This window comes from Oncorhynchus kisutch, linkage group LG11, assembly GCF_002021735.2.
Source record: "Oncorhynchus kisutch isolate 150728-3 linkage group LG11, Okis_V2, whole genome shotgun sequence".
In the NCBI taxonomy this organism is placed as follows: domain Eukaryota; kingdom Metazoa; phylum Chordata; class Actinopteri; order Salmoniformes; family Salmonidae; genus Oncorhynchus; species Oncorhynchus kisutch.
The window spans coordinates 44,434,900-44,506,988 of record NC_034184.2 but is presented as its reverse complement, the minus strand read 5'-3'; the positions used below and the strand labels follow the sequence as shown (position 1 = coordinate 44,506,988).

Below are 72,089 nucleotides of genomic sequence, written 5' to 3'. Positions count from 1 at the left end.
ACAGCATACAGGAAGGTGTGTCACTGTTCTATCTGCATTGCCCTATGTTTTTGTCTGGGTATTGCTTATTACACCACCTGTATATTCCATCAATCTTTTTATTTATTTATTTTTACCCCTTTTTCTCCCCAATTTCATGGTATCCAATTCTCTCATCGCTGCAACTCTCGTACGGACTCGGGAGAGGCGAAGGTAGAGAGCCGTGCCGAAACACAACCCAATCAAGCCGCGCTGCTTCTTGACAGAATGCCCACTTAACCCAGAAGCCAGCCGCGCCAATGTGTCGGAAACACCCTACACCTGGCTACTGTCAGCATGCACTGCACTCGGTCTGCCACAGGAGTCGCTAGTGCGTGATGGGACAAGGACATCCCTGCCGGCCAAACCTAACCCGGACGCCACTGGGCCAATTGTGTGCCACCCTATGGGTCTCCCGGTTGCGGCCGGCAGCGACAGAGCTTGGACTCGAACCCAGAATCTCTAGTGGCACGGCTGTAGACCACTGCGCCACTCGGGAGGCCCGCATATTCCATAGATCAAACGTGTTACGTATAGATCACATCTCTTCGCTCTTGAAATTGTGGGCCAAGAACAGAAGGAATGGAATGGAGTGTCTTTATTCATTCAGCCATCCTCTCCCTAGCTGATGCACTCATCATAGCAAGCTAGCATAGCATTGCTTCTGTGTATCGGAGCAGGAAGTGGATGTTATGTGTTGTTGTAGTACCCATGGCAACACTGGGCTCAGAATGGAGTCCCGCTGGGATCGGTCGCTTTACTCCTTCTCTTCGCTCTCTCTCCCTTTTGTTGCTGCTCAGTTCCTAATTTTCTCACTCCCTCCTGCACTCACACTCAGTTGCACATCCTTCCATTACTCTTCTATGACTATTTACCCTCCCCCTTTGTTTTTTTGTACAGCGCCTTGTTAAGTTTGACTCGATGCCCTCCCTGAGATATGACCCAGTGACCCCTAGACATCCCCGCAGGGGTAGAGAGTAAAATGGGATCTGCTCTGCTGCTGCCGCAGGGCCTCATTCCTCTCCACTCAGCTGAACCCCAATGGGAGGTAGCTAGACATGTCATGCCCCTTTGAACACCAATGAGAGCTCTAGACATGTCATGTTCATTTGAACACTACAGCCTGCGGGTGGATGTTTTTAAACCGTTCTAAAGCGCCATTGTATGGCGTGTGATGTAATCACCTTGAATGTGATACCTCAGATTGAACTAGCAATCTATTGTACACGGTTCATCCCGTGTTGGGAAATGCTCAGACAGTTTTGGTGAAGTACTGTAATATGAAATTCAGTAACTAGCTGGCAAGTAGGGATTAACATGGGTAACCTGGATCCTGGGACTGTCCGGGAACACTTCACATTTCCCGACTGTATTTATTAATTTTTAATTTATTTAATTTATTATATATATATAATTTTTATATATAAAGACCTGGGAAATAAAAATGTTCCTCGATCTCGCCCTAATACACACATTGCTAACCAGCAGATGAGCAAAAAACAAAATGGCACATTATCCAAACAGTTTGTCACATGGAAGCCTTCAGCCTAATGTATTTACTTCACACAAAGTCACCATCAATTCAAAGCACACGCATAATTGATACTGCCGGACTGCACACGTGACCCGAATGCCATTCATAAACCCTACAGGAAACCCCTACATACAGTGCATTCGGAAAGTATTCAGACCCTTTGACTTTTTCCATGTTTTGTTACGTTACAGCCTTATTCTAAAATGGATAAAACAGTTTTCTTTTCAATCTACACACAATACCCCATAATGTCAACGCAAAAACAGATTTTTAGACATTTCTGCAATATATAAAAAACTGATATCACAAGCATTCAGACCCTTTACACAGTACTTTGTTGAAGCACTTTTGGCAGAGATTACAGCTTCGAGTCTTCTTGGGTATGACACTACAAGGGTGGCACGCCTGTATTTGGGGACCAACTCCCATTCTTCTCTGCAGATCCTCTCAAGCTCTGTCAGGTTGGATGGGGAGTGTTGATACACAGCTATTTTCAGGTCTCTCCAGAGATATTCGATCGGGTTCAAGTCCAGGATCTTGCTAGGCCATTCAAGGACATTGAGACTTGTCCCGAAGCCACTTCTGCATTGTCTTGGCTGTGTGCTTAAGGTCTTTGTCCTGTTGGAAGGTGAACCTTCGCCCCAGTCTGAGGTCCTGAGTGCTCTGGAGCAGGTTTTCATCAAGGATTTCTCTGTATTTTGCTTCGTTCATCTTCGCCTCAATACTGACGAGTCTCCAAGTCCCTGTCGCTGAAAAAGATCATTCTTCACCGTAGATGGTACTAGGTTTCCTCCAGACTTAATGCTTGGCATTCAGGCCAAAGAGTTAAATATTGGTTTCATCAGACCAGAGAATCTTGTTTCTCATGTTCTGAGTCCTTTAGGTGCCTTTTGGCAAAGCAAACTCCAAGCGGGCTGTCATGTGCCTTTTTACTAAGGGGGTGCTTCCTTCTGGCCCCTCTACCATAAAGGCCTGATTGGTGGAGTGCTGCAGAGATGGTTGTCCTTCTGGAAGGTTTTCCCATCTCCACAGAGGAACTCTGGAGCTCTGTCAGAGTGACCATCACGTTCTTGGTCACCTCCCTGACCAAGCCCCTTCTTCCCCAATTGTTCAGTTTGACCGGGTGGCCAGATTATCAATGGAAACAGGATGCACCTGAGCTCAAGTTTTTGAAGGTTTTATACATTTTGAAGAATTTCTAAAAACCTGCTTTCACTTTGTCATTATGGGGTATTGTGTGTAGATGGATTAAATGTTGTTTTTTTAAAATCAATTTTAGAACAAGGCTGTATCGTAACAAAGTGGAAAAAGTAAAGGGGTCTGAATACTTTCCCAATGCACTGTATAGCCTGCAAACAATGCGTGCCTCTTTTAGCTGTCATAGTGACTCTTCACACAGACACACATTTGATAGTCCTATGCACAATTTACTACATATGCATCTGTTAACAATTCGAAGAGGCATGAGGGAAAATTGCATCTTCTCTTCCTAAACTTTATTCTGTAATCCCTGGCTTGCATTATCAAAGCACATCACTCGCCTATAACATTTCCTGTGCTCTGTTTTGTACTTGCTGTCCATATGAGAGAACATAATGACCATATCCTGTTTTAAAAAAATATAATAATAATGCTTTAAATGGGCGCTTCCGAATGTATTTTTTTTTTTTAATTAAGAAAAAAAAAAAAAGCTTTGTTGATTTTTCTGGAAAATATTAATCCCAACTGGCAACCAAGAAACTGTAAAATTCCCAGTAACCTCTTTTTACAGTGCAGTGTTCAGACCAGTTTTGTGTTTGGACCATGAAGTTTAATGCCTGCGCTCACTATTCTCCCTGTGGTCATGTCTGAACAGGCGTCTCTGACACAGCTGCTGGGCCCGAGGAAGAAGGGGAGTGACTCACCGATATTATAGACGCTCGTATGTCACTGACTTGACACACTCGCTCGCAGCTGAGATCACATACCAGCCAAGTAGAAATGCCATAAAAAGCCTTGCCCTGATGGAAATGTAAGGATGCGTACAGGGAGAGCGGTTGGAATCTGCCCTGCCTTGACCGCCTTTATTAGCATCTCCAGTATAAACCCTCTAACAGCTTACTTTCTCTTCTCCTTCCTCTGTCTTACCTCTTTGCTGGCCCCTCTTGTATTTTTACTCTTCCTTCTTCCTCCATGTTTTTTTTTTACTGAACACGCTGAGGAACTTTGTGGAAGCATTTCTGAAATGTGATGGGGATGAAGGAATGGAGGAGAGCGATTGGCCGCCTTCACAAGACATGTTGTGTTTACTGTTAACTGCGGAGTGTTACTGTGTGTTCCAGTACAGTGCACTGGGATGGGGTTCTCCATAAGGGGAACAGAGGACACACACACACACTAAAGCTGGGAAGATTAACTGAAAATGTTTGACACCGACCATATCGATCACTTATCGCAGGCATTTTGCTGATATAGCTCATTTAATAATAATTAACCTGTACTAGAGAAATGTGAAGTTTGAAATGAAATAACTTTGCTAATATGGGTAATTGGTAATGGGACAATTGGTGGCTACAACCATCAAACTAGTCGTAGTAGTTTAAAAGATAATAACAAAAAACAGTGGTGCATATTAATGTTATAAACTTATCATTCTTTTTATCTTTATCACATCAAGATATGTATCTCGATATGGATATTTTTTCTTTCTTTCTACCACATCTTCTAGCTCTAACACACACAACACACTTGGGAATTCACATGAAACCACTGCGCTCACCACAAGTGGGAATAACAGACACTATGGTGGCATCACCACAAGGTTGTCTGAGACTTCTTAATGGTCCATCAGTCTAGTCTTGACTTGAGGCATGTTGATTAAGTTAGTTTGTTAAGCTTAATCAGACAAGTCCTATAGTCCTTTCTTCAAGCTTGCCCATCACCATATCATAACTAGTCTTGATGTGTGCTCTCGACATCACTTGTATAAACTCTGGTCATTCCGGATGTGTGTGTGTATATGTGTGTATATATATATATATATATATATATATATATATAACTCTGGTCAATCTGGGTGTGCTGTGGATGCTCCTAAAGTCAGACAACTCATGAATATTTATATGGGCTGATGTAGTAGGACAGCCTGTCAGAATGAGTTATCAGGGAGTGATGAGGAAACGCTAGATCTCATTTACACCAACGCGACCATGTTGCGTACGGTATGTGAATTAGCGATTAGGTCCACACAATAAACTGAGGCCTATCGGAGATGGCAATTTTGTCTGATGCCTTCCGCAGTACTTCCTGTAAAGTACTGCTAATGTGAAATAATGCCCAATAGCCCCAGTCAGAGTGACAGCGATAAAATAAGCAGTTGGATGTAGGTCGTCTGTAGAAATCTGCACATCTGCTCCGTTCTTCTTATTTTTCTATGCTTATCACTCCCTTCATGTAAAAGTATTCACTATTTCCATAAAACAGCCTGGTTGCTTGGCAGTGCATGGTGGAGTCTAGTAGATAAGCACAGTGTACGTTTGCTCTTCTCTGCATCAGTGAGGAGGAGAATAAGGATGGGTTGCATTTGGAGCTCATTTTCCATCCGGTTGAATATTTCATGAATAATAATTCCGAGGATTTGGTTGTCTCTTGGTGGATACGATCTAAGGAAGGCTGTTGCTCTCTTTCTCCCCTGTGTCTCCTGTTCCCCTCCCCGAATGCCTCTCTCTCTCTCCTATGTGTGTCTTTCTCTCTGCCCTGTGTGTGTGTGTGTCTCCCGCCTCTCTCTCTCTTTCCTATGTGTCTGTCTCTCTCTCCTGTGTGCCTCTCCTGTGTGTCTCTCGCTCTCTCTCTCTCGTGTGTGTGTGTGTGTGTGTGTGTCTCTCTTTTATATATTACCCTCCCTTAACTTTTTCCAGGAGGACTATGACCGCTTGAGGCCTTTGTCGTACCCCATGACTGACGTCTTCCTGATCTGCTACTCTGTGGTCAACCCGGCCAGTTTCCAGAATGTGAGGGAAGAGTGGGTCACCGAGCTACAGGAGTATGCCCCCAGTGTCCCATACCTCCTCATAGGCACTCAGGTGAGCCTAAAGAGCTACAGCCACCACACCCAAACCTTGTATCTATACTGTGTCCTGGCCATTCCACATGCTGAGTTTCACAGAGAGCCTGGCATATGCTCTATCCGTATCCACCCTACTCAAGCTCACACTCCACTTCACATTGACAGGGGAGGGGGTGATTTTATAAAGCTGAACCTCCAGCTTAAATGTGCTGTGCTCTGTTTTTCTCTTCTTCTTAAGATAATTCGCGAACACGCACAAAGAAATATAGGTGTACATCGGTTTTTGGTATTCGTCGACTTCTATTTAGTGCCACAGCTCTCTGATACTTTCCAAAGAGATCAGTCCAGACACTTTTCAAACGACACTTGTGGGTGTCCCTCCGCCGCCAGAAATAGAACATGGGAATATTGGTGGTGAGGTTATTGGAGTGGGCGTGTGATTTATCCTTCTGTCAGCTGATAGTCACCGCTCTTTTATCAGTCCAACCATAACTCACACTGCAGACCGCACACAACCACAGATGTGTTAATGAATGTTTGTCTCAAGAAAGAGTTTGTTACAGGTATCAGTGGGCGTAGGCCCGGGTAAAGGATGAATTTTGTTTTTATTTGGGTGGTAGTAAGAGAGGAACAGTGTGGTCGAGCAGACACTGTGTCAGCTCTGCATTTTAAATACAAGTAAATAAAGGGACTAATGTCTCGTGGTTGAAGTTAAATCCAAACCCACAAGAACATATGAAATAATACAATTATAGAATAGAGAAACCGGGTTTGTGTTTGGAAATTCTGCACTGGCACTATAAGTGCCACATTTCTCTAGAAATGTCTCTTTCTCTACTCTGCTGAAGAATGGTGAATCTGGAGGAGGAGTACTTCTTACAGAAATCTGACCCATGTTGTTCTTTTTGAAAATGGGGAAGATGGTTAAATGAACAAGTTGTTTGCTCCAACTGAAGAAGTTTCTTAAGAAGCAGCCTATTGGCTGCCTTGCTGATTGTCTGTGCTGACAGGAAGTGTTGCGTTATCGCTCCTTGTTTCAGATTGACCTTCGTGACGACCCCAAGACCATTGCCAAACTGAATGACATGAAGGAGAAGCCCATCACCACAGAGCAGGGCCAGAAGCTAGCAAAGGAGGTATGTAATCACTGTGGAGCCATCAGAGGGTTCCAGAAGGAATTGAGATTGTAAATGGGCCACTCGGTGGTTGGTTTACCCTACTCTACACTAGATGGGTTGTCCCTCATCAAACTAATTGTTTATGACCGTTATGATGAACTTTGGATCTCTTCAGTCTGGGGCATTTTGTTGATTGAGCCTTGTTATTAGACTAACACCAGACTTCCTCCCTAAGCTAACCTGGGGACAAGGTTAACCCTTTCCTTGATAGTTTGAGTGACAGCCTGGCCCTTCCCTCACTTCCTCTTACAGATTGGCGCGTGTGTCTACGTGGAATGCTCAGCTCTCACCCAGAAAGGACTGAAAACTGTGTTCGATGAGGCCATCATCGCTATCCTGACCCCCAAGAGGAAGAAGGGTGCCCTGAAGAGAAGACTGGGGCCGCGCTGTATCAACTGCTGCCTCATCACGTGAGAGAGATGGGAACGTCCAATAACACCTGGGTCATTTTCATTAGGGCATGCAACAGGAAATGTTTTAAGACATGTCGAAACAAAAAAAGCTTCTTTTTTTTATTGGACAAGATCCCCAGCCTGTTTCAGACAGTTTTTCTTCCATTTGGTGATGAATACACCCCTGAATAGAAACCAGAACGGATGACAGAGACAGAGGTCATAAGAAGGGGAAAACGACTGAAGGACCGAAATGGACAAATGAGGACCCTATTTTTAGTTCAGGGCTCTTGAGCGGTTTTGTCTCTCCTGCTGTCGACCAATGGAGTTGGGGGGGGGCAGCTTTACTACCAAAGGAGCATAACACCCAGGTCAACAACGCCCTTGAGTAAGAATTTATTTGCCTTCAAAAGTATGTTATTTTTTAAAGTTTTTTTTTAATGGTTTTCCTGTACAAAAATATGTATCAAGCTGTCAGAAAACAGAGGTATCATTGTGTCCATTTAACTCCTGATATGTCTATTTTTTTTGTACTGTCTGCTGTAGAAATGAATGAATGGGTGCATTGCATTTATTTAAAGCGCTTTCCATCAGGCCTCCACGTGCTTTACATTATGTTTTTGGTAACTCACCTTAGCCACCACCAATGAAATGCATACTGTTTAAAAAATATATATATTATAATACTTTGATCCCATCTAGTATGGGGAGTTTTTTATGATCCCACATTTTAGGACATGATCTGCTTCTTTTGCTCAGCTTGCAGTGCTAATATTAAAAATGTTGGATTTATTTGTCAGTAGCCCAATGGTGCTGAAATAATTGAATTGACACACCTGTATGGGATACAGGGATGTGGGGAGAGCGGCACAAACATATCTCCAGCATCAACATTAAGCACAGTCCACAAACCTATCCCTGTACATTAAAGCACAGTCCACAAACCTATCCCTGTACATTAAAGCACAGTCCACATACCTATCCCTGTACATTAAAGCACAGTCCACATACCTATCCCTGTACATTAAAGCACAGTCCACATACCTATCCCTGTACATTAAAGCACAGTTTAAAAAATCAAGGTGTCTTGGTGTCCTAAAAAAATTCACCCCCTCCCCAGTGTTACAAATATTTTCACATGAAAAAAATTGCACACTCTCCCCCCTCATAGAATTAGCTCAAAATAATGTTTACGACCACCAATGACAATAACTGCGGATGCCCTGTGTTTTATAAACGCGGATATCGACTTCAACTTCAGCGTGCTTTTTTAAAACTATTTTATACATTGTAGAATAATAGTGAAGATATCAAAACTCTGAAATAATACATGGAATAATGTAGTAACCAAAACAGTGTTAAAGAAATCTAAATAGTAGCAACCTTTGGCCTTGATAACAGCTTTGCACACTTGGCATTCTCTCAACCAGCATTATGAGGTAGTCACCTGGAATGCATTTCAATTAACAGGTGTGCCTTAAGTTAATTTATGGAATTTCTTTCCTTCTTAATGCGTTTGAGCCAATCAGTTGTGTTGTGACAAGGTAGGAGTGGTATACAGAAGATGGCCCTATTTGAAGACATGAAGGTCAATCAATCTGGAAAATTTCAACAACCTTAACTTTCTTCAAATGCTGTTGCAAATACAATTAATCATTATGATGAAACTGACTCATGAGGAAAGGAAGACCCACTGCTGCAGAGGATAAGTTCATTAAGAGTAAACTGCACCTCAGATTGCAGCCCAAATAAATGCTTCACAGAGTTCATGTAACAGACACATTTCAACATCAACTGTTCAGATGAGACTGCATGACTCAGGCCTCGAATTGCTGCAAAGAAACCACTACTAAAGGACATCAATAAGATGAAGAGACTTGCTTGGGCCAAGAAACACGAGCAATGGACATTAGACCGGTGGAAATCTTGAGTCTCCAAATTTGAGACTTTTGGTTCCAACCTCCATGTCTTTGTGAGACTCAGAGTAGGTGATCGGATTATCTCCGCATGTGTTCCCACCGTGAAGCATGGAGGAAGAGGTGTGGGGGTTCTTTGCTGGTGACACTGTTAGTGATTTATTTAGAATATAAGGCACATTTAACCAGCCTGGCTACAGCAGCAATACACCATCCCATATGGTTTGGGTTTAGTGGGACTATCATGACTATCATCAGTCATCAGCTAGCATTCTGGCTCACACTGGACATGTAGTAGCCAACTAGTTAGCTAGCTAAGTATTTGTGGATACCAAAAGACACAGCTATCAAGATTTGGGAGCTCATGGGCACACAAGCTACATTAGCCAACTTGTTAGAAATGATTACACCACGGGCAAGAATATCTGGTGACTAGTTCGTTTTCAGACAAATAATAGTTTATCCGCTGACCACCACGTTTAGGATGATAGCTAATTACTGAAAAATAGCTAGCTAAATCACTGGCCAGGCAGTAGCCACCAACTAACGTTAATCGTGGACGCATTAACTTGCTCATATCAAGTTTGTGGAAAAGTAAACAACCATTTGTGGGCATTTTTTTTTAATGATCAGACATATAAACAGAAATAGATTGTTGCTAGATGGTGATGCTTTCATTTATTTAGTGAATAAGCTGAAGCTGAGTTTTCCAATTCGTTTGTTCGGCGCTAACTGCTCATGCTAGCGGCACGATCTAGCTAAACAGACGTCTCTGTAGAGCATCGGTGTGACGTCACACTCAGGAAGGCTCAACCAATCACCCGGCGGGTTCTATATCAAGACTCATGAATATTCATGACGTTGCCCCTGCCCATCCCACTTTCGCATCCAGGGACAGTCTCTGCTGATCACATCTCCCAATCACATCCTCCGCATCTAAGGTCCTCAACACAGCTGGTGACAGAGTTCGCCGTCCGACAAACTTCTATCAGGTAGTCATTTTTAAAATTTTGTAATCTGTTTAGTTATAGGAACTACCATCAATGCAAGCTGTAAAATGACTCCCAACTTATTCTGAACAAAAATATAAGTGTTGGTCCCATGTTTCACGAACTGAAATAAAATATCCCAGAAATGTTCCATATGTACAAAAAGCTTATTTGTGTCTAATTTTGTGCACTAATGTTTTTACATTCCTGTTAGTGGGCATTTCTCCTTTGCCGAGATGATCCATCCACCTGACAGGTGTTGCATGTCAAGAAGTTGATTAAACAACATGATCATTACACAGGTGCATCTTGTGCTGGGGACAATAAAAGGCCAGTCAAAAATGTGCCGTTTTGTCACAGAAGACAGTGCCACAGATTTCTCAAGTTTTGAGAGAGCCTGCAATGTCCACCAGAGCTGTTGAAGGGGAATTGAATGTTAATTTCTATACCATAAGTCAACTCCAACGTCGTTTTAGAGAATTTGGCAGTATGTCCAACCGCCCTCACAACCACAGCCAACATGTATGGCGTTGTGTGGGTGAGCGGTTTGCTGATGTCAACGTTGTGAACAGAGTGTCGCGTGGTGGTGGGGTTATAGTATGGGCAGGCATAAGCTATGGACAACGAACACAATTGCATTTTTTTCGATGCCAATTTGAATGCACAGAGATAAAGTGACGAGATCCTGAGGCCCATTGTTGTGCCATTCATCTGCTGCCAGCACCTCATGTTTCAGCATGATCTCAGCATGTCGCAAGGATCTGTGCAACAATTCTTGGAAGCTGAAAATGTCCCAGTTCTTCTATGGCCTGCATACTTACCAGACATGTCCCTCATTGAGCTTGTTTGGGATATCATGGATCGACGTGTACGACAGCGTGTTTCAATAACCAGCAACTTCGCACAGCCATTGAAGAGGAGTGGGACAACATTCCACAGGCCACAATCAACAGCCTGACAACTCTATGTGAAGGAGATGTGTTGCGCTGCATGAAGCAAATGGTGGTCACACCAGATACAGACGGGTTTTCTGATCCACCTCCCTGCCTTTCTTTTAAGGTATCTGTGACCATCGGATGCATATCTGTATTTCCATGTCATGTGAAATCAATAGATTAAGGCCTAATTAATTGATTTAAATTGACTGATTTCCTTATGAACTGTAACTCAGTAAAGTCTTTGAAATTGTTGCGCTTTTATATTTTGTTCAGCATACACTTTTTTGTAAGAGTGTATGTATAACCATATAGGGTTCTTCAGGATACCTTTCCCCTATGGGGACAAACTGATCTCCTAATGGTATTGGTGTTGCCGGTCGGTCACATGCCGCATTTGCCAGTCACCCGCCGCATCTACCGATCACCTGGCGCATCTGCCACTCACCTGCACGTTACCCACCGTCACCTGCCGGTTACCCACCGTCACCTGCACGTTACCCACCGTCACCTGCCGGTTACCCACCGCCACCTGCCGGTTACCCACCGTCACCTGCAGGTTACCCACCGTCACCTGCCGGTTACCCACCGTCACCTGCAGGTTACCCACCGTCACCTGCACGTTACCCACCGTCACCTGCCGGTTACCCACCGCCACCTGCAGGTTACCCACCGTCACCTGCAGGTTACCCACCGTCACCTGCCGGTTACCCACCGTCACCTGCCGGTTACCCACCGTCACCTGCAGGTTACCCACCGTCACCTGCATGTTACCCACCGTCACCTGCAGGTTACCCACCGTCACCTGCATGTTACCCACCGTCACCTGCCGGTTACCCACCGTCACCTGCCGGTTACCCACCGTCACCTGCCGGTTACCCACCGTCACCGTCACCAGCCAGAGAATATCTATCTATCCATCTATCCCTTTCATTTTTGACTGTCTTTTCTCGCTTAATTTCATTTCATATTTTCTTTTCTTTTCCTATCCAACTCCCTTTTTCTTATTTCCTATCCTATTTCTGTTTTCTCACTTACTTTTCTCCTTTCACTTCCTCACTTCCATTTAAACAGTGAAGTGTTTATTTCTATGAATTCACTGCTGGTGACTTGTTTTGCCCCATTTATACTTAGTTGTGTTCTTGTCCACATTCAGATTGTGCCCACATGTGTAGACAATCAATACTAACTGTGATCTGATTGTGATTAGAGCTTCCTGACCACCTCTGGAGGTAGTCAAAGGTGCATCTCGTACGAATACTGACAACGAAAGCTTATACATTTGGCCGACATTATGCTTGTCCTGGACTCTCAAAAACAAATCACACTGACCAATTGAGGTAGTAAGTCATTATAGACAACAATACTTCTACAATTCCTCCAGAATTAAGATCATGGTTCTTCATTAGAAACCGAGTGCCTATTGGCACTGTGGTCAGATGCCACAGTTCAATACCGCGTCCAGCTCTGAATAAAATGAGCAAATAGAAATAAAGATATTTATGAAGAGTTATCATCTAGAATGAGGACAAAGGGTTCTCCTGTCAAATGCCAGCGCAAAATCAAATATTCGATAACAGTGTAGGCTACAGAAAGGCCACAGACTGTAACAGCAGGATTTTAACTGAACTACAAATGTATTGGGGATACATGGGACAGACAATGATTGAGTCGCAGTATAAGGCTGCGGTGCATGACAAGTGTATGGCAAGGTATAATGTGTAGGCCTAATGTTCCCCCTGTACCTTTTCAGATCTAGCCAGAATGAACGGTGGGCAGTGGGTGAATTGTCGATTTCAATTGCTGTATCAGATATAAAAAAGAATACAGTGGTATTATAATGCAGTCTTTTTAAATTGTATCATGTTCTGTGAATCTTCAATCATTTTCCACTCATCAAAGTGCAGAAGATGTCCAAACTGATGCAGAAAGGCACATAGCTTCTGTAAGCATGAGCAAGGCCACTGTCCAATATAATGTAGGCTACAATACGAAGCACTCTTTAGGCTACTTTTTGATTGACACTTTATTCCTTTATAAAGCCATAGTATTTGCTTAACATGTGTGATCCTTTGCACTTTTAAAAAAATCGATTGCCGCTTTTCTACATTTTCATAATTTGACCACGCGTCTTGCTATAGGTGATCATGTTAACGGTTCCGTTATGACTGATTAATCATTTGGAGGAAACTAAACCATGGTTGTTCTCCCAGCATGTCACTTTCTTCCCCCTTTGGTAGTGGTATACTAAAGGTTATTTACAATACGATATTGCAATAATATTAAGACAACATATGTGAAGATCAACCCTGTCCAGACCTGTTTGGATAATAACTGATTAGAAAAGATCTGATGTGATTGGTCAAAAGACCAAATTAGTGGAGAAAAAAAATCTGAATTGGGCTGCCTGTGTAAACATAGCCTTTGTAGCCTAATCTGTTACTTAACCGGTTTCTGTTTTTACTGTGTGCGTTAGGTCTTGTGTCATTTTTATTTCTCCTGTGCATTACTTATATTTTCTACACACGTCCAGATACTCAGCTCATTTGCGTGGTGACTTTATTTAGGGATGGGAGAAATTCTCTAAATATTTATTTGTAAGGTTTTGGACAGGTCAAGGTTATCGGGACAGTAGCCTACTACACCCAGTCTTAAATAGTTGGATAATAAAAGTTGGATGGAATGCCTCTGTATTCCACCCTCTCTCGGCGGCGAGGATGCGGAACTCTATGGCGAAGTCAACCACTGGTCTGGCCCATTGGCGGAGGTTGAACCGTTGGCTGGCCGCTTCTCGTCCGCCGACTGGGTGGTCGAAGACTCCTCGCAGCTTGGCAGTGAAGGCTACTATGGATCTGCAAGATGGTGTCTGCTGTTTCCACACCGCCGTTTTCCACACCAGGACCCTGCCCGAGAGTAGAGAGGGATGTAGGCGATCATGGCCCGATCGGTGTGGAACGAGGAGGACTGTACCTCGAACAGCAGAGAACTCTGAGTGAGGAACCCCTTGCATCCTCCCGGGTGGCTGTCATAGTGCTCAGGGCTGGGATTTTGGGTTCCCGGTGCAGGTTCCCTGGAGGAACCACAACGACGTCTGTAGCACTGGGCGATGAGAACTGGGCATTGGCTCCTCCTGGGTTGGGGGCGTACCGTGGTTGGAGGGACTCTGCAAGTGACCGAAGGGTCCCAGAGATTTGGGAGAGCTGTTCTTGCTGACGTCCTAACAGTGATCCTTGGTGGGCTATCACATTCCAGATCTGGGGGATCTCTGTTGGGTCCATGTTGTGGCAGAAGCTTGCTGTGACGTGGTAAGGTTGGCCCTAGGTGCAGAGAAGAGACCAGACAAGGAATCGGTGGTTAAGGATAACATAATACTTTACTGATACGGTAGCCGCAGGATCACAGTACACATGAAAAAATAACAAGCACTAAGTCTCAAACTCGATCATGAAACGATAAACAATTCAACACGGTAAACAATTCAATCTACTGCAAAGGACCACAGAAAACAGGGACACAATAATGAAATAATAAGACACACCTGAGACAGTTTTTCCAATATCTTCAAAATGCGCCTCGGAATTGGATAAGGACACACGCATTTGTGTCCCCGATGTGTCTGTCTTCACTTGTAGCCTGTGAGAAAGACCAGATCTTGTGATGGAGAGCCATGTTAGTGAGAGGTGCTTAGGAGCACAGAGAAGGAAATTATAATTATTATATTTAGGTCACAACAGCCACTGGCTGCAAATGGCATGGATTTTGTTAGGGGGCATTACGGCCACACAAAGGGGATGCTGCGAGTCAATGAGGCATTATTTTTATTATAAAATGAGGCATTATCAAATGCTTGTCAAACTGTGAATGAGAGACGGATGAAGTGTGTACAGCCCGTGCAAAAAAACTAAGCAGAGCTCATGCCTTTTATGCAACTTTTTGTCGCATCATGCAGCCTTACAACGTGTTAAATATCAAAACACATAGCCCAATGTGTCACGCCTTGGTCTTAGTATTTTGTGTTTTCTTTAATTATTTGTTCAGGCCAGGGTGTGACATGGGTTTGTGTGTTGTGTTTCGTATTGGGGTTTGTAGTATTTGGGATCGCGGCTGATTAGGGGTGGTTCTCAATCAGCAGTCAGGTGCTTCTCGTTGCCTCTTATTGGGAACCGTATTTAGGTAGCCTGAGTTCGCTTTGTCTTTCGTGGGTGATTGTTCCTGTCTCTGTGTAGTGTTCACCAGATAGGCTGTATTTAGGTTTCACGTTCCGTTTGTTGTTTTTTTGTATTTATTAGTTATTTCATGTATCGTCACTTTTTCCTTCATTAAAGATCATGAGTAACCACCACGCTGCATTTCGGTCCGACTCTCTTTCTACAAACGAAGAACGCCGTTACAGAATCACCCACCACATACGGACCGAGCGGCGTGGTTACAGGCAGCGACCGCAGGAAAAGCGAAAGGAGGAATGGACATGGGAGGACGTTATGGACAGCAATTGCATGGAGTATACGACATGGGAAGAAATCGACAGGTGGGCGGCCGACCCAGAGAGAGTGCAGGAGCCCGCATGGGATTCGCTTGAGCAGTGCGAAGAAGGCTATAGGCGAATGGAGTCGAAAAGGAAAACACAGCGGCGCAGAGCGAAACCCGAAAGTCACCCCCAATTTTTTTGGGGGGGGGGGGGCTCAGGGAGAGAGTGGCAGAGTCAGGAGTCAGACCTGAGCCAACTCTCCCTGTTAATCATGAGGAGCAGCGATATAAGGACTTCTGGTCTTGGGAGATGATATTAGACGGAAGAGGACCCTGGGCTCAGCCTGGTGAATATCGCCGCCCCAAGGAGAAAGCAGAGGCAGCAGGAAATAGGAGCCGGCGATACGAGGGAACACGGTTGGCAAGGAAGCCCGAGAAGCAACCCAAAAAAAGTATTGGGGGGGGGGGGGCTTACAGGGAGTATGGCTATGCCAGGTAGGAGACCTGCGCAAACTCCCTGTGCAGTGCGGGTGCATAGCCCGGTACGGTTCATACCAGCCCTTCGTATTTGCCGGGCTAGAGTGGGCATCGAGCCAGGTAAGCTTGGGCAGGCTCAGTGCTCAAGAGCTCCAGTGCGCCTGCACGGTCCGGTCTATCCAGAGCCACCTCCACACACCAGTCCTCCGGTAGCAGCTCCCCGCACCAGGCTTCCTGTGCGTGTCCTCGCTCCAGTATCACCAGTGCCCGCACCACGCATCAGGCCTACAGTGCGCCTCGCCTCTCCTGCTCTGTCGGAGTCTCCCGCCTGTTCAGCACAGCCAGAGCCTTCCTTCCCTCCTGCGCTGTCGGAGTCTCCCGCCTGTTCAGCGCAGCCAGCGTTTTCCTCCTCTCCTGCGCTGTCGGAGTCTCCCGCCTGTTCAGCGCTATCAGAGCCTTTCTTCTCTACAGCGCTGCCGGAGCCTCCTGCCTGTTTGAAGCAGCCTGACATGCCAGTCTGCAGGGTGCTGTCAGCCTGCATGGAGCAGTTAGAGCTGTCAGTCTGCATGAAGCAGCCAGAGATGTCAGTCTGCAAGGAGCTGCCAGTCTGCAAAGAGCTGCCAGTCTGCAAGGAGCTGCCAGTCTGCAAGGAGCTGTCAGTCTGCAAGGAGCTGTCAGCCTGCATGGAGCAGCCAGAGCTGTCAGTCTGCATGAAGCAGCCAGAGCTGTCAGTCTGCAAGGAGCTGCCAGTCTGCAAGGAGCTGCCAGTCTGCAAGGAGCTGTCAGTCTGCAAGGAGCTGTCAGCCTGCATGGAGCAGTCAGAGCTGTCAGTCTGCAAGGAGCTGCCAGTCTGCAGGGAGCTGTCAGTCTGCAAGGAGCTGTCAGTCTGCAAGGAGCTGCCAGTCTGCAAGGAGCTGCCAGTCTGCAAGGAGCTGTCAGTCTGCAAGGAGCTGTCAGCCTGCATGGAGCAGTCAGAGCTGTCAGTCTGCATAGAGCAGCTAGATCCGCCAGTCAGCCATGATCTTCTAGATCTGCCAGTCAACCAGATTCTTCCAGATCAGCCTGTCAACCTGAATCTTCCAGATCCGCCAGCCAGCCAGGATCTACCGGAGCCTACTACCTACCTGAGCTTCATCTCAGTACTGGGCTTCCTCTCAGTACTGGGCTTCCTCTCAGTACTGGGCTTCCCCTCAGTTCCGGGCTGCCCCTCAGTTCCGGGCTGCCCCTCAGTTCCGGGCTGCCCCTCAGTCCCGAGCTGCCCCTCAGTCCCGAGCTGCCTCAGTCCCGAGCTGCCCCTCAGTCCCGAGTTGCCCCTCAGTCCCGAGTTGCCCCTCGGTCCCGAGCTGCCCCTCAGTTCCGGGCTGCCCCGCAGTCCCGAGCTGCCCCTCAGTCCCGAGCTGCCCCTCAGTCCCGAGCTGTCCCTCAGTCCCGAGATGCCCCTCAGTCACGAGCTGCTCCTCAGTTCTGTGGGGTTCTGGGTGAGGACTATTAGGCCATGGTCGGCGGCGAGGGTGGATTATCCCAGGACGCGAAGGGGAGGAACTATGACATTTATGGAGTGGGGTCCACTTCCCGAGCCGGAGCCGCCACCATGGACAGACGCCCACCCGGACCCTCCCTATGGTTTTGAGGTGCGTCCGGGAGTCCGCACCTTGGGGGGGGGGGGGGGTTCTGTCACGCCTTGGTCTTAGTATTTTGTGTTTTCTTTAATTATTTGTTCAGGCCAGGGTGTGACATGGGTTTGTGTGTTGTGTTTCGTATTGGGGTTTGTAGTATTTGGGATCGCGGCTGATTAGGGGTGTTGTATAGGCTTGGCTGCCTGAGGCGGTTCTCAATCAGCAGTCAGGTGCTTCTCGTTGCCTCTGATTGGGAACCGTATTTAGGTAGCCTGAGTTCGCTTTGTCTTTCGTGGGTGATTGTTCCTGTCTCTGTGTAGTGTTCACCAGATAGGCTGTATTTAGGTTTCACGTTCCGTTTGTTGTTTTTTTGTATTTATTAGTTATTTCATGTATCGTCACTTTTTCCTTCATTAAAGATCATGAGTAACCACCACGCTGCATTTCGGTCCGACTCTCTTTCTACAAACGAAGAACGCCGTTACACAATGTTTGTAGAACAACCAAAGTTACATTAATAAGTCTAAATGAATCATATAGGAGTACCTATTTGTTCGTTAACCGCTCAACACAGAATAGTGCACACTTTTATTCAGCTATGCTCAATTGTGTTCTTCATGTTATAAAATGATATAAAATAATGCCCCGGAATTCTAAGCAAATCTTGTTTGCTAAATTAACTAGAGTAGCCCACAGCCATATGGCATAGCCGGATCAGGGTCTAACATAAGGACAACTCAGAGTATGCTATTCTGTTCTTCTGAAATATTTATTCAACTTTTAAAAATGTAGATGTTCCGAAGGTCTGCATCAGTGGCTTGTAGGCTATGTGTGGAAGCCAGGAGATGCTAAATGTATGTTTATTAATAGTCAATTACTGGGAGATCGGTAGTTATAAACTGGACAATCACTGGCTGACAAAATGTCATGACCACCACAGCCCTAGACACATCCAAAGCAAAAAGAAACAGACATCTAGCTTAAACTGACAGATTTTTATGGGGATGTTTGTATAATGCGCATTGGATTTCCGCGAGGGTTGTAGACATCGACCTTAGGGGGTTACCAACCATTCCTGGACCTGACTCCGAAAGAGCCAGCCACTCAAGGACAGTACCAAAAGAGATGATTTCTTGATTCTTTTTCCTAGTGACAGAATCTGCACAGGGCTGACTGTTCAATGCCCCATATATTGAGTATTCATTTTGTGGATAGAATTCTATATAATAGTTTTAAATTGAAAAGAACAGAATGTTGCCTCAATTGTTGTTTTGAATATCGGTTCATAAACCTGAAGCCATGGTCAAATCTGTTCCCAACTATCTTGAATTTAATGCGGCACAGTTGTCAACCCTTAAAAATGTAAGTGAAAGTGATATCTTATACTATTTTTACTAGTCATCCCATTAAGGCATGCTTGGTTTTTCATTGGTGGCAGACAAACCAATTAATTCCTATTCTCTTTTGTGTAATTGCCTCTTCCATTTTCTTTGTGACAGAGTTGCAATGAATGGGTTACACTTTTGCATTGAGCATACATCTCCATACAACTTTGGTTAATTGCTTGTGTGACATCATTTTAACCTCCTTATTTTACAAAGCATGATGGGATGCTTAATTAACTAAGGAATCACACCTGTATGGAAGTGCCTTCCTTCAGTGTGCAGTACTTTGTGTCCCTTATTTTCTCAAGGATTTCCTTTATTTTGACAGTTACCTGTATCTTATTCAACAAAAAATACCTGTTCATCCAGGTTAGTATTTAATACATATAAATGTGCATTTAATGACTATGAACACACTCCGCACTAATTCAGCTTATAGAATCCGGGAAATCGAGGCAACTCTTTTCCTAAAGCAAATATCTTAATTACTAAACCAAGAAAGCAGGTTAAATATGTATTTATTTCTAAATGTAATGTTCAAACTCATAAGATTGACAAATCGACATTTTTAACATTAACTAGCATCGTCATGCTCATGGGATACAACATTTGGGTTAGAGGCATTTACAGAACATTTCCATTGTTATTGTTATGCTCCTATATCATTATTACCTTGAGCCATTGCACAACTAGATATTGACACCTCTTACTAGCACAAGAGTTAAGTCCAAGTAACAGAACAAATGTCAATGTTATGAGGGTCATATTTCAGCTTCAAGTTTCTAGGAATACCATGTCCATAATATACAGCCAAAATACTAAGAAAAAAATCTAAACAATGTAAGCACTTGCGATACAGTAACGGTAAGGCGTTTCCTCTGAAGGTGGGTACAGAGGGGCCTTTGGCAGCAGCACTTAATATGAAACGATCCAAGGACTACACATAACTACACATAACTTATGAAACGCATATCAAGTTCCTTATAGTTTTTAATCCCTGATCATGACTCCCTGATATGTCAGTTTTAGCGATTGTTCCCAAACTGCAAACCCCGGATCTTTACTCCACAGGTGCACTAGAGAAAAGCACTCAAAATATTTGAAAGATTTCAAAATAGTATTTCAACCCCAACCCCCCTACCTGCAGAACATACTTAGCTAAGATCAATGAAAGAATGAGATGCAGAAGAGAAAAGAAAGAAGAAAACAATCTTGCATTGTTTGGTGATAGCTGGAGAGATGGCTGTTTTTGGCTTGGGAAGACCGGGTGAGGTAACAACGGCCCAAGTGGGTCAGTTGTTTTTGATCAGAGACAAGAACTCCTCCCGCGTCTTGGGATCCTCTTGGAAGAGTCCCAGCATGGCACTTGTCACGGTCTTGCTGTTCATCTTCTGCACACCCCTCATCACCATGCACATATGACTGAAACAGACAATACAATGGTCCAAACTCAGTTGTTGTAATGAAAACAGATCAACCGGTGCACTCTTGAGAACAACTCTTTGATTCACTGAATGAATTGATCCAAAACACATAAAACATAGGCGGGCTTAACAACTTCCTGTCAGCCACGACATAATACCTGGCACAGTTTGTGTAGCATAGGTTTGCAATTCATTCGGGCATCGAAATACATGGAGCACTACAATGTAATTCACATGTAATACAAGACATGGAGTACATCATAAAAAGACACTCACGCTGCCTCAATGACGACTGCTACGCCTGCAGGCTCTAATGCCTCTGAGATTGCTGTAGCAATCTGCTTGGTCAGGCGTTCTTGCACTGTAGAGGGAACAACAGACATAAAGGGCAGAGGTTAACACTCTAGACGCACTCAAACCCACAGGCTTCCCTCAGCAAGCTGCTCGGTGATAGTGATACCCGAAATGACCAACGGATACTCGCCTTGAAGCCTCCTGCTGAAGATTTCAACAATCCTGAAATGAATGAAGCAACAAAAAGGGGGAAGTTAGTGCAGAACGTGTGTGTGCGTTCATGTGTCCACTTGTGTGTGTGTGCGCGTGCGTGCCTGCATGCATATCTTTTGGGAAGATGATAGCAACTGAATATGATCACTGACCTTGCCAGCTTGCTCAGACCAACAACTTTATTGTTCGGAAGATATCCAATGTGAACCTTTGGTGTCGAAACAAAGCACATAGTAGCAAATTAAATGATAAACTCAGAGAACGTCTGAACTATTAGATTTGTTAACCATGTACCATTGACATTAGCAGGATTTCAACAGCAACAAAGGAAACGAGGGATGTTCCTGAGTGTCAGAATGCGTTATGCGCATCAAATGATCCCAACTGCTGCTGTGTAAGTCCAAATGATACGCACGTATTGCTTCATGGCATTCATTATACATCATGGGTTTTCACCTTGCCAAAGAAGGGCACGAGATGGTGCTCACAGAGAGAGAACATTTCAATGTCCTTCACGATCACCATCTCGTTGTGGTTCTCGTCGAAGATGGCATTGTTCAGGATGTCTGGGGAAGAAGAGGTAAGAGAGACAAGTGGAACAATTGTTTTACCCAACTCCAGATTGCAGCTTTGTATGCATAATGAGTTTTCCCTACTTGCCATCTCAATTTGCAGAGACACTGGGTGCCATGAGGAAAGTGTAAAGTAATGAACCACGCTCTTTGCAGCAAATAGAATATGACCCGATGAATACAATGAAAACTCAAAATGAACAGCTGGTCAAAATCTGAATTACACTTTGTTGCTTCCAATGATGTATGTGTCTATGGCTGTTTCCAGTAATGTTTAAAATAACAATGGAGGTCTGATATCTCCAAAGCTAAATCAACTTGCACTGTAGCTGTGTGGACAGTTTATCAAGACTATGCAGCCTGAGGAATGAGCAACGCTAAATTAGTTTTAAATAGGCTTGTGTAAATATATAAGACCACACATTAAATGCATAATAAAACTGTAAAGAACAGATTGTTCTCCTTGTCGTTTGAACACCACAATCTACCTCATAATCTATCATATATTTTAGATTTAATGAAACACATTTACAACTATTTATGCAGGACGGTCAATGCTCTCACCCTTTACTGTCTCGTGATAACCTTTGGTGAGGAACTGCATTGCTTTGGCTGCCCGTAATGGTGTACGCAGTAGACCCTCACGTTCCACGTCTTCTCCCAGTTCTCGAAGTACGGTGCCGTAGGCTCTTTCAATGGCAGATATCTTGCACACATCCTCTGACTCCTTGTGGGACTTCTCCTCCTTGCCCATCAGTTCAGCTTTCTTTGCCTCTATGGATTTTTCACTGAACCCGTTGAGATATTCTGTAACAATTTTTCCATTGCAGACGCCGTTAATCTCTGATGCTTTTTGGTACTCCATTCTAATGAAACTGAAATAACTTGATTCAATGCCCTGTGTATAAAGTCACCGCTTGTTGACTAAGTTGTGGTAAGAGGTGACACTAGACTATTGCTCGTGGCTTGGGTGGTGACTGCAGGCCCTATTTATGGGTGTGCCTCTAACTGTCATGCCCGTTCCAACATTCGTTACGGAGTAGGCACATGGCTTCTCAGGAGAAAGTGTGACTTTTTGGTCTGCAACCACCAGACACGATCATAACGCTGCACTAATTGAGGAAGGCATCTTATCACCTACGCTAAAAATCGATTTTAGTGGAAATCATGAGAACAATAAACCGTTTTATAACTAACTGTAACCCAGCACAAGTGTTAGAAAAGTGTGAGACCGCGTGAGTGGAAGTCCCAAGTAGTCAGGCGTTACTCTCTGAAATGTGTGATACTGCAACGTGTCACTGAATGACTAGTAAGGTACAATGTATACACTCACTGTAGGCCTATATGGTTATGAAAGGACAGAATAAATATAAACTCAGCAAAAAAAAGAAATGTCCCTTTTTCGGGACCCTGTCTTTCAAAGATAATTCATAAAAATCCAAATAACCTCACAGATCTTCATTGTAAAGAGTTTAAACTCTGTTTTCCAAGCTTGTTTAAAGAACCATAAACAACTAATGAACATGCACCCGTGGAACGGTTGTTAAGACACAAACAGCTTACAGATGGTAGGCAATTAAGATCACAATTTTGAAAACTTAGGACACTAAAGAGGCCTTTCTACTGACTGTGAAAAACACCAAAAGAAAGTTGCCCAGGGTCCCTGCTCATCTGCGTGAACGTGCCTTAGGCCAGGGCAATACATTGCTGTGAGATGCCTAAGACAGCACTACAGGGAGACAGGACGGACAGCTGATCGTCCTCACAGTGGCAGACCACATGTAACAACACCTCCACAGGATCGGTACGTCCGAACATCACACCTGCGGGACAGGTACAGGATTGCAACAACAACTACCCAAGTTACACCAGGAATGCACAGTCCCTCCATCAATGCTCAGACTGTACACAATAGGCTGAGAGAGGCTGGACTGAGTACTTGTAGGCCTGTTGTAAGACAGGTCCTCACCAGACAAATCACCAGCAACAACGTCACCTATGGGCACAAACCCACCCGACAGGACTGGCAAAAAGTGCTCTTCACTGACGAGTCGTGGTTTGGCCTCATCAGGGGTGATGGTCAGATTCTTATCGTCAAAGCAATGTGCGGTACACCGAGGCCTGTCCTCTGGAGCGGGATCGATTTGGAGGTGGAGGGTCCGTCATGGTCTGGGGCGGTATGTCACAGCATCATCGGACTGAGCTTGTTGTCATTGCAGGCAATCTCAATGCTGTGCGTTACAGGGAAGACATCCTCCTCCCTCATGTGGTACCCTTCCTGCAGGCTCATCCTGACATGACCCTCCAGCATGACAATGCCACCAGCCATACCGCTAGTTCTGTGCATGATTTCCTGCAAGACAGGAATGTCAGTGTTTTGCCATGGCCAGCAAAGAGCCTGGATCTCAATCCCATTGAGCACGTCTGGGACCTGTTGGATCGGAGGGTGAGGGCTAGGGCCATTCCCCCCAGAAATGTCCAGGAACTTGCAAGTGCCTTGGTGGAAGAGTGGGGTAACATCTCACAGCAAGAATGGGCAAATCTGGTGCAGTCCATGAGGAGATGCACTGCAGTACATAATGTAGCTGGTGGCCACACCAGATACTGACTGTTACTTTTGATTTTGACCCCCCCTTTGTTCATGGACACATTATTACATTTCTGTTAGTCACGTGTCTGTGGAACTTGTTCAGTTTATGTCTCAGTTGTTGAATCATGTTATGTTCATACAAATATTTACACATGTTAAGTTTGCTGAAAATAAACGCAGTTGACAGTGAGATGACGTTTTTTTTTCTTTCTAGTTTATTATGTAAAACAGGAGAGACAGACAGGTGTAAATGATAACGGACAGTGACTGGCAAGGGAATGGTAGTTAGGACCAGACCTGGGCCAAATACGTACGTCAAATACTATTTGAACTAGGTCTGTTGGGACAGCAAATCAAATCAATGCTTCGTGAACAACAGGTGTAGACTAACAGTGAAATGCTTACTTAGGGGTACTTTTCCAACAATGCAGAGTTAAAGATAAAAAATAGAAATAGTGACGCAAGGAATAAATACACAGTGAATAACAAATGACAATAATGAGTTAAAATAACATGGCTAGATACAGGAAGTATACAGCACAGGAGGTTGGTGGCAATTCAATTGGGGAGGATGGGCTCGTGGTAATGGCTGGAGTGGAGTTAGTGGAATGGTATCAAATACATCAAACACATGATTTGATGCCATTCCATTCACTCTGTTCCAGCAATTATTGTGAGCCGTCCTCCCCTCAGCAGCCCCCACTAATATACAGGGAGTTCCAGTGCCGAGTCAATGTGCAGGGGTATGAGGTAATTGAGGTAGCTACTGTATGTACATATAGGGGTAAAATGACTAGGCAACAGGACAGATAATAGACAGTAGCAGCAGCATATGTGCTGAGTGTGTGCACGGCGTCAGTATGCATGTGTAAGTGTATGGGTATAGTCCAGTGTGTGTGCATAGAGTTAATGCAAAGAAGGGTCAATGCAGGTAGCCATTTGATTAGTTATTTAGCAGTCTTGTTTATCAGTCTTATGGCTTGTGTGTAGAAGCTGTTCAGGGTCCTGTTGGTCCCAGACTTGGTGCACTGGTACCACTTGCCATGCGGTAGCAGAGACAACAGTCTATGGCTTGGGTGGCTGGAGACTTTAAAAAAATGTTGTGCCTTCTGCTGACACGCCTGGTATAAAGTTCCTGGATGGCAGGGAGCTCTGATGTACTGGGCCGTACTCAACAGCTGCCATACCAAGAGGTAATGCAGCCTGTCAAAATGCTCTCAATGGTGCATCTATATAACTTTTGGAGGACATGAGGGCAAGTATTTTCAGCCTCCTGAGGGGGAAGAAGCACGTTCGTGCCCTCTCACAACTGTGTGGGTGTGTGTGGACCATGTTAATTCCTTAGTGATGTGGACACCGAGGAACTCGAAGCTCTCAACCCACTCCACTACAGCCCCATCGATGTGGTGTGATCGCCCCTCCATTTAATTTAGACCACGATCAGCTCCTTTATCTTGCTGACGTTAAGGGGGAGGTTGTTGTCCTGCCACCAGACTGCCAAGTCTCTGACCTCCTCCCTCTAGGCTGCCTCATCGTCGCCGGTGATCAGTCCTACCACCGTTGTGCCGTCGGGAAACTTGATGATGCTGGAGTTGTGTGCGGCAACGCAGTCTTGGTTGAACAGGGAGTACAGGTGGCGACAAAGGACACACCCCTGAGGGGCGCCCGTGTTGATGGTCAGCGTGGCAGATGTGTTGTTGCCTAACTTCACCATCTGGGGGCGGCCCATCAGTAAGTCCAGGATCCAGACAGAGTGCGATGTCTGGCACCCTTTGATCAGAAAGGGTCTCAAAAACAAGGCCAGGAGATGTGGTTCCAGGTATAGGCGACATAAGCCGCCACTTAGGGTCCCCGGATGCTTTTTTAGGAACTCAGTCGAGATTTCAACTTACTATTGAGAGTAAGAATAGTACAATACAAATCAGGTGCAATTTTGAAATTTGGTTGTGTATGTCAGTCACTGACAGTCACAAAATTAGTCATATCAACTAATCATTTTTAGATTGGTAGTTTTTGAAAGGGAGCAACCCACGATTCTGTAACAATTAGTCTATTCAGTTATCTAAACTTAACCTCCCAGGGGCCCCCATTGATTTTGTTAGTCATTCTCACTCGTATATTAACCCTGGCATAAGTTATTGCAAAATGTGTAGATTCGCAGGATATTAGCTTTTTGACGCTTTAAAGCAAGTTTTCTGCAATTCTACACATTTTGCCATGGGGGGAGAGACAGGAAATCAACTTGCAGGTTTATCGTAAATTAACTTTCAAATGTTGATTTCTCTCCACCATCAAGAGGGAGGCCACTAAAAAGTTTTGCCATGAGGTGGGGGGCCCCCAACCAAATCTTGCAAGGTGGCCCCAAAGAGGCTAGAGCCGGTCCTGGGTGCCACAGTTCCTAGAACATCCTACTACTGTACTGTGAAGGGGTGTGATTGAGGATCCATTAGGGATTATCAAACAAAGTCTGTTAGGGCCTGGGAGGCAGGGGTAGGCTGGGGAGGAGGCTGGCAGGGCCCCAGTGGAGCGAGCCATGGTGGCAACCCATCAGGAACTGGTGGGGGCTCCTCAGAGGAGGTAGGATAAATGTGAGTATAACTCCACACTCATACCACTAAAATATGTACAGCTGCAAAGCCAAGAAAAATATTGTCACTGTATCTGATGTAATCAGTTCTCAATCTTGGTTACCCAGAAATAAAATTCTCATGAAAGTTGTCTCTTGAATCTGTCCAGAAGAAATTAGTTCTCGGATTAAAGGGGCAATCTTGGATTGTTACTTCTATTTTGGGACTTTTAAATCAATGATAAAGCTATTGATTCTTGAAGAGCTTATAAATGCCTCATAAGCTTAGTTTCACTGATTTACACCCTCAAAATAAACTTATTTTACTCCATTGTTAGTATACAATGTAATTGTAAACATACAAACGTAGCTTTAACCATATGCATTTGAAGCTAACATTTTGATCTCAAGGCTGACTATCAGTGAGATCAAAATGATAGCTTCAACCATGCTTTGAAGCTATACAGTGTCTGTTTACCAAAACATTGGCAAGGTGATCATTTTGTTTGTTGATTTTTTGAATCCCAGATTGCCCCTTTAAAGACCGGATCTGCTGTTACCTAACATGGTTTTAGGTTCATCGTCGTTGTTTGGCCTCTGTTCATTCATTGAACTCAAATAAAGACAATTCAAAGAAACCATACACACATGATCCATTTGGCACAGCTTTAACAACCACTGGATTAAATCAATCCTTTCAAGCAAATTGCTTTACAAGAATTACCCTCATATCTGCCTCATGCAGACTTTTCTGTTCTAATTAACCAGTTTATCTGTCAACATTGAATTAAAACGATTCTGATTTATTTTGATCCACAACCCAGATTGGACATACAGAGCAGTATGTCGTGATGGTAAACCTAGTGAAACCAATATCCTTCCACAAAGGGCAAAATTATACTAGTTAGGAATAATGATACAATCATAATGACCGTTTAAAACACACTATCTTCTGGGTAAATGACGGGAACATAACTGAATCAGGAGTTGAACTATAGGAGTTGACTTGAACGCTGTTGTGTAGAATTTGGCGTGTCATGTGTTTGGTAACAAGGTTTGACTACCATCAGACTGACTGACTGTCCCGTGTTTAAGGGGAAGTGAATGGCCACACAGGTCAGGTCTGATACCACTGATCTTCATCAGAATGTCTCGCCTCGCACTTTGATAATGAATATGGAACACCAAAAGAACTACATTGTTCAGGAGTTATGTACGAGACCAAATATTCCATAGGTCTAAGGTTCTGAAATGGCATGGACTAATTATTTCAACAGAATTTCTAATTCTCCACTTTGTCTGCCCAAATCACTCTTACAGGCAGGTAGCCTAGTGATTTAGAGCATGGGGCCAGTAACTGAAAGGTTGCTGGTTCAAATCGAAGAGTTGGCTCTGTAAAAAATCTGTTGATGTGCACTTGAGCAAGACACTTAGCAGTAATTGGCCCTGTAAGTCGATCCGTATAAGAACATCTGCTAAATGTAAAGTGTACACTTTTACGTTGTAAAAGGTAAGACAGCACACTTGAATGTGAGTCCTTGGTTCAAATCACTGTTTGCTTTTTTCCTTACAAATTCTCAGAGTTAAGAGTCAGAGGTTAATAAATCCCTCCTCAAAAGGCGTCTCCTCTCTGTGGGGTGGAGGGTGGTGGTGGGGGGGCAGCAAATGAAAAGCTTTATCTACGCTGAGTGAGTCACATGAGTGTCAGAAGTTGATAGTATAGGCAGTGATCCACCCCACCCCATTTGCTGTCTGTCTCACATGTCTCACCAGTGTCCAATAGAGGAACATGCACAATGTGCCAGCTAGGTCAAATGATATGCTACTGCATCTTTCCTGTTTTTTTAAATATCATTATTTACTTATGATGAAGTTTTAGAAAGCTTTTCTTCTCATTACTTCACTGTGATAGCCAATGTGTGGTGAGCATTGTGGCAAAAAAAAATGATGCTCTGTGAGTGTAACAGTATAACTTTAGACCGTCCCCTCGCCCATACCCGGGCGCGAACCAGGGACCCTCTGCACCCATCAACAACAGTCCCCCACGAAGCACCGTTACCCATCGCTCCACAAAAGCCGCGGCCCTTGCAGAGCAAGGGGAACTACTACTTCAAGGTCTCAGAGCAAGTGACGTCACCGATTGAAACGCTATTTAGCGCGCACCACCGCTAACTAGCTAGCCGTTTCACATCCGTTACATGAGCAATCTGCAAAGTTGTGTCCATAGTCAGTTAAGTCACTGGACGCAATGTGAGACTCACACAAAAAGAGAAAGAATATAGTGAAGTGATGTGACATAGTGACGTGACATATTTATTCATGAATAATGAATGAATAATAGGGACAAAAAGTAGTGGCCAAATACATTAATTTAACTTAGTTAACTTAACAGCCTTGGAGAGCATAATGTGAAGTAAAAAAATAAGAAGATATTTCTACACTATGAGGTTGAAATAACACTGAAATTGTGAAAATTACGATAATGCCCTTTTTTGTGTAAGAGCGGTTTTGAAAAATGAATCTTGGATTTCAGCCTGTTCAGTTTGGGAGGAACTTTTGGTCAACATCATGATGTCACAATGTGATCTGATTATAACAGAGTAGACCAATGACTGTTCATCTGGGTGAGGCGGTGGGCTCTAGACGAACCTATCAGTCAACCAAGGCTCTGTATGTAAATATCTTAAAATGTGTTTCCTAAAAGGCCCACACAATCAGACTGAGGGACAAAGGAGGCTCAGGCAAATAAATGATTACAAATGTATTTAGTTATTTTCATTTTGTATATGTATGTGTGTAATTTATGTAATTCGGGGCTTATCTGTAAACGAAACCATGGTCTCAGTAGGAATCCCTGATAAAGTAAATGTTGAATAAATAAATAGAAAATGTCATAAAGACACAGACATAGAGTGATGATTTCTAAATAAAATGACCAAGACTGCACGGAGGCTTTAAGAAATGTAGAGAATGAATTTTTATCTCATCTACTATTCGCAACATCTCATGATCCATGCAGAACAACAGTGGTATGCAGTTTGATGAAGAAAATCCCAAGAAACCTTCCCTAATAACATTCATGATTAACTATTCAAGGATGGACAGTACTTCTTGCTGTGTCTACATTGGTTCTCAGACCTACGAACAGCCTATAATCAGGTTGCTCTAGTCTATTTGACCGGCAAGCAGGCACAGTATCTGCAAAAACCCAAGTGTATATATCGCAAAGTGAAATAAGTACTATTAGAGATTAAATCCACAAAACAATCTCATCTTCAACCCTTTCTTTAACTTTGTTTATGTGTGACCATATGAATGACTTGCAGGAGGATCGTCGATGTCACATGCTAGCCTGATGTACAACACATTTTCACATACACAACTTATCTTCACATGCACAACAATTTTTGCATAAGTGAGTTCCAAAGCTGATTCACATGTACTTGGTGTGCCTGCCATCCAGTGGCAAAGGGAAATAATGTGGTCCCACTTTAAATGAACGACAACTTATAAAGGCTTTATATAGTATAAATGCTTCACAGATCATCTAGATGCTTATGCCAAAATGTATAATGGTGGTTACGAATAAAAAAATAAAAGATAGAGGCACTATTCGTGGAACGGCCCACATGTCTCATGTTTATATCATCTCGTGTGTATCGTGTGTATAATGTGATTTTAACAATTTATGAGCAGACATGGTTCAAATCACATGATACATACCAGATGATGTCATTGGATACACTTATCGTCCTCTATCTTTTTGACTACAAAACACAGAATCGTGCCATTTCACATACACTCCCCTACGTATTTATTTGGACAGTGAAGCTAAAGCTTTTAATTTGGCTCAATACTTCAGCAATGTGGATTTGAACTAAAATGTTTTATATGAGGGTGACAGTAGAGAATGTTACCTTTTATTTGAGGGTATTGTTATCGGTTTTATAATTTAGAAATAAATGCACATTATGTATCTTATGACATATTTGAAGGTGTCATACGTATGTGGACAAATTCACTTGTAGTGTCTTACATTGTGTGTCAAAAGTTTACCATTTGGCCCATATATAGTATGCAATGACAACATCAAGCTTGTGACAAAAAAATTGTTGGATATATTTGCACTTTGTTTTGGTTTTGTTTTGGATTATGTTGTGCCCAATAGAAATGAATGGTAAATAATGTATTGTGCATTTTGGAGTCTGTTTATTGTAAATAAGAATATAACATGTTTCTGAACACTTCTACATTAATCTGGATGTCACAACGATTACTGATAATCATGAATGAATTGTGAATAATGAGCACCAACATGTGAAGTTCATAGGAGCATATGAAATTGGGTGTTAAATGAAAGCAAGAGTCTATATTTTGGGGGAATTAGGCATAGATACATTTTGAACCATTTTCCATATTTAAACTTGTTTTCATGGTCGAATTACCTGCCGGGGGACCCCATTGATTTTGTTAGTCAGTCTGACTCAGATATCATATTAAAAACTGCAAACATTTATCTCCACCCTATGGCAAAACATGTAGAATTGCAGGAAATTAGCTGTACAATTGCAAACTCTTTTCTCCGTCCCATGGCAAAATGTGTAGATTGCAGAAAACTTGCTGTAAAAATAAAACATTTTCTCACTACCCGATTGCAAAATGTGTAGAATTGCACAAAATTAACTCTAAATCCATCCCCATCAAAGTTGCTCATCTCTAGCCTTACTCATTAAAACAATTGAGTAGTGGTTACTCAAATTATATACAGTGTCTTCGGAAACTATTTAGACCCCTTTACTTTTTCACATTTTGTTACGTTACATCTTTATTCTAAAATTGATCCTTATCAATCTACACACAATATTCCATAATGACTAAGAAAAAACGGGTTTTTAGACATTTTTGCTAATTTAGAAAAAATAAAAGGGAAATATCACATTTACATAAGTATTCAGACCCTTTAGTCAGTACTTAATTTTTGTTAAAAAAATTTTTTTACCCCTTTTTCTCCCCAATTTCGTGGTATCCAATTGTTTTAGTAGCTACTATCTTGTCTCATCGCAACAACTCCCGTACGGGCTCGGGAGAGACGAAGGTTGAAAGTCATGCGTCCTCCGATACACAACCCAACCAAGCCGCACTGCTTCTTAACACAGCGCGCATCCAACCCCGGAAGCCAGCCGCACCAATGTGTTGGAGGAAACACTGTGCACCTGGCAACCTTGGTTAGCACGCACTGCGCCCGGCCCGCCACAGGAGTCGCTGGTGCGCGATGAGACAAGGACATCCCTACCGGCCAAGCCTTCCATAACCCGGACGACGCTAGGCCAATTGTGCGTCGCCCCACGGACCTCCCGGTCGCGGCCGGTTACGACAGAGCCTGGGCGCGAACCCAGAGTCTCTGATGGCACAGACCACTGCGCCACCCGGGAGCTCTCTTACTCAGTACTTTTTTGAAGCACCTTTGGCAGAGATTACAGCATCGAGTCTTCTTGGGTATGACACTACAAGGTTGGCACACCTGTATTTGGGGACTTACTCCCATTCTTCTTTGCAGATCCTCTCAAGCTCTGCCAGGTTGGATGGGGAGCGTTGATACACAGCTTTTTTCAGGTCTCTCCAGAGATCGGGTTCACGTCCTGGCTCTGGCTGGGCCACTCAAGGACCTTGAAACTTGTCCCGAAGCCACTCCTGCTTGTCTTAGCTGTGTGCTTTGGGTCGTTGTCCTTGTTGGAAGGTGAACCTTTGCCCCAGTCTGAGGTCCTGAGCGCTCTGGAGCAGGTTTTCATCAAGGATCTCTCTATACTTTGCTCCGTTCATCTTTCCCTCGATCCTGATTAGTCTCTGTCCCTGCCGATGAAAAACATCCCCACCCCATGATGCTGCCACCACCATGCTATACTGTAGGGATGGTCGCAGGATTCCTCCAGGCGTGACGCTTGGCATTCAGTTTCAATCTTGGTTTTATCAGACCAGAGAATCTTCTTTCTCATGGTCTGAGAGTCTTTAGGTGCCTTTTGGCAATATCCAAGCAGGCTGTCATGTGCCTTTTACTGAGGAGTGGCTTCCGTCTGGCCACTCTACCATAAAGATCTGATTGGTGGAGTACTGCAGAGATGGTTGTCCTTCTGGAAGATTATCATATCTCCACAGAGGAACTCTAGAGCTCTGTGAGAGTGACCATCGGGTTCTTGGTCACCTCGCTGACCAAGGCCCATCTCCCCCGATTGTTCAGTTTGGCTGGGCGGCCAGCTCCAGGAAGAGTCTTGGTGGTTCCTTCCATTTAAGAATGATGGAGGCCACTGTGTTCTTCGGGACCTTCAATGTTGCAGACATTTTTTGGTACCCTTCATCAGATCTGTGACCGTGATATAATCCTCTCTCGAAGCTCTACGGTCAATTCCTTCGACCAGATTTGTTTTTTTTTGCTCTGACATGCACTGACAACTGTGGGACCTTATATAGATAGACAAGTGTGCCTTTCCAACTCATGTCCAATCAGTTGAATTTACCACAGGTGGACTTCAATCACATTGTAGAAACGTCTCAAGAACGATCAATGGAAACAGGATGCACCTGAGCTCAGTTTCGAGTCTCATAGCAAAGGGCCTGAATACTTACGTAAATAAGGTATTTCAGTCTTGTATTTGTAATACATTTTCGAACATTTCTACAAACCTGTTTTCAACTTGTCATTATTATGGGATATTGTGTGTAGATTGCTGAGGATTTTATGGTATTTAATCCATTTTAAATAAGGCTGTAAAGTCAAGGGGTCTGAATACTTTCCAAAGGCGCTGTAAGTAGTACTCACTCAGATGTCAATTAATGTTCTTATCACTTAATGTTTTTGAGTACTGTAAACAAGTATTGGGTTATTGAGTAAATTTGACTTTATCTGTGTTCTGCTAATCTAAAGTTGTTGAGTTTTTACAAGTTATGATTATTGCATATTTTTAATAATCATAACAATCTAATCATTTCTGAAATAAGTTGTACTTACTTGATTTAATTGTTAGTTTAAGTAAAGACCTAAAACAAAGTAGTAGTCAGACACATCCATGTTTGAGTAAAAACACTTGATTTATCTGGGTTGTGCTGATAGAGGTATGTTTTTGGAAGTTCAAATCAAATCAAATCAAATTTATTTATATAGCCCTTCGTACATCAGCTGATATCTCAAAGTGCTGTACAGAAACCTAGCCTAAAACCCCAAACAGCAAGCAATGCAGGTGTAGAAGCACGGTGGCTAGGAAAAACTCCCTAGAAAGGCCAATACCTAGGAAGAAACCTAGAGAGGAACCAGGCTATGTGGGGTGGCCAGTCCTCTTCTGGCTGTGCCGGGTGGAGATTATAACAGAACATGGCCAAGATGTTCAAATGTTCATAAATGACCAGCATGGTCGAATAATAATAAGGCAGAACAGTTGAAACTGGAGCAGCAGCACAGTCAGGTGGAAGTTGAAACTGGAGCAGCAGCATGGCCAGGTGGACTGGGGACAGCAAGGAGTCCTCATGTCAGGTAGTCCTGGGGCATGGTCCTAGGGCTCAGGTCAGTTGAAACTGGAACAGCAGCATGGCCAGGTGGACTGGGGACAGCAAGGAGTCATCATGTCAGGTAGTCCTGGGGCATGGTCCTAGGGCTCAGGTCCTCCGAGAGAGAGAAAGAAAGAGAGAAGGAGAGAATTAGAGAACGCACACTTAGATTCACACAGGACACCGAATAGGACAGGAGAAGTACTCCAGATATAACAAACTGACCCCAGCCCCCCGACACATAAACTACTGCAGCATAAATACTGGAGGCTGAGACAGGAGGGGTCAGGAGACACTGTGGCCCCATCCGAGGACATCCCCCGGACAGGGCCAAACAGGAAGGATATAACCCCACCCACTTTGCCAAAGCACAGCCCCCACACCACTAGAGGGATATCTTCAACCACCAACTTACCATCCTGAGACAAGGCTGAGTATAGCCCACAAAGATCTCCGCCACGGCACAACCCAAGGGGGGGGCGCCAACCCAGACAGGATGACCACAACAGTGAATCAACCCACTCAGGTGACGCACCCCCTCCAGGGACGGCATGAGAGAGCCCCAGCAAGCCAGTGACTCAGCCCCTGTAATAGGGTTAGAGGCAGAGAATCCCAGTGGAAAGAGGGGAACAGGCCAGGCAGAGACAGCAAGGGCGGTTCGTTGCTCCAGAGCCTTTCCGTTCACCTTCCCACTCCTGGGCCAGACTACACTCAATCATATGACCCGCTGAAGAGATGAGTCTTCAGTAAAGACTTAAAGGTTGAGACCGAGTTTGCGTCTCTGACATGGGTAGGCAGACCGTTCCATAAAAATTGAGCTCTATAGGAGAAAGCCCTGCCTCCAGCTGTTTGCTTAGAAATTCTAGGGACAATTAGGAGGCCTGCGTCTTGTGACCGTAGCGTACGTGTAGGTATGTACGGCAGGACCAAATCAGAGAGATAGGTAGGAGCAAGCCCATGTAATGCTTTGTAGGTTAGCAGTAAAACCTTGAAATCAGCCCTTGCTTTGACAGGAAGCCAGTGTAGAGAGGCTAGCACTGGAGTAATATGATCAAATTTTGGGGTTCTAGTCAGGATTCTAGCAGCCGTATTTAGCACTAACTGAAGTTTATTTAGTGCTTTATCCGGGTAGCCGGAAAATAGAGCATTGCAGTAGTCTAACCTAGAAGTGACAAAAGCATGGATTAATTTTTCTGCATCATTTTTGGACAGAAAGTTTCTGATTTTTGCAATGTTACGTAGATGGAAAAAAGCTGTCCTCGAAATGGTCTTGATATGTTCTTCAAAAGAGAGATCAGGGTCCAGAGTAACGCCGAGGTCCTTCACAGTTTTATTTGAGACGACTGTACAACCATTAAGATTAATTGTCAGATTCAACAGAAGATCTCTTTGTTTCTTGGGACCTAGAACAAGCATCTCTGTTTTGTCCGAGTTTAATAGTAGAAAGTTTGCAGCCATCCACTTCCTTATGTCTGAAACACATGCTTCTAGCGAGGGCAATTTTGGGGCTTCACCATGTTTCATTGAAATGGACAGCTGTGTGTCATCCGCATAGCAGTGAAAGTTTACATTATGTTTTCGAATAACATCCCCAAGAGGTAAAATATATAGTGAAAACAATAGTGGTCCTAAAACGGAACCTTGAGGAACACCGAAATTTACAGTTGATTTGTCAGAGGACAAACCATTCACAGAGACAAACTGATATCTTTCCGACAGATAAGATCTAAACCAGGCCAGAACATGTCCGTGTAGACCAATTTGGGTTTCCAATCTCTCCAAAAGAATGTGGTGATCGATGGTATCAAAAGCAGCACTAAGGTCTAGGAGCACGAGGACAGATGCAGAGCCTCGGTCCGATGCCATTAAAATGTCATTTACCACCTTCACAAGTGCCGTCTCAGTGCTATGATGGGGTCTAAAACCAGACTGAAGCATTTCGTATACATTGTTTGTCTTCAGGAAGGCAGTGAGTTGCTGCGCAACAGCCTTCTCTAAAATTTTTGAGAGGAATGGAAGATTCGATATAGGCCGATAGTTTTTTATATTTTCTGGGTCAAGGTTTGGCTTTTTCAAGAGAGGCTTTATTACTGCCACTTTTAGTGAGTTTGGTACACATCCAGTGGATAGAGAGCCGTTTATTATGTTCAACATAGGAGGGCCAAGCACAGGAAGCAGCTCTTTCAGTAGTTTAGTTGGAATAGGGTCCAGTATGCAGCTTGAAGGTTTAGAGGCCATGATTATTTTCATCATTGTGTCAAGAGATATAGTGCTAAAACACTTGAGCGTCTCTCTTGATCCTAGGTCCTGGCAGAGTTGTGCAGACTCAGGACAACTGAGGTTTGGAGGAATACGCAGGTTTAAAGAGGAGTCCGTAATTTGCTTTCTAATAATCATAATCTTTTCCTCAAAGAAGTTCATGAATTTATCACTGCTAAAGTGAAAGTCATCCTCTCTTGGGGAATGCTGCTTTTTAGTTAGCTTTGCGACAGTATTAAAAAGGAATTTCGGATTGTTCTTATTTTCCTCAATTAAGTTAGAAAAATAGGATGATCGAGCAGCAGTAAGGGCTCTACGGTACTGCACGGTACTGTCCTTCCAAGCTAGTCGGAAGACTTCCAGTTTGGTGTGGCGCCATTTCCGTTCCAATTTTCTGGAAGCTTGCTTCAGAGCAAGGAAGTTATACTTAAAATTGTTAGGTGACTGTTTTTAGAGGATTGTGTGTAATTTAACATTTGTAGACTTTATGATACTTTTACACAAAATTGTATGCAAGTTTGAAGAAAGAAAAGTATATTTCTGAAACAGTATTAAGCGGTTTGTTGTGCTATGACGTCTAATTCATCGTGATGAATTGGTATGAAAACCGTCAAACAAATTGACGTTCAATAATGAAACCACAAATTCCCACCATCAAAGTAATGTGCACCACTCATTATGACAGATGCTTACAGTGTACTGGAATGAGCATTATGCGCAACAATGCATGTTAAGGTGGGTTCAAATCATAAAACTAAATTACCACTGAAATCTACTCATCAGAACAATTTACACGTGTCAACAATGAATAATGGTTTAAGTTGATTGCAAAATAGTTGGGAAGAGAATTTCGATGTAGCGATTCCATGACACATTGTTTATGAACAGAGCCACAAAACGACGCCGGATCCGACACTTGAAATAGTTTTTTCTATTTAAATTATTATACAAACTCGAGCTAATTGACACGAATCAACCGAGGCACCCAAGGCCCACATCAGCCTTTTCAGTCTCCACGTTTCCAAGTAGTTGCCAGGCCACTTGCTCGTCTACTCTGCTATCATTGGCGATAGGTAGTGTCTGTCATGCTGGGCCACTGGCATGGACTTTCCCTATCCGTATCCACTATCTTGAAGCTCACCGTTCTGCTTTACTCATTGGAGTTCCATGTTGCCATTCTCTACCCGTCTGCAATCTACTGAACGCCTCTTTGCTCGGCTTTGACAGGAATGAATACCACGGCCGAAAAGAAGTGTCGGCCAAGAGACATTTTATCATTTTTAACATGTACATTGTCTTAGATTATTTGATTAGAGAGACCATTCGGAATGAAATTGAAAACCGGCCGCATACATTTTTGTGTTTCATCGACACCGTGGAGCTGAAGGGGGGATATGTGCCTGACTTCTAGCAATTTTTTTGCAGACAAAGAGAGCTACTGAGTACTGGTTATAAAAGACAAAAGGGTAAGTTGAGAATACTTATAACCATGATGAATACGTGTTAGCTATTTAGCTAGTTTCTATCGCATGATAACAGTATTGTGTAGATACGTCTGTCTGTAATTTCTTGTCAGATTCGTTCATGCTAGCTAACTATTTAACTAACGTTCGCTAGCTAGCTAGCAGACCAACTCGATGTTGAAGCTCATGTTAGCATCATGCTAGCTAAATAGCTAGCCACCGTTATTTGGGAAATCCAGCATTTTTTTTGGGGGGGGGGGGGGGTCTCTCGGTGAAGTTTATTTTTGTTTAGTAACGTTACAATTGATCTAGCGATGTATATTATCACAACCCCCACCTGTCTAAAACCAATTCGTATTAGACAGCTCCTTACATGTCATGATGTAACGTTAAGGATAACTATTGTCAATGTCCAGTGGTGGTAGTAGTTGGCTAGCAACAGTAAGTAGCTAGTTTAGTTAGCTAGCTAGCCAGTGCTGTCTGACCCGAGAATAGGCCTTGATTTGGCACTACTACACCCTTTTAAATGGCTCTCTCGCATGCAATGCTAAAATATTCGTTTGATTGCTTAAATATTAGCTGGTCCAATGCTAATCGCACAATTTAACTAATGAATATTGTCTTGAAAATATTCATCAGTTATGTTGGTTAGTTAGCTAGGTTATAGCCTCACCAATGGATGTTCCAAATTATAGTAACGTTATAGCTGATGTCGTTCTGTGCATGCACCATACTCTAATGCTATTATGAAGTATTTCACTTCGTCCTTATATAATAACAATGAATGGAATCAATCCAAGAATAACGGCTTTGCTAATTGTTTCCTTATGTGTCCCAGGTATGTCTTCCACCATTGTCATGCAGCACCCTTAAACGTGATTTATTGTAGGGCTAGCCTATCCCAAGGCTATTACTGGCATATTATTTAAGATAAGTCAACTTTATTGTCCATTACGTTTGCACAGAATGGGAATGTCTTTGCCTCTCAGGCCTACAGTAAAACGATAAAACGAACATTAAACATTTACATGTCAGTTAATCAGTCTTGTATAGGATTGTCACTGCAGAGGGGATAAAATATTTTATTTGTCCATTCTTCCTTGCGAGTGGCACCTTTTTTAGTCTCCGACCTGACAGCAGCATTGCGAAGGATGCCTGCAGTAGGTGGATGGTGGTGTTGAGCACCTGGAGTGCTATCCTGGCGATGTTCTGTGTGTACACTTATTGGAATTGTGGCTGTTTCCTGACGACTGTTTTACTGACCTGATTGATGACTTGTGCAAGTTTACTCCTCTTCCTGACTGAGAAGTTCCCATACCAGCAGGAGGAGATGTTGAAAGTGAGAACACTCTATCGGTAAACCATAGTCAGTGTGTGTGTTTTGCTTTCTTTAACGTTTTAGCTGCCTAAGTAGGAAGACACTGCGTTCTTTAAATAAATGAGGTAAATGTTTTCCTGGAGGTTGTTTGTGGTCTAAAATTGTTCCAAGTATTTAAAATGTGTTACTTGCTCCACATCCTGCTCCCCAGCTTACCTCCAAGGCACAATTCTTTAGTTTTGGTGAAATTAAGGTCAATGAAGCTATTGTCAATCCATGTCACAAGACAGTCAAGGAACTGGGATTAGCTTGAGCTAGACTTGCCCTCCAGGCAAGCAACCAGTGCCATATCGTCCACATATTTGCCACTCTGGTCATTAAAAAAATAAAAATACAGCCAGTGGTCAGGGATGAGTTGATAGGGAAGTTAGAATGGGTGGTCTCCAGAGATGGTCTGGAGTAGGGGGTGGGGTCTGGTGGCCAGACATCACTAGTTTCAGAATTTCATCTGGAGAAAGGGGGGAAGGCGTAGGGTAGTTCTGTGAGAGTGGGACCAGTGGACTAAATCGGCTGAGAATGGGATAATAAAATCACAACTCGCAGATGTGCTCATACTTGATTTTTTTTCTCAGTTTGCACACATCTATTTTTAGGTGCAAATGCAAGTAAAATGGTTGCACTGAATAGCCCTGGACTAAGGTGCCTTAAACACTGACCCTCTGGGGTTGATCCCTCAGGGACTTTTGGACCCACAGCACCAGGCCCGAGTTGACATTTAGGTCACAAAGTTGTTTAAGTAGAAAGTGTGGTTGCACTATATTAAAGGCTGTGGAGAAGTTCATGAATATGATTTTGGTGTGTTGGCTTAGTCAACGCTAATTTGTTTTCATAATTAAAATGTATGAAACCTATAGGCTTATGCATTAGTGTAATGCAGGGGTGACCAATCTTCCTCAGACTGGAGAGTTACTGGGTGTGCAGGCTTTGCTCCAACCCTACTATACTCAGGAAAAAAAATAAACGTCCTCTCACTGTCAACTGTTTATTTTCAGCAAACTTAACATGTGTAAATATTTGTATGAACATAAGATTCAACAACTGAGACATAAACTGAACAAGTTCCACAGACACGTGACTAACAGAAATGGAATAATGTGTCTGTGAAAAAAAGGGGGAGGTAGTAACAGTCAGTCAGTATCTGGTGTGGCCACCAGCTGCATTAAGTACTGCAGTGCATCTCCTCATGGACTGCACCAGATTTGCCTCTTCTTGCTGTGAGATGTTACCCCAATCTTTCACCAAGGCACTTGCAAGTTCCTGGACATTTCTGAGGGGAATAGCCCTAGCCCTCACCCTCCGTTCCAACTGGTCTCAGACGTGCTCAATGGGATTGAGATCCGGGCTCTTTGCTGGCCATGGCAGAACACTGACATTCCTGTCTTGCAGGAAATCACGCACAGAACGAGCAGTATGGCTGGTGGCATTGTCATGCTGGAAGGTCATGTCAGGATGAGCCTGCAGGAAGGGTACCACATGAGGGAGGAGGATGTCTTCCCTGTAACGCACAGCATTGAGATTGCCTGCAATGACAACAAGCTCAGACCGATGATGCTGTGACACACCGCCCCAGACCATGACAGACCCTCCACCTCCAAATCGATCCCGATCCAGAGGACAGGCCTCGGTGTAACTCTCATTGCTTTGACTATAAACGCGAATCCGACCATCACTCCTGATGAGGCAAAACCGCGACGCGTCAGTGAAGAGCTCTTTTTGCCAGTCCTGTCTGGTCCAGCGACGGTGGGTTTGTACCCATAGGTGACGTTGTTGCCGGTGATTTGTCTGGTGAGGACCTGCCTTACAATAGGCCTACAAGTCCTCAGTCCAGCCTCTCTCAGCCTATTGCGGACAGTCTGAGCATTGATGGTGGGATTGTGCGTTCCTGGTGTAACTCGGGCAGTTGTTGTTGCCATCCTGTACCTGTCCCGCAGGTGTGATGTACTGATCCTGTGCAGGTGTTGTTACATGTGTTCTGCCACTGCGAGGACGATCAGCTCTCCGTCCTGTCTCCCTGTTTAACTGTCGTAGGTGTCTCACAGTATGGACATTGCAATTTATTGCCCTGGCTACATCTGCAGTCCTCATGCCTCCTTGCAGCATGCCTAAGGCATGTTCACGCAGATGACCAGTGACCTTGAGCATCTTTCTTTTGGTGTTTTTCAGAGTCAGATGAAATGCTTCTTTAGTGTCCTAAGTTTTCATAACTGTGACCTCAATTGCCTACCTTCTGTTAGTGTCTTAACGACCGTTCCACAGGTGCATGTTTGTTAGTTGTTTATGGTTCATTGAACAAGCATGGGAAACAGTGTTTAAACCCTTTACATTGAAGATCTGTGACGTTAATTCGTAAATATCTTTGAAAGACGGGATGTTCCTTTTTGTGCTGAGTTTATAATACAACTAATTCAGCAAATGAAGGTCCTGATGAGTAGCTGGTTAGCATAATTAGGTGTTGGCTAGGCTATTTCAGCTGTGCCGGTGCAAAAGCCTACATACCAGGTAGCTCTCCAGGTCCCTGGAGTAGGGTTGACCAATTAAGGCTGACTTAGGTCTGGGTGTTATATTGATGCATGGACCGGTTGGTTTTTATTTTATGCAACTCGGGCATGTACAATATCAATTTTTATAGTTTGCTACTTGAGTCATCTCTCTCCTCTCCTGCTTCTGCATGCCACTATCCACACCAAGCCCTCTCACTCATGGAAAGAGCAGTTCAACCACGGCGTCATGAGCACTTTCTTGCCATTCACTCCGCATGGTAAGATGGATGCAACAATGTTGGTGACATGCTGCTTTCCACAAGCGTTCTGTAATTATGTTACTAACTGTTTGCAAGTTTGTCTTTTCTTCACAAGGTTTTGATAAAATAATTTTATTTAGCCGCTAATGCTAATCGCTAGTAAGAGTCAGAGCAAACGTAGCTAATACTGCATAGTACCATTGCTAATGTAGACCTCGATGAGCATGTTTGTGCAACGCTGTCTTTATCAGAGAGGAATAGGCAGAGCATGAATATCTTGGCTGGCTAGCTACCTACATGAAGTAAGAAAACAACATGTAATGTAATATCTAATTAGGGTCACCTGGAAACACTGACCAACACTTTGGTTCAAACCCTGTCAATTATTCATCACTGGCTTATTCATTCATTGTTATGTCAAACAACAATGTATTAAAGGTGCTGCCCATTATATTCCAACTATAGGATTAGAATAATCATTATTTCCATGATTCCAACAGTTCGCCAATTAACTAGGCCTAGATTTTTGGGGGGGATATATCCTACGTGGCACAATGTGGAAATTATAATAAAAGTGCAGGAAATACAAAAATTTATAAAAATGCTTTATTATTTTTTTGTTGTTGGATTGAACGGTATAAATGGAGAAAGCCCCATTGAAATCACTTGTGTTGCCACCCTGGGGGCATGAACTACTCAGGAAGCATATTTGGGACATTTGAATTATTAAAAAAATCTAAATTTGTCAAATATATTTTGTCCATATGGCCTAGGCTTACTGCATCATGATCAAGCACTTGAACTGCGCACTACAGATGCATCTTATATTAAACCTTTCTCATAACTCTGGCGAAACAAGTAGGCCTACCTAGCCTATTGTTATTAGCCCGTTGTCTGGCTAGATAGAAATTATGGAGAATCAAAAGGTCTTAATGCGAGTGTCTTGAACAGAACAGACCCTCCATGGCTCTCAGCCATCCCAAACACCTTTCTTTTTGCTTCGCAACTTCATATCTAATTTACTCTGGTCTGGGTAGAGTGAAGGCTTCCTCCCTTAATCTTGTCCGCTCTCCAACTCCCTCTTAGATCACTAGGATCCCCAGAGAATGGGTGTGTTAGGCTGTTGAGAAGCAGAAGTAGCCCAGTCCTGTGTTAACGCAGCCAGAGTTTTCTATGGGCTAGAGTTGCACTTATTGTCCGTCTAGGCTAGTTGATGATACATATAGCAACTAGATCAGCACTGTGCTTCCATAGCATCTATTAGGCCCCACTTGCTACACACACTTTGACTGGTATTAATGTTCACTCTATAGCCTACCTACACTAATTGTAGCACAGGTCTAGATGAGTCAGACTTCCCTAAAAGCCACGTTATTGGCACATTATTGAATAAAAAAAATGTATTTCACCATTGTTTACCCAGGTAGGCTAGTTGAGAACAAGTTCTCATTTACAACTGTGACATGGCCAAGATAAAGCAAAGCAGTGCGACACAAACAACAACAGAGTTACACATGGAAAAAACCAACATACAGTCAATAACACAAATGGGAAAAAAGTGTGTGTGTATGTATATTATATATATATATATATGTATATTATATATATATATATATATATATATATAATGTGTATATATATAATGTATATAATATATATAATATATATATATATATATATATATATATATATATATATATATATATATATATATATATATATATATATATATATATATATATATATATATATATAATGTGTATATATATAATGTATATGTGTGTGTGTGTGCAAATGGCGTGAGGAGGTAAGGCAATAAATAGGCCATGGTAGCGACGTAATTAGAATTGAGCAAATTAACACGAGTGATAGATGTGCAAGTAGAAATACTGGTGTGCAAAAAAGTAAATAAAAACAATATGGGGATGAGGTAGGTAGATTGCAGCTGTACACAGCCCATCCAGCGATCAGTTAGCTGCTCAGATAGCTGATGTTCAACCTCAATAGGGTACGCTAGTGTCCCACCTGGCCAACATCCAGGGAAATTGCAGAGCGCCAAATTCAAAAACAAAGTACTCATTATAAAACTTAATAAAACATACAAGTGTTATACATCGGTTTAAAGATGAACTTCTTGTTAATCCAACCACGGTGTCAGATTTCAGAAAGGCTTCACGGCAAAAGCATACCATGCGATTATCTGAGAACAGCGCCCAGCAGACAAATCATTACAAACAGTAACCAGACAAGTAGAGGAGTTACACAAGTCAGTCACTTACCTTTGATGATCTTCATATGGTTGCACTCAGAAGACCTTAATTTACTCAATAAATGTTAGTTTTGTTCGATAAAGTCCCTCTTTATATCCAAAACCTCCGTTTTTGTTCAGTAATCCACAGGCTCAAACGCAGTCACAACAGGCAGACGAAAAATCCAAATAGTATCCGTAAAGTTTGTAGAAACATGTCAAACGATGTTTATAATCAATCCTCAGGTTGTTTTTAGCCTTAAATAATCAATCATATTTCAACCGGACAAGAACGTTGTCAATATAAAAGGTAAACAAGAAAAGCGCACTCTCGGTCGTGCGCATGAAAAACCTCTGGGACACTGTAGTGACCACTCATTCAGAGTGGTCTTACTCTCTCATTTTTCAGAATACAAGCCTGAAACAATTTTTAAAGACTGTTGTCTAGTGGAAGCCATAGGAAGTGGAATTTGAGTCCTAAGTCAATGGATACTGTAATGGCATTCAATAGAAAACTACAAACATAAAAAAATCCCACTTCCTGAATGGATTTTTCTCAGGTTTTCGCCTGCCAAATCAGTTCTGTTATTATTTTGAACAGTTTTGGAAACTTTAGAGTTTTCTATCCAAATCTACCAATTATATGCATATCCTAGCTTCTGGGCCTGAGTAGCAGGCAGTTTACCTTGGGCACGCTTTTCACCCGGAGGTGAAAATAGTGCCCCCTAGTGAAGGTGAGTGGTGGGTAGTGTATGCGACTTTGGTGACAAAACGGATGGCACTGTGATAGACTGCATTTGACATGGCCAAAGTCGAGGATCGGTATGTTTGGCGACGTGTGTTAAGGAGGCTTTGTTGCGAAATAGGAAGCCGATTCTACATTTAATTTTGGATTGGAGCTGTTTAATATGAGTCTGGAAGGAGAGTTTATAGTTTAGCCAGACACCTAGGTATTTGTAGTTGTCCACATGTTCTAAGTCAGAACTGTCCAGAGTAGTGATGCTAGGTGGGCGGGTGTGGGCAGCGATTGGTTGAAAAGCATGCATTTAGTTTTACTTGCATTTTAAGAGCATTTGGAGGCCACGGAAGGAGTGTTGTATGGCATTGAAGCTCATTTGGAGGTTTGTTAACACCGTGTCCAAAGAAGGGCCAGATGTATACAGAATGGTGTAGTGTGCATGAAGGTGGATCAGGGAATCACCAGCAGCAAGAGCGACCTCGCTGATATATACAGAGAAATGAGTCTGCCCAAGAATTTAACAATTGGTTGTTCCGGTCCTGGATGCTGTTTTTTATGCCTGTTTACTGCTAAACTAAGAAAAAAAAGAAACGTCCTCTCGCTGTCAACTGCGTTTATTTTCAGCAAACTTAATGTGTAAATATTTACATGAACATAACAAGTTTCAAGAACTGAGACATAAACTGAACAAGTTCCACAGATGTGACTAACAGAAATTAAATGTGTCCCTGAACAAAGTGGGGGTCAAAATCAAAAGTTTTTAAGCATTACGTACTGCAGTGCATCTCTTCCTCATGGACTGCACCAGATTTGCCAGTTCTTCCTGTGAGCTGTTAACCCACTCTTCCACCAAGGCACCTGCTAGTTCCCGGACATTTCTGGAGGGAATGGCCCTCACTCTCACCCTCTGATCTAACAGATCCCAGACGTGCTCAATGGGATTGAGATCCGGGCTCTTTGCTGGCCATGGTATTTCTGTCTTGCAGGAAATCACGCACAGAACGAGCGGTATGGCTGGTGGCATTGTCATGCTGGAGGGTCATGTCAGGATGAGCCTGCAGGAAAGGTACCACATGAGGGAGGAGGATGTCTTCCCTGTAACGCACAGCATTGATTGCCTGCAATGACAACAAGCTCAGTCCGATGATGCTGTGACACACCGCCCCAGACCATGACAGACCCTCCACCTCCAAATCGATCCTGCTCCAGAGTACAGGCCTCGGTGTAATGCTCATTCCTTCGACAATAACCTCGAATCTGACCATCACCCCTGGTGAGACACAACCGCGACTCTTCAGTGAAAAGCACTTTTTGCGTCGGTGAGTTTGTGCCCATAGGTGACGTTGTTGCCGGTGATTTTGTCTGGACCTGCCTTTACAACAGCCTACAAGCCCTCATTCCAGCCTATTGCGGACAGTCTGAGCATTGATGGAGCGATTGTGCGTTCCTGGTGTAAATTGGGCAGTTGTTGCCATCCTGTACCTGTTCTGCAGGTGTGATGTTCAGATGTTCCAATCCTTTGCAGGTGTTGTTACATGTGGTCTGCCACTGCAAGGATGATCAGCTGTCCGTCCTGTCTCCCTGTAGCGCCGTCTTAGGCGTCTCACAGTACGGACATTGCAATGTATTGCCCTTGCCACATCTGCAGTCCTCATGCCTAAGTCATGTTCACACAGATGAGCAGGGACCCTGGGCATCTTTCTTTTGGTGTTTTTCAGAGTCTGTAGAAAGGCCTCTTTTTTTTGTGTGTGTCCTAAGTTTTCATGACTGACCTTAATTGCCTACCTTCTGTTAGTGTCTTAACGACCGTTCCACAGGTGCATGTTCATGAATTGTTTATGGTTCATTGAACAAGCATAGGAAACAGTGTTTAAACCCTTTACAATGATCTGATTATTTTTGTTGATTTTTACGAATTATCTTTTGAAAGACAGGGTCCCGAAAAAGGGACCTTTACTTTTTTTTTTTATATCTGAAGTAATACGTTCCATCCATAATGGTCTTATATGGGCTGTTGGTGTTTATTTTGTGATATTGGGTTGCTCAGTGTCATTTGGCAAAGCAGGAATTTAAGATGGCTGCAGTTTTAGTTGTGGTAAGAGGGTGTTTGTTGTGTTGTCAGTTTGTCGTCGCCTCAATAGGTTGATCTCTGCAACCCCCTCTCCCTTTCATAGGCTAGGCCTACGTCATATTAGCTTTGCATTGAATGCACTGAGATTCTGCACAGGCATGCTGCACAGAGAGGTTTGCATATAGTGCATTAAAAAATATTCAGACCCCTTGACCTTTTCCACATTTTGTTACGTTACAGCCATATTCTGAAATGGATTCAATAACTTTTTCCCCCTCATCAATCTACACACAAACCCCATAATGACAGTGAAACAGGTTTTTATTTTTTTATTTTTTATTTTTTAAATAGAAAAACTTATTTACATAAGTATTCACACCCTTTGCAATGAGACTTAATTGACATCAGGTGCATCCTGCTTCCATTGATCATCCTTTTAGGTCCTTCTACAACTTGACTGGAGTCCACCTGTGGTAAATTCAATTGCTTGGACATGATTTGGAAAGGCACACCTTTCTATGTAAGGTCCCACAGTTGACAGTGCATGTCAGAGCATAACCAAGCCGCGATTGTCCGTAGCGCTCCGAGACAGGATTGTGTCGAGGCACAGAGTTGGGAAGGGTACCAAAACATTCCTGCTGCATTGAAGGCCCAAGAACACATTGGCCTCCATCATTCTTAAATGGGAAAACGTTTGGATCCACAAAGTTTCTTCCTAGAGCTGGCCAAACGGAGCAATCGGGGGAGAATGGCCTTGGTCAGGGTGGTCACTCTGACAGAGCTCCAGAGTTCCTCTGGAGATGGCAGAACCTTCCAGAAGGACAACCATCTCTGCAGCACTCCACCAATCAGATCTTCATGGTAGAGTGGCCAGACGGAAGCCACACCTCAGTAAAAGGCACATGACAGCCTGCTTGGAGTTTGCCAAAAGGCAGCTAAAGATTCTCAGACCGTGATCAAGCAAGATGCTCTGCTCTGATGAAACCAAGATTGAACTCTTTGGCCTGAATGCCAAGCATCACTTCTGGAGAGAACCTGGTGCCATCCCTATGGTGAAGCGTGTTGGTTGCAGTGTTGGTTGCATCATGCTGTCGGGATGTTTTTCAGCGGCAGGGATGGGGAGACTAGTCAGGATCGAGGGGACAAATGGATGGAGCAAAGTACCTTGACGAAAACCTGCTCCAGATTGCTCAGGACTTAGGGCAAATGTTCACCTCCCAACAGGAGAACGACTATAAGCACACAGCCAAGACGACGCAGGAATGGCTTCGGGACAAGTCTCTATGTCCTTGAGTGGCCCAGCCAGAGGCAGGACTTTGAACCTGATTGAACATCTCTGGAGAGACTTGAAAATAGTTGTGCACCGACGCTCCCCATCCATCCTGACAGAGCTTTTGAGGATCTGCAGTGAAGAATGGGTGTATCTCTCCAAACACAGGTGTGCCAAGTGTGTATCTTCATACCCAAGACGACTCAAAGCTGTAATCGCTGCCAAAGATGCTTCAGCAAAGTACTGAGTAAATGTGATTATTTCTTATCTTATTATTATTATTATTATTGATGTATTTTTCTTCTATAATCCTGTTTTTGCTTTGTCATTGGGTATTGTGTGTAGATCGAGAGGAAAATCATTTAATCCAATTTAGAATAAGGCTGTAACAAAAAGTGGAGGGGTCTGAATACTTTCCGAATGCACTGTAGGCCTACTACTTGTCTGCTAGTGATCTTTCTATACCAGTCTCACATCTGCATTATTATTTTGGGTGCTGCGTTTCACTCAAGGCTCTTTTTGATGCCTAATCAGAATGCCGCCATGCTAATGTGGACACAGGATGGACAGCCTAACCACAGTATCTTATAGGCAACCCTGTGTAGGAGCCGTAAGTAGATGAGGGCCTCACTACTATTCGACCACATTACAGTATTGTGTCAGTGCATTTAGCCTATGCTTACACCCCATATCCTAGTGCCCACCACCGCCTTATCATTCTGAAACATTACATGTTACACCTCTGATATGTTGCATGAGTGGATGGGCTATTGTCCTTCTGATGTTTTGGAAAACATCGCCTACATTTGATTGAGAATTACATGCTATGTGCCAGGCATTGCGTGCGGGCACTCGCCAAAATTCAGATTCGTCACCGGCCTAACATAACCAATGTTAATGTTGCACAATGACAATATTTATTTCTGTGTAAAACAACACATGGTTTAGCTATTCTTGGGCACAATTTTAAAGCTGGTTTTGGAAAGTAAATCCTCCAATGCTTCTTGTCTTGTAAACTAACTTTTCTTTGTTTGTTTTCGTGGACGTGATTAGCCTTCGTCAGGATAAATTCTGCCAACCCACATGGAAAAACATGGCCCCCTTTAAGATGGTTTTGATATTGCTTCATATTACCAACCAGTCCATCAGGAGGGAAATGTGTGAACAAACAAAAATAGCAAACAGCTTTATGCTAGTTCTCATGCACTTTTCTCCTATTAAGTGCGTTTGCTGAAAGCTGCATTGTCCAGTGGACTCAAGTTCTTTATTTCACCACCACCTTGTGTGTGTGAGAAAAGCCTAATTCAGAAAACTGTTCCCAGTCAGTCTCTGTGTATGGAATTGAACTATACGTGCAAGCAGAGTACTCTGCATAGATTAGCTCACACGAAAGGTTACCCATGCGTGTACAGTATGTTCATAGTTAGTCTTGCTGTGAGTGGGATGAAGCTTGCCTTGGTTGGTCACTGTGTGTTGGGCTGTTAAAATGGAAGTAATCAGGGCCACCCCAAGTCTGAAATTATTTTGGGGGAATTTCTGTGCATATCAGAACCTAGTGTATACGTGAATGACCTTGCTGTTTGAATTGGATTGGCCTAAATCCTTATATTAACTGTACACTTTATGGTGGTTTTTTCTTTTTTTCCCATGAGGCTCATGACAACTGTGTTGGATAGGTTAATGCAATTGAAAATGCCTTTATAACCAGACCCGCACGTAATATGCGCTTGCAGAATTCCGCAGAAAATCAGTGGAATTTCAAATAGAATGCATGTGATTCCAAATCTTAAAAATACGCTGCCAACTGATGGCAAGGTTAAATAAAACGTACTTGTTGTATAATTTACACTTTGTCCTCTGTTTTCATTGACGTATTTGAATCACTGAAAAGCGTAGCCAGACGTGTAGCTCCTCCCCCGTGTGAGAGGTGCATACAGCACGGTGAGTGAATGACAGCTGTCTGAGGAGAGAATTATCTAGCAAAAAATGTCATCAAACAGCGGTGGATCACCTGAGGTCACTCCGACACAAGAAGAAGAGGGGCTAGTGGAACAGGTAAGCATTCTAATGCTTTAGCTAGCTATTAGGTTTGCTCTAGCTAGCTAATATCTGTTCTTGACAATTTACATTCTCAACCGAAACAGTTTGGCAAAGTTTGTGGATATATTGTCATTTTGTGACGTTTTGGAGATCCTTTAGGGGTTTGTCAGCGGTTCGGGCGTACACTTAAATTATTTGAATTTTTTTGTTAAGTTCTAGCCGATGTTTGGGAGCCAAAGTCTACGCCCCTTCATCGATGATTGGTCAACTGTAGGAGTGATGTGAGTTTCTGCTGCTTGTCGATTCGAGCCAAAACTTGGTGTGGATTCAACATGGCGAACGACAACTTTGAGCATCAATTGACCGAGGAGCTACAAAAGTACCTACACCAGTACAATTCTAGCCATACATTATATAAAGACCAGCATGTAAATGACAATTCGTGGAGGGAGATTGCAGAGACACTGGGGTCTGACCCGAACCCTTGTTTGATAAAGTGGGTTAGGGTTCAGGACAAGTTCGTCAAGGCAAAGAAAATAAACGAGGACCGCAGTGCTGGCTTGTTCGGGATGGGAAGACTGAAAGCAGCATGGCATCTACACCAAAGGCCATTGAAAAGAGCAGCCATGTTTTGCTAACAATAGCTAACCAGTTAGCTTAGGCTACTTGCAGCATACTCGTGCAGGGAAAAAAAGCCAACCAACCTAAGATCTTTACTACTTTTGAGCAAACATAATTTTGTCATAGAAAGAAATTCATAAGCTTCCCACATTGGTAACACAAGGTTTGGTAGCAAGGTCCAGCTAGTTGAGTAGCTAGGCCAGGCTTTCTCTACTCAAATGTTTGCAACATTATATAGTCTATTGTAGTCTCGGTTAATGATATTTGATGTTCATTAATGTTTTGGATATATGTACTAAATAGCCCTCTACTTTATTTTCAAGACGCAAACACCATTGAATGAAAACAGCACCTGGTTTTGTTCTCTGTGCCCCAGTACTGACTGGTGATCGGCCCTTAACTCATCTCCTGCAATGAGTTGCTGTGCAGAATTAGAAACAATGTCCATGCTGGACCTGCAAAGCAGGGCCCACCTCCAAGACCTACTTCACTGGCTTGCTCCTCACTGATGCCACAGAGCAGCAGGGGTGTGAGAAGGGGAAAAAAAGAGCTGCAGTCCTTGACACATCACTCTCAAAGGCATTGCAAATGTTTGAAGACATATTTCAAGATTTGGATGCACCGAGCCACCAGCTTCTCCCAGAGGTAAATAAATCATTTCAGACTTTACTCCGATCCCCTTTCCGCTTTTCTTTTTCCTCATCTCCGCACCACACACACGTATCTCCAGACACTCCTGATTTCCCTTCTCTTCTCATCCTCTCCACAGGGTCCTGGCACCTATAGCTGATTTCATCGATGAACTCCTGTCAAAACTCCGGGACGGATTTCATCACCGGCTGCATGAGTTGGTGCATGACTTCAAGAAGAGGACATGTACCGAAAGACTGGGAACACAGTGAAATTAACAACCTGTTCTGTTGTTCAGACATCTCAGGAGTCAGACACTAGACCCTTTCATTTTATTCCATTGACACTTTGTTATTTACATGTCTGTTCATAAGACACTTTCATTATTTAAAAAATTTTTTTGACTGTTTCTATATATATATATATTTGTATGTATGTATGTGGACACCCCTGCAAATGAGTGGATTCAGCTATTTCAGTCACACCCATTGCTGACAGGTGTATAAAATCAGGCACACAACCTCTGTAGACAAACATTGGCAGTAGAATGTCCTTAATGAAGAGCTCAGCTACTTTCAACTTGGCACTGTCATAGGATGTCACCTTTCCAACAAGTCACTTCATCAAATTTCTGCTCTACTAAAGTTGTACCGGTTAACTTTTGCAGCGGTCTAAGGCACTGCATCTCAGTGCTAGAGGTGTCACTACAGACCTTGGTTCGATTCCAGGCTGTATCACAACTGGCCGTGATTGGGAGTCACACAGAGCAGCACACAATTGGCCCAGCGTTGTTAGTTTGGCCGGGGTTGGCCGTCATTGTGAATATGAATTTGTTCTTACCTGACTTGCCTAGTTAAATAAATAATGTGCTGTTATTGTGAAGTGGAAACGTCTAGGAGCAGCAACGGCTCTGCCACAAAGTGGTAGGTCACAGAAGCTCATATAACGGTACCGCTGAAGCGCATAGCGTGTAAAAATTGTCTGTCCTCGGTTGCAACACTCACCACCATGTTCCAAACGGCCTCTGGAAGCAGTCGGCACAAGAACTGTTCATTGGGAACTTTATTAAATGGGTTTCCATGGCTGAGCCCCCGCACACAAGAGTAAGATCACCATGCACATTGGCTGGAGTGGTGTAAAGCTTGCCACCATTGGACTCTGGAGCACTTGAAACGTGTTGTCTGGAGTGATGAATCGCTCTTCAACATCTGACAGTCCGACAGACAAATCTGGGTTTGGCGAATGCCAGGAGAATGCTACCTGCCCCAATGCGTAGTGCCAACTATAAAGTTTGGTGGAGGAGGAGTAATGGTCTGGGGCTGTTTTTCATGGTTCCGACTAGGTCCCTTAGTTCCAGTGAAGGGAAATCTTAACGCTACAGCACACAATGACATTCTCAACGATTCTGTGCCTCCACTTTGTGGCAACAGTTTGGGGAAGGCCCTTTCCTGTTTCAGCATGATAATGCTCCCGTGCTCAAAGCAAGGTCCATAAAGAAATGGTTTGTCAAGATCGGTGTGGAAGAACTTGACTGGCCTGCACAGAGCCCTGACCTCAACCCCATCGAACACATTTGGGATGAATTGCAATGCCGACTGTGAGCCAGGCCTAATCGCCCAACATCAGCGCCTGACCAAACTAATTCTCGTGGCTGAATGGAAGCTACTCATCACTGTAAAACGCTCCCTGAAACACTTCTGCGAGCAGGCCTTTCTAATCGACCTGGCCGGGGTATCCTGGAAGGATATTGATCTCATCCCGTCAGTAGAGGATGCCTGGATATTTTTTAAAAATGCCTTCCTAACCATCCTAAATAAACATGCCCCATTCAAGAAATTTAGAACCAGGAACAGATATAGCCCTTGGTTCTCCCCAGACCTGACTGCCCTTAACCAACACAAAAACATCCTATGGCGTTCTGCATTAGCATCGAACAGCCCCCGTGATATGCAGCTGTTCAGGGAAGCTAGAAATCATTATACACAGGCAGTTAGAAAAGCCAAGGCTAGCTTTTTCAAGCAGAAATTTGCTTCCTGCAACACTAACTCAAAAAAGTTCTGGGACACTGTAAAGTCCATGGAGAATAAGAACACCTCCTCCCAGCTGCCCACTGCACTGAAGATAGGAAACACTGTCACCACTGATAAATCCACCATAATTGAGAATTTCAATAAGCATTTTTCTACGGCTGGCCATGCTTTCCACCTGGCTACTCCTACCCCGGACAACAGCACTGCACCCCCAACAGCAACTCGCCCAAGCCTTCCCCATTTCTCCTTCTCCCAAATCCATTCAGCTGATGTTCTGAAAGAGCTGCAAAATCTGGACCCCTACAAATCCGCCGGGCTAGACAATCTGGACCCTTTCTTTCTAAAATTATCTGCCGAAATTGTTGCCACCCCTATTACTAGCCTGTTCAACCTCTCTTTCGTGTCGTCTGAGATTCCCAAAGATTGGAAAGCAGCTGCGGTCATCCCCCTCTTCAAAGGGGGGGACACTCTTGACCCAAACTGCTACAGACCTATATCTATCCTACCGTGCCTTTCTAAGGTCTTCGAAAGCCAAGTCAACAAACAGATTACCGACCATTTCGAATCTCACCATACCTTCTCTGCTATGCAATCTGGTTTCAGAGCTGGTCATGGGTGCACCTCAGCCACGCTCAAGGTCCTAAACGATATCTTAACCGCCATCGATAAGAAACATTACTGTGCAGCCGTATTCATTGATCTGGCCAAGGCTTTCGACTCTGTCAATCACCATATCCTCATCGGCAGACTCGACAGCCTTGGTTTCTCAAATGATAGCCTCGCCTGGTTCACCAACTACTTCTCTGATAGAGTTCAGGGTGTCAAATCGGAGGGTCTGCTGTCCGGACCTCTGGCAGTCTCTATGGGGGTGCCACAGGGTTCAATTCTTGGACCGACTCTCTTCTCTGTATACATCAATGAGGTCGCTCTTGCTGCTGGTGAGTCCCTGATCCACCTCTACGCAGACGACACCATTCTGTATACTTCCGGCCCTTCTCTGGACACTGTGTTAACAACCCTCCAGGCAAGCTTCAATGCCATACAACTCTCCTTCCATGGCCTCCAATTGCTCTTGAATGCAAGTAAAACTAAATGCATGCTCTTCAACCGATCGCTGCATGCACCTACCCGCCTGTCCAACATCACTACTCTGGACGGCTCTGACTTAGAATACGTGGACAACTACAAATACTTAGGTGTCTGGTTAGATTGTAAACTCTCCTTCCAGACCCATATCAAACATCTCCAATCCAAAGTTAAATCTAGAATTGGCTTCCTATTTCGCAACAAAGCATCCTTCACTCATGCTGCCAAACATACCCTTGTAAAACTGACCATCCTACCAATCCTCGACTTTGGCGATGTCATTTACAAAATAGCCTCCAATACCCTACTCAACAAATTGGATGCAGTCTATCACAGTGCAATCCGTTTTATCACCAAAGCCCCATATACTACCCACCATTGCGACCTGTACGCTCTCGTTGGCTGGCCCTCGCTTCATACTCGTCGCCAAACCCACTGGCTCCATGTCATCTACAAGACACTGCTAGGTAAAGTCCCCCCTTATCTCAGCTCGCTGGTCACCATAGCATCTCCCACCTGTAGCACACGCTCCAGCAGGTATATCTCTCTAGTCACCCCCAAAACCAATTCTTTCTTTGGCCGCCTCTCCTTCCAGTTCTCTGCTGCCAATGACTGGAACGAACTACAAAAATCTCTGAAACTGGAAACACTTATCTCCCTCACTAGCTTTAAGCACCAACTGTCAGAGCAGCTCACAGATTACTGCACCTGTACATAGCCCACCTATAATTTAGCCCAAACAACTACCTCTTTCCCAACTGTATTTAATTTTAATTAATTTATTTATTTTGCTCCTTTGCACCCCATTATTTTTTTATTTCTACTTTGCACATTCTTCCATTGCAAAACTACCATTCCAGTATTTTACTTGCTATATTGTATTTACTTTGTCATCTTGGCCTTTTTTTGCCTTTACCTCCCTTCTCACCTCATTTGCTCACATTGTATATAGACTTGTTTATACTGCATTATTGACTGTATGTTTGTTTTTACTCCATGTGTAACTCTGTGTCGTTGTATCTGTCGAACTGCTTTGCTTTATCTTGGCCAGGTCGCAATTGTAAATGAGAACTTGTTCTCAACTTGCCTACCTGGTTAAATAAAGGTAAAATAAAAAAATTAATAAAAAGTCCCCGCAGCAATGTTCCAACATCTAGTGGAAAGACTTCCCTGAAGAGTGGGGGCTGTTATAGTAGCAAAGGGGGACCACCTCCATATTAATGCCCATGATTTTGGAATGAGATTTTCGACGAGCACTTTTCGACTATTGGTCATGTAGTGTATTTACATTGCTTACATTATGTATCTACACATGATATTTGACCTTTTTTCCCCCTCTTTTTTTTTTTTACATGCCTGTTCATAGCAGACACTGTTGTACAGTTTGTCCGAAATATTTGTAACACTTCTATTTATACTTCTATTTTATTCCATACACTTCTTTACGTGTCTGTTCTCGGCAAACAATTTCGTGTTGCGCTTTACTTTCAGAAGCAAGAATAAAGGTTTGCGTGCTGAAAAAGCTCTGTTGGCATTTATTCTCAATACAAGGTGTTTCAACGCATTCTATTTGAAGCTGACAAAGTACAGAGGAGCTCTGTGCCACAGAGTTTCTTCTACTTGTGGTGTAGCTCAATCTAATCTAAATTACTGCACGCTGAGAAGTCCCAGAATCAGGTTTAATTTTTATCAAGGTTAAAACTACTGGTTCACCGTGCATACGAAGATCTGAGTATTTGTGTGCTAGAATCCTTATCCTTGAAGCCGAATGCATTCTCTGACTCTCGGACAATGAGTAGTGTTATTCCAGGTACGCCCAGGTTTATTGAGATGGACACCTGTGAATGAGAGGTAACGGGTGTCAGATATATACTGTCCAAAAATGTAAAAGCCACTTGCAAGAATTTCTAAGATTTTACTGAGTTACAGTTCATATAAGGAAATCGATCAATGGAAATCAATTCACTAGGCCCTAATCTATGGATTTACATGTCTGCAGGGATGCTTCTATGAGTGGGCCTTGGACGGAATAGGCACACCCACTGGGGAGCCAGGCCCAGCCAATCAGAATGAGTTTTCCCCCACAAAAGGGCTTTATTACAGACAGAAATACTCATCAGCATGAGATTTTTTTGTTTTTGTTGTGCAGTGGCAAAAATATATACTGTATATATTTGCGCCCATCTAAGTGAACTAATCCATTGCCGAAGCATAGGCTAAAAGCCAAATCGGGCTCTGTACCGTATCGCCATGCCCCTCCCAAATGTAACGATCCGGAGGGCTCTAGAGCTCCGCATTGACATGATTGGTGAGGGCACGTCGGGTCGAAACATCCTGTATAATCACAAACTCACTTTCTTGAAAACTTCCTTCACAACAGCTCTGTACTGTGCTCCACAAAATGCAAGAAGTATAAATGCCCTGACTTCTGCAGAGGCCGTATCTCCGTAAATGCTGCATGGCCAATGCAGACGTCGGAATGCCCATTCATAACAAAGTGCCCAGATGCACAATGCACTTCTCTCTCCAGAATGTTCTCTCTCCTGCCAGTTTGTGCACATTCATTTTTTCATAACTTCAGTGTGTGTGTTTGTTTATATATCAATTCCCCATGACATACATTGACCCCTTGACCTTTTCCACATTTCGTTAGGTTACAGCCTTATTCAGATTTATTAAAAAAAAAAAAAAAAATATATATATATATATATATATATAAATAAATAAAATCCCTCATCAATCTACACACACAATACCCCATAATGGCAATGCAAAAACGGGTATTAAAAATGTTTGCCAAAAAAAAAGTATTAAGACCTTTTACTTGGTACTTTATTGAAGCACCTCTGTTAGTGATTACAGCCTTGAGTCGTCTTTGTTATGAAGCTACAAGCTTGGCACACCTGTATTTTGGGAGATTCACCCATTCTTCTCTGCAGATCCTCTCAAGCTCTGTCAGGTTGGATGGGGAATATTGATGCACAGCTCTTCAAGTCTCTCCAGAGATGTTTGATCGGGTTCAAGTTCGGGCTCTGGCTGGGCCACTCAAGGACATTGAGACTTGTCCTAAAGTCACTCCTGCGCTGTTTTGGCTGTGTGCTTAGGGTTGCGGTCTTGTTGGTAGGTGAACCTTCACCCAGTCTGAGGTCCTGAGCACTCGGGAGCAACTTTTCATTAAGGATCTCTCTACTTTGCTCCGTTCATTTTTGCTTCGATCCTGAGTAGTCTCCCAGTCCCTGCTGCTGTTAAACATCCCCACAGCATGATGCTGCCACCACCATGCTTAACCCTATGGATGTTGCCAGGTTTCCTCCCGACATGACGCTTGGCATTCAGGCCAAAGAGTTTTAATCTTGGTTTCCTCATTGTCTGAGGAGTCTTTTTAGGTACCTTTTTGCTAAACTCCAAGCGGGCTGTCGTGAGCATTTTACTGAGGAGTAGCTTCTGTCTGGCCCCTCTACCATAAAGGCCTGATTGGTGGAGTGCTGGTTGGTGATGGTTGTCCTTTTGGAAGGTTATCCCATCTCCACAGAGGAACTCAGGAGCTCAGACAGAGCGACCATCAGGTTCTTTTCTCCCCCGATTGCTCAGTTTGGCCGGGCGGACAGCTGTAGGAAGGGTCTTGGTGGTTCCATTCCATTTAAGAATGATTGAAGCAAGGAAGCAACTTTGTTCTTGGGGACCTTCAATGCTGCAGAAATGTTTTGGTACCCTTACCCGGATCTGTGCCTCGACACAATCCTGTCTCTGAGCTCTACGGACAATTCCTTCCACCTCATGGCTAAGTTTTTGCTCTGACATGCACTGTCAACTGTAGAACCTTATATAAGAGCTAGTATTCTATAAGAGGAACAGGAGTACAAGCGCTATACAATTTGAGGTGTCTGTACTCGGGTCCAGTGAGTTCCTGCCCAAGTCAAGCACTGCTTCTTATCCCTTGCACAAATAGCCTGTGTCTGTCCAGAGCTGACTGGGGTGGGAAACTCTTGAGGAACCAGAATATTTTATACAATGTTGCAAGTTCGCTTGCTCAAGGTTCTGGCTGGACCAAAGTTAATAGTTGATCAAATGTTTCAAGTTCGTTGCAGACATGCCATGCTTAGTCAGTGATTTATTGGATATTTATTTTTATCAGGATATTTTCTACCTACAGGCTGCAATGTTTTTATTTGTAGGGTTTATGTAGGGTATTTTTACATAGTTGCAATGGCAATAGAAGTTACTTTTTGGGTTTGTATCTTCATTTAGATTTGGATAGCATTTTGATTAACCATATGACAAAGATTGAGAGATGAAGACATTATTATTATTATTATTATTATTATAAATGTTCCAACATCTAGTGGAAAGCCTTCCCATAAGAGTGAAGGCTGTTACAGCAGTAAAGGGGAGACCAACTCCATTTTTAATGCCCATGATTTTGGAGTGAGATGTTCGACAAGCAGGGAGCATGCGAGCACACTCGATCGCTTAGGCTAGCCGACAGCCGAACTGAAGCATGCTGACGCCTTTAGCCTACCATGAGCAACCTTATGAGTTATGCTAAGTTTAGATCAGGGGTTCCCAAACTTTTTAGCTTCGTGACCCACCAGTTGAGGTGTCTGAGTCGTGACCGGCATAAGGGTTGAGCGGTGAAAAAACATAGACCAAAGAATAAGTAAAAAAATATCTTGACAACTGAGAATTTTTTTTTTTTTTCAAAACTAATCTCCTGCAATTCCACACATCCTACCAAGGAGCTGAAAAACAATTGTGGTGTTTTTAAGCAAATTTCCTGCAATTCTACGCATTTTGATATGGCTAATGCCGTGTTCTTATGCTCAATTCTTATAACAATCAATGGGGGCCTGACTAGCTTTTATTTTGTTGATTTAAAATTCTGAAATATTATAGAAAAATGTGTAGGTCTGTTATCTTTTCTACATGCATTCAATTTGGTTTGTTTACGTTTTTTTGACAATGTCGTCCCGCGACCCACAGTTTGGGAACCACTGGTTTAGATGGTACGAGTTACACAGCAAACCGGGTGTCATTGTTTACAATGCTGTTGAGGCTGGCGGTGAATGCCGTCAACCTCCATGGTAGACGGGACTTGCCGCCAGAGTTCAAGTATTTCAACTTTTGCCGTCTGCCGTAGCTTTGAAGTTCAACCTGATTTCGATTTGCACTGTGTGTTTACTGAAATCACCATAGCAACGCATACGTCGTGCTTTTGTCGTTACCGTTGCCATCTTTCTTTCTTTCTTGGCCCGCTATGCCAACTGGTATGACGGTGTTTGCGTCCCTCGTCTAAATGCAGAATTAGGCCTATGCTCATTACACACTGTACACTGTCTCCCCACTCGGATGTGGGTGTGTTGAATGTTTTTGTTTTGTTGAATGCAACAATTCTTTTGGCATTAAGAGGGATATAGTGCTCAACGTCCTAATAATATATTAAGGATACCGGTATTTGTGCCCACCACTTCTTCTATCACGTGCATATATCACGAGAGTGATGTAAGCTACATTTTCTACCAAACGTGACATATTAGTCATGTCTCGTGCCTCTGTCTTTAGAATAGTGACGTATGCAGTCATTTTGTCATGCCCACGCGACTTGGGTGCTTGTTGTGTTCCATCTTGGTCAGTTGGTTATTGTAAGAGAGAATGTGTTCTCAATGACTAGCCTGGTTAAATAAAGGTACAATTTTAAAGAAAGTCCTTGGTAAAAAAAATGTATAAGAGAATTCCTCTGATTCTAGCTTGGTCTGAATGTCATGAGTTGTTAGTCAGTCATTGGCTGCTCTAGGCCAGGGGTGAATAGGCCTTGGTTAATCATAGTAATCAGTCATGTGCTGAGGAGTCTGGCTCTGATTCGTCGGGCATCTTAATATTCATTATCTCCAGCAGAATACAAGTGGCTACATACACTGAGTGTACAAAACATTAGGAACTCCTTCCTAATATTGAGTTGCACCCCCCTTTTCCATCAGAACAGCGTCAGTTCATCGGCCGATGGATTCTACAAGGTGTCAAGCTTTCCACAGGGATGCTAGCCCACGTTGACTAATGCTTCCCACAGTTGTGTCAAGTTGGCTGGATGTCCTTTGGGTGGTGGACCATTCTTGATACACACATGGAAACTGTTGAGAGTGAAAAACCCAGCAGCGTTGCAGTTCTTGACACACTCAAATTGGTGCATCTGGCTCCTACTACCATACCCCGTTCAAAGGCACCTAAATATTTTGTCTTGCCTTTACACCCTCTGAATGGCGCACACACACAATCGATGTCTCAACCTGTCTCCCCTTCATCTACACTGATTTGAAGTGGATTTAACAGGTGACATCAAGGGATCATAGAAAGAGCAAGTGTTCCTAATGTTTTGTTTTTAAGGTTAAAAAGATGAGGGCCTAAAAATTATTCTGTGACATCACAAGGTAGGATTAAAAGAAAGAAAAACAGTGATTTTCAAACACATTCGCTGTGACGTGGGAAAATACCCTCCCTTTGGCTAGAAACTCATAGCAGGTTTAAAAATGTATTTCATTGGGTAGAACAATTTTAATGTTTTTTTTTCTTTCTACAAAATATAGGAATGCGCCGTTTTCACATACAGTGGGGAGAACAGGTATTTGATACACTGCCGATTTTGCAGGTTTTCCTACTTACAAAGTATGTAGATGTCTGAAATTTTTATCATAGGTACACTTCAACTGTGAGAGACGGAATCTAAAACAAAAATCCAGAAAATCGCATTCGTATGATTTTTAAGTAATTAATTAGCATTTTATTGCATGACATAAGTATTTGATCACCTACCAACCATTAAGAATTCCGGCTCTCACAGACCTGTTAGTTTTTCTTTAAGAAGCCCTCCTGTTCTCCACTCCATTACCTGTATGAACTGCACCTGTTTGAACTCGTTACCTGTATAAAAGACACCTGTCCACACACTCAATCAAACAGACTCCAACCTCTCCACAATGGCCAAGACCAGAGAGCTGTGTAAGGACATCAGGGATAAAATTGTAGACCTGCACAAGGCTGGGATGGGCTACAGGACAATAGGCAACAACTGTTGGCGCAATTATTAGAAAATGGAAGAAGTTCAAGATGACGGTCAATCACCCTCGGTCTGGGGCTCCATGCAAGATCTCACCTCGTGAGATCAATGATCAATGATCATGAGGAAGGTTAGGGATCAGCCCAGAACTACACGGCAGGACCTGGTCAATGACCTGAAGAGAGCTGGGACCACAGTCTCAAAGAGAACCATTAGTAACACACTACGCCGTCATGGATTAAAATCCTGCAGCGCACGCAAGGTCCCCCTGTTCAAGCCAGCGCATGTCCAGGCCTGTCAGAAGTTTGCCAATGACCATCTGGATGATCCAGAGGAGGAATGGGAGAAGGTCATGTGGTCTGATGAGACAAAAATAGAGCTTTTTGGTCTAAACTACACTCGCCATGTTTGAAGGAAGGATGAGTACAACCCCAAGAACACCATCCCAACCGTGAAGCATGGAGGTGGAAACATTCTTTGGGGATGCTTTTCTGCAAAGGGGACAGGACGACTGCACCGTATTGAGGGGAGGATGGATGTGGCCATGTATCACGAGATCTTGGCCAACAACCTTCCCTCAGTAAGAGCATTGAAGATGGGTCATGGCTGGGTTTTCCAGCATGACAATGACCCAAAACACACAGCCAGGGCAACTAAGGAGTGGCTCCGTAAGAAGCATCTCAAGGTCCTGGAGTGGCCTAGCCAGTCTCCAGAACTGAACCCAATAGAAAATCTTTGGGGGGAGCTGAAAGTCCGTATTGCCCAGCAACAGCCCCAAAAACCTGAAGGATCTGGAGAAGGTCTGTATGGAGGAGTGGGCCAAAATCCCTGCTGCGGTGTGTGCAAACCTGGTCAAGAACTGCAGGAAAAGTATGATCTCTGTAATTGCAAACAAAGGTTTCTGTACCAAATATTAAGTTCTGCTTTCTGATGTATCAAATACTTATGTCATGCAATAAAATGCAAATTAATAACTTAAAAATCATACGGTATGATTTTCTGGATTTTTGTTTTCGATTCCGTCTCACACAGTTGAAGTGTACCTATGATAAAAATTACGGACCTCTACATACTTTGTAAGTAGGAAACACTGCCAATTTTGCAGGCTATCAAATACTTGTTCTCCCCACTGTATGTAGACAATGGCATTGTGCTGGAGATGAAATGAAAACGAGGTTGAGAAGTGGTATATTTGCCCTTTAACTCAGTTGCAGCTGACTGTGCAAAATCCCTGTTTGTCTATTGAAACAGGTTCCACTCTGCCTATGTATATCACTATTAGCCAGCAATGCCTAGTTATTGATGCTAGTACAGACTGTAGAGCCTGCTCTGCTTGGCTCATTTAACTGGGCCAACTATGTTATGTAACTGGGGCAACTATGTTATCTGCCAATGCGGGCGGGAGGGAGCCAGGGAGTACAACATGGCAGTTTGGAGAGCAAATGAGATCTCTCACTACTAGAGGTTTGAAGTCAATCAATGGGTTCAGTTGGAAGGAAATGCAGTGTTAAACAGATCCATTACCTTTGGTAAGGAGGGGAGAGAGCTGCCTGCCACAAGTTGAGTCTATTAGCCTTAACATGATCTTGGAGAAGCAAACTATTTTGAAGGTAGTTTAGAGTCACTGCTCTCAAGAACCTAGTATAACTCACACACAAACCAATTAATCAGTGTGCATATGTGGGCTGGCTCTCTGTCTGCTGTCTACACTGTTGTGACGGAAAGTTCTTGGTCAGGTCCAGACTGGCTCTGTAATACAGTACATACCAGCAATCAGCTGGGAGAAGGCAGATCCCTGGGTTCATTTATAGCCATGGCCTTGTCTGTATGTCTGCCTGGCAACTCCTCACTCACCGTAACACTCCAATTACACCCCCCCCCCCAAATCACTCACTCGCTCTCACTCACACAAGAATCACCCAAATTTCCCCCCCACACCCAGCTTTTGTCTATAGCAGTGGTTCCCAAACTTTTTATATTCCCGTACCCCTTCAAACATTCAACCTCCAGCGGCGTATCCCCTCTAGCATCAGGGTCAGCTCACTCTCAAGTGTTGTTTTTTTTACCGTCATTGTAAGCCTGCCACACACGATACAATACATTTATTAAACATAAGAAAGAGTGAGTTTTTGTCACAACCCAGCTCCTGGGAAGTGACAGAGCTCTTATAGGACCAGGGCACAAATAATAATCAATCATTTTGCTCATTATTTAACCATATTATATATAAAACCTTATTCACAGTTTTCAATTAACAAATAACTCATCACAGGTAAATGAGAAGGGTGTGCTTGAAAGGATGCAGACAACAAATCATTTTCCACACAGTGTTTGCCTGTATTTAGTTTTCATGCTAGTGAGGGCTGAGAATCCACTCTCACATAGGTACGTGGTTGCAAAGGCATCAACTTCTTAACAACGCGATTTGTCAAGGCAGGATACTCTTGAGCGCAGCCCAATCCAGAAATCTGGCAGTGGCTTCTGATTTAAATGCAATTTTCACAGAACCGCTTGTTGCAATTTTGATGAAGCTCTCTTGTTCAGATATCGGTAAGTGGACTGGAGGCAAGGCATTGAGGGGATAAGGAATCCAGTTGTTTGTGTCATCCAGTTCAGGAAAGTACCTGCGTAATTGAACACCCAACTCACTCAGGTGCTTCGCTATATCACATTTGACATTGTCCGTAAGCTTGAGTTCATTTGCGCACACACAAAATCATACAATGATGGAAAGACCTGTGTGTTGTCCTTGTTAATGCAGACAGAGAATAACTCCAACTTCTTAATCATAGCCTCAATTTTGTCCCGCACATTGAATATAGTTGAGAGTCCCTGTAATCCTAGATTCAGATCATTCAGGAGAGAAAAAACATCATAGGCCAGTCGTGTGAGAAACTCATCATCGTGCAAGCTGTCAGACAAGTGAAATGTATGGTCCGTAAAGAGAACTTTAAGCTCGTCTCTCAATATATAAAAAAAAATCTACTTTTGTCCCTTGATAACCAGTATGTTATAAAAGCGTTACATATCATTGCATAGTCCAAAAAATACACAAGATTACAGGGGCTTTGCTTTAACAAAGTTAACAATTTTCTAGGTAGTGTCCAAAATGTCTTTCAAGCTGTCAGGCTTTCCCTCGGCAGCAAGAGCCTCTCGGTGGATGCTGCAGTGTACCCAAGTGTTGTCGGGAGCAACTGCTTGCACGCGTTACCACTCCACTATGTCTCCCTGTCATGGTTTTTGCACCATCGGTACAGATGCCAACATGAGCAGCAGCTACGTTTGGCTACATACGGACCGTTAGTGGAATTCCCGCGAGAGAGTAATGGTTAATGTGATTGGATGTTAATTATTTGACTAGGCTACCTGTATTTGACATTGTGTTGTTATTTCGCTGAACACTAGATGGTTTAACCTACTCAGGCAAGAAAAAAACCTCACCCAAATGTATACCCCTGTTTTAAATATAAATGGACTGTTTGAAAACATTTTTATTTGGCATACCCCAGACGGCATTGCAGGGGTATGCACGATGATCAATAGGATCACTACCATTTTGAATTTGCAGAATCGCTACATTGTCTAGGCCTAACAAAATGTTAAGGGGTTTCATGCAATTGTTAATGTAGGTCATGTATTGTTTAGTGATGTAGGTCATGTAATGTAGGTCATGTATTGTTTAGTAATGTAGGTCATGTATTGTGTGAGATTCCTGTATTTTACGAGTCGTCTAATCTGATATGTGTTCATGTCTGGCAGGGCTTGGTCACTATCCATGGAAAAAGTGGGCAAGATGTGGAGCAACCTGAGGAACCGATGCCAGACCCTCTTCCACAGCGACGGTGCGGGACCCAGTACAGAGAACAGCGTGGTGGAAGAGGACAGTATGCACTGTGTGGCGGACCTGGGACGGGGAGAAACTTCAGGCGAGGCCCAGGCATCTCTGGCCTCCAGCCTTTCCCGAAGCCTCTTGCCGCTTCCCGGGGTTACTGGAGGGCGACGTCACAACTGTGTGTCGGACATCGCCCAGATGGTAGAGAGAACCACAGACAGAAAAGACAATGAGGAAGCGAGGGTGGCTCCTTGGGGAGTCCCTATGGGCCGGAGAGACTCGTACTCGCGCCATGCACCTTGGGGGGGCAAGAAAAAACACTCATGTTCCACTAAGACCCAGAGCTCCATGGATACAGACAGGTGGTCGGGACGCGCGCGCGGTGCCGCTGGGCGAAGGGAGCGTCGCTACGGGGTCAACTCCATCCAGGAGATGGATGACTCTGGAGACGGGGGGCGTAGTCTGAGCACCCGCTCCCTGCGCCAGCGGCTTAGCGACACAGTGGGCCTGTGTCTCCCCCTTCCCCCCCGCCGCCGCTCCCTCTCCTCCTCCCCCCAAACCCCCACCATCTCCAAGCGCAAGATCCACCTGACAGAGCTGATGCTGGAGACCTGTCCCTTCCCCCAGGGCTCGGACCTGGCCAACAAGTGGCACCTGATCAAGCAGCACACAGCGCCTGCCAGCCCGCATTCCTCCACGGCTCTGCTAGACGCCTTTGACCCGGCCCACCCCTCCCCCGAGGACGAGGAGGAGCGTCTGCGCGAACGCCGCAGGCTCAGCATTGAGGAGGGAGTGGACCCCCCACCCAACGCCCAGATCCACACCCTGGAGGCCTTGGCGCAGTGCTCCTCTCTGTACAAACTGGGACCAAAGATGGCCCCTGGCATTGCAGAGGCCTCTGGGGAGGGCACAATGGCCAGCTGCTCAGGAGGGGCGGCTGGGTCGTCGGGCTCGTCGGTACAGGTGCTCGGAGGGGCTACAGCCCAGCTGGCTGACTGCGACTCGGAGGAGGACTCCACCACCCTTTGCCTGCAGGCCCTGAGGCCTAAGCTACGCCACACGTCCGGGGATGGCCATCTGAGCCGGAACCAGTCTGGGCCCTGGAAGGTGCACACCCAGATCGACTACATCCACTGCCTGGTGCCGGACCTGCTTCAGATCACTGCGCTGCCCTGCTACTGGGGCGTGATGGACCGCTACGAGGCAGAGGCTCTGCTGGATGGCCGTCCTGAGGGCACCTTCTTGTTGCGCGACTCGGCCCAGGAGGACTACCTGTTCTCGGTCAGCTTCCGTCGCTACAACCGATCGCTGCACGCCCGCATCGAGCAGTGGAACCACAACTTCAGCTTCGACGCCCACGACCCCTGCGTGTTCCACTCGTCCACCGTCACGGGCCTACTGGAGCACTACAAGGACCCCAGCGCCTGCATGTTCTTTGAGCCGCTACTCACGGCGCCTCTCCACCGGACCTTCCCCTCCGGCTTGCAGCACCTGGCCCGCGCCGCCATCTGCCGCCGGACCACATACGACGGCATCGGCGCCCTGCCGCTGCCCCCGACCCTGCAGGACTTCCTCAAGGAGTATCACTACAAACAGAAAGTGCGTGTGCGCTGGCTGGAGAGGGAGCCGCCACTCAAGGTCAAATAGGGGAGCGGTATCTGGCGGCCTGTGCGCTGCGGACGGAGTTGAAACAGAAAAATCCCTGCCAATCAGGAGAGGCCATACTGAATGAACAAAGCACTACTCAGTCAGGCAAGGAGGGGTAACTGGAGAAACAAAGAGTTAGGTGAAGTGAGCTATCCAAGATTCATTCTAATCTCGTTATTGTTTTAGTTATCATTTTCATCACTTGGGATACATATGTATCATTATATTCAGTACAATGCTGCCTGGCAAGCACACATGGTTTTTAATGTTGAACAGGTTCTGAAAGGGAGAGCACAAGCCTTCATGCTTTGTGTCCCTCTCACCTCTTTCATTCTGTCAAGTGTCTGCCTGATCCCACAGCATGAGCTGCCTGCATGCCCTCTCACCCCCCCCCCCCCCAGTCTCTATCTAGGCCCACATGGTTAGCCTGCTATGTTGTACAGTTCACTCGTGCTGTCTCTTTCCTTTTCCATTTTCTTGATCAAGTGACTATACTGCCTGGCGGGCATTGTTAGGCCTCAGGTGTAATGTTAATCATCGCTCTCCTGGGGGGGCGTCCAAGGCCACGTCCAAGGGTGCTGCTGCTACATCCTGCCTCCGTACACCTATAGGGAGCAGGGCATACACAGGAGTGGGTGTGGTTACAGCGACTCCTGGGCTTTTTGATATCCTCACTGTGATTTCTCTAAGCATGAATCATCGTCTCCCACCGCTACTGTGTTGCCACAGAAGTGCGGCTCTTATAATACTAACGATATTTGTCCTGGTTGTTTTCTCACGTCTGTCAGTGGCTCAAACTGGCAACAGAGCAGGCACTTTAACTTGGTCTGGTTTGTTTCTGGTCCTGCGTTCTGCCTTCATGGTGTCACACTGTGCCATCCTCAGGGTTAACTTGTTATAATTCAGGCCCATTGTTAGGTCAACGATTGAGCCCAATGGTAGAGTGAATGCCAAGAGTGTGTAAATATGTTATCAAGGCAAAGGGTGGCTACTTTGAAGAATCGCAAGTATAAAATGTATTTAGATTTGGTTACTACATGTCGGCGACAGCCATGCGGTCCAAGTAGGCAGCGGCATGGGGATTTTGTCTCCAGTCTCAAAAACCTGTCTGGGACAGCTAAATTGTGGCCAAAATTGTGTAGTGTACACCCAGCTTGACCTAACTAAACTGACCAAGTTTACTCAAACACCATACTCTTACATAATTCTACCCAAAAACAATGACAATTTCTCTCACCCAGTGGCGTATGGGCTATTTAGGTATGCGCTGATGCCACCCAGTGATAGGCAGTAGGCCTACCCAGTTTATCAAAGGCAGGGGGCGCAAAATATTGTCCATGCCCAGCGCGCTTCACCGGTGCAGTATTCCACCAATGTTCAGTCAAAAGATTATCCAACGTAAATCATGTAGCCTACCGTAGAAAGTGGTGTTTGCTGTAGCCTCCATGCTGGAGATAAAATGTATGTCAATGTCGTGAGAAGGACACTTTACTTTATGCAGGTTTCTCCGATCAAATAGCCAAACCTAAATTGCGCACAATCGCATGAAAAACGATCGTCGACGTATGACATGTTAACAAACAACATTTACAAAAACGGGACGAGTCAAAGTCAAATGGACAATATCTGGAAAGGAAAATCAAGCTACTCACAGCTAATGTTCAGGGAGTTTCACCCCTTAGGCTAAATTGACATGATAATCAGCGATTTTCAAGTTTGTATTCGTCCATTTTTTTTCTTCCATGAGCTGCATCATAGCGGGAAAATAAAGACTTCTGCATTTCCAGCTGTGTGAACACATGGATTCTCCTTGTAAATAGGCTGAGGATAACTCCTGATGATGTTGGGGTAGCTTATTCAGAGCTTAAATAGCCCAAATGATTAGTCACAGGAATCAGGACTAATAATGCCAATGCAACTGCCTGTTTTACAAACGGTAGGCCAACCACGTGGATGGACATTCATAAAATTCCGTTGCGGGCCAACATTGTAAGGGAGGGCCTCAATTTTTTTTTGGTCTCATCTAGGGCGGCAAAATGGCCAGGAAAGGGCCTGCTTCGCATTCACTGCTAGCCATGTCCTATAATAACCCAGCATATTGTGAGAAGTGGCATCAGGAGGACAAATACAACAAAGCGTAACCTATGTGCTTTTCATTAGAGCCTCCTGTTTGAATCCATACTTTTTAGGGACTTTTTTTAATCTACTTTGAACTCTTGAGCCTGGCGCATGGAATACTCCAGCAGCACTTCCCATTCATGTAGCCCTTTAAATGAGGGCGAGGAGGAAAACGAATGATGAAGAACAGGGGATGACGCGTGAGCTCCGAGCTTGCTCTCTAATGTTCATTGGTGCACATTTTGATTAAAAAAATATATATATATTTTTCAATTGAACTTAATCAATAACATTTTGTCAATCCGTTAGAATAATTAGCGGGCTTCACTTATAAAACTCATCGGGTTTATTAGATGTGACTAGATGTGTGGGGCAAGGCAGCGTCAGGTCCCGGAGGACTTGGACACTGAACAAGCTTTCGAACTGTACACCTATAGAGGCGCGCATAGCCACGGGGTCTATCAAATCTATGAAAATTAGGAAGCCTACAGCTCACACGTTTATGGAAATATCTGACAATGTATACTAATATAGCTCTTAACGAATTACTAGATGTGTGGGGCAAGGCAGCGTCAGGTCCCGGAGGACTTGGACACTGAACAAGCTTTCGAACTGTACACCTATAGAGGCGCGCATAGCCACGGGGTCTATCAAATCTATGAAAATTAGGAAGCCTACAGCTCACACGTTTATGGAAATATCTGACAATGTATACTAATATAGCTCTTAACGAATTATCGTTGCGATATCAGTGATCCTTTTTATCCTGGTCAGAAAGGCAACTCTCAAATCCCTTCTCTCTGATTTGCAGGGAAGATGTTTGTTTTAACTACCCGACACAAATCAGGTGTGTGTGGAGGGTTATCAGAGAGGAAGGACCGTGAATGATCAAATGTGGAATGAATGCGTAGGATTAGTTTATTCATGAGCATCTGTGTCTGTGACCAAAGCGCTGTTATTCAACGGTGATGCACACAACCTGTATTGTTGTCTAGGGCTCTTTTTAAAATGACAATACAGAATTGTATTTCAAAACTTAACAAACGTTTCAATGGCAGCCAATCAAAGCTTGGGGTGGATACAGCAATTCCATGGTAACAGAATTAAGATGGCACTCGATATTTTTCACTATTAAAATCTATACGAAACGAAAACTTTGATTTCAAAGTTTAGTAAACCATATAACTCTCTGCACAAGGACTACTTTTAACAATTTCCACAGAAAATATTTTGTAGGAAGAACTGTGCAGATGTAAAGTTTGGTAACAGAATAAAAACTGAGGGAGATTATACCATAACTATGTTACCTAACTTTATCTGCAGTTTTTCCAGTAAATATATATATATATATTGTTTTTTTCTTGTGTTCAATTCTTCAAAGTAGTCATTGTGCATAGAGTTGTATGGTTTGTTAAATCAATGGTTTTTGTTTGGCATACATTTTAAAGTGAGTCTCAGCATAATTCAGTTACCGTGGAATTGCCCATATCCCGATAATGCCTGATTGGCTGAAGTCTACAGGACATGCGCTGTTACCAGGTAGAAACAGAGACGAGCCCCCAACGCCTCACACCTCAGTCTTGGAACTGCTTTTAATGACTTAACTCAAGTGTACTAATGAAAGGTAATGTGTTGTGTGTGTTATGGTTTGGAGGCAGAAGGGCAGGAAAGTGTTTAATTGTTAAGGGTCGATTAGTATAATGATCAAATCAACAATGTTTTTTTATATATACAGTGGGGCAAAGTATTTAGTCAGCCACCAATTGTGCAAGTTCTCCCACTTAAAAAGATGAGAGGCCTGTAATTTTCATCATAGGTACACTTCAACTATGACAGACAAAATGATTTTAATAAATCCAGAAAATCACATTGTAGGGTTTTTAATTTATTTGCAAATTATGGTGGAAAATAAGTATTTGGTCAATAACAAAAGTTTATCTCAAACTATATACCCTTTGTTGGCAATGACAGAGGTCAAACGTTTTCTGTAAGTCTTCACAAGGTTTTCACACACTGTTGCTGGTGTTTTGGCCCATTCCTCCATGCAGATCTCCTCTAGAGCGGTGATGTTTTGGGGCTGTTGCTGGGCAACACGGACTTTCAACTCCCTCCAAAGATTTTCTATGGGGTTGAGATCTGGAGACTATCTAGGCCACTCCAGGACCTTGCAATGCTTCTTACGAAGCCACTCCTTTGTTGCCCGGGCGGTGTGTTTGGGATCATTGTAATGCTGAAAGACCCAGCCACGTTTCATCTTCAATGCCCTTGCTGATGGAAGGAGGTTCACTCAAATCTCACGATACATGGCCCCATTCATTTTTTCCTTTACACGGATCAGTTGTCCTGGTCCCTTTGCAGAAAAACAGCCCCAAAGCCTGTTGTTTCCACCCCCATGCTTCACAGTAGGTATGGTGTTCTTTGGATGCAACTCAGCATTCTTTGGCCTCCAAACACGACGAGTTGAGTTTTTTACCAAAAAGTTATATTTTGGTTTCATCTGACCATATGACATTCTCCCAATCTTCTTCTGGATCATCCAAATGCTCTCTAGCAAACTTCAGACGGGCCTGGACATGTACTGGCTTAAGCAGGGGGACACATCTGGCACTGCAGGATTTGAGTCCCTGGCGGCGTAGTGTGTTACTGATGGTAGGCTTTGTTACTTTGGTCCCAGCTCTCTGCAGGTCATTCACTAGGTCCCCCCGTGTGGTTCTTGGATTTT

The 72,089-nt window shown here is 43.9% G+C and overlaps 3 protein-coding genes across 3 annotated transcripts in view; 2 read left to right on the top strand and 1 right to left on the bottom strand.

Moving 5' to 3' along the window:
• Window positions 1–10,223, top strand: part of LOC109899631 (rho-related GTP-binding protein RhoQ) — a 15,480-nt gene extending 5,257 nt beyond the window's left edge. The window contains exons 3-5 of the mRNA XM_020495045.2: window positions 5,449–5,613; window positions 6,638–6,733; window positions 7,028–10,223. Of these exons, the coding sequence (XP_020350634.1) occupies window positions 5,449–5,613; window positions 6,638–6,733; window positions 7,028–7,189 (423 nt within the window). The 3' untranslated portion in view covers window positions 7,190–10,223. The remainder of the gene's footprint in view (window positions 1–5,448; window positions 5,614–6,637; window positions 6,734–7,027) is intronic.
• A 9,230-nt stretch (window positions 10,224–19,453) lies between these two features.
• LOC109899072 (GTP cyclohydrolase 1-like) lies at window positions 19,454–22,375 on the bottom strand. The gene is made up of 6 exons (XM_020494123.2): window positions 22,020–22,375; window positions 21,340–21,449; window positions 21,036–21,091; window positions 20,861–20,892; window positions 20,653–20,737; window positions 19,454–20,374 (listed from the first exon to the last, which is right to left on the bottom strand). Exons 1-6 carry the CDS (start codon window positions 22,318–22,320, stop codon window positions 20,245–20,247), a joined length of 714 nt encoding a protein of 237 aa, XP_020349712.1. The 5' UTR covers window positions 22,321–22,375; the 3' UTR covers window positions 19,454–20,244.
• A 14,976-nt stretch (window positions 22,376–37,351) lies between these two features.
• LOC109899632 (suppressor of cytokine signaling 5-like) lies at window positions 37,352–71,163 on the top strand. The gene is made up of 2 exons (XM_020495046.2): window positions 37,352–37,872; window positions 65,530–71,163. Exon 2 carries the CDS (start codon window positions 65,546–65,548, stop codon window positions 67,247–67,249), a length of 1,704 nt encoding a protein of 567 aa, XP_020350635.1. The 5' UTR covers window positions 37,352–37,872; window positions 65,530–65,545; the 3' UTR covers window positions 67,250–71,163.
• Window positions 71,164–72,089: the final 926 nt, after the last annotated feature.

Bases quoted from the DNA above. Each gene is read 5' to 3' on its own strand.
- LOC109899072 (XM_020494123.2), bottom strand. From the start codon at position 22,320: ATGGAGTACCAAAAAGCATCAGAGATTAACGGCGTCTGCAATGGAAAA. The intron at 20,738-20,860 runs GCGAGTATCCGT...TTCCCTCTACAG, and splicing joins CTTCAGCAGGAGGCTTCAAG to TGCAAGAACGCCTGACCAAG. The intron at 20,375-20,652 runs GTGAGTGTCTTT...TGTCTGTTTCAG, and splicing joins GCAGTCGTCATTGAGGCAGC to TCATATGTGCATGGTGATGA.
- LOC109899632 (XM_020495046.2), top strand. From the start codon at position 65,546: ATGGAAAAAGTGGGCAAGATGTGGAGCAACCTGAGGAACCGATGCCAG.